General features: G+C 32.6%; 6 protein-coding genes across 10 annotated transcripts in view; 3 read left to right on the top strand and 3 right to left on the bottom strand.

Annotated features, from left to right (window-relative positions):
* Positions 1-13,837: 13,837 nt before the first annotated feature.
* On the top strand, positions 13,838-26,500 carry LOC105342436 (carbohydrate deacetylase). Of its 2 annotated transcripts, none has more exons than XM_011449379.4 (5): positions 13,838-14,050; positions 19,260-19,393; positions 19,618-19,717; positions 24,564-24,756; positions 25,592-26,500. In XM_011449379.4, the coding sequence occupies exons 1-5, from the start codon at positions 13,879-13,881 to the stop codon at positions 25,887-25,889; spliced, it is 897 nt and encodes a 298-aa protein (XP_011447681.3). In that variant the 5' UTR covers positions 13,838-13,878; the 3' UTR covers positions 25,890-26,500. The 2 variants fall into 2 exon arrangements, with proteins under 2 accessions (XP_011447681.3, XP_065938694.1); XM_066082622.1 differs by having other exon boundaries at positions 24,564-24,703; positions 25,592-25,814.
* Positions 26,501-31,234: 4,734 nt separating this feature from the next.
* LOC105342439 (protein SSUH2 homolog) lies at positions 31,235-43,503 on the top strand. Of its 3 annotated transcripts, none has more exons than XM_011449383.4 (13): positions 31,235-31,442; positions 33,653-33,924; positions 34,387-34,548; positions 35,331-35,403; positions 36,019-36,148; positions 38,172-38,232; positions 38,650-38,774; positions 39,196-39,258; positions 39,553-39,656; positions 40,835-40,927; positions 41,212-41,314; positions 41,576-41,674; positions 42,531-43,503. In XM_011449383.4, exons 1-13 carry the CDS (start codon positions 31,438-31,440, stop codon positions 42,675-42,677), a joined length of 1,437 nt encoding a protein of 478 aa, XP_011447685.3. In that variant the 5' UTR covers positions 31,235-31,437; the 3' UTR covers positions 42,678-43,503. The 3 variants fall into 3 exon arrangements, with proteins under 3 accessions (XP_011447685.3, XP_011447684.3, XP_065938693.1); XM_011449382.4 differs by lacking the exon at positions 31,235-31,442 and adding an exon at positions 31,775-31,934; XM_066082621.1 differs by lacking the exon at positions 31,235-31,442 and adding an exon at positions 32,762-32,787.
* A 627-nt stretch (positions 43,504-44,130) lies between these two features.
* On the bottom strand, positions 44,131-46,507 carry LOC105342438 (tripartite motif-containing protein 3-like). Its single transcript, XM_066082620.1, has 2 exons — positions 46,407-46,507; positions 44,131-46,283 (listed from the first exon to the last, which is right to left on the bottom strand). Exon 2 carries the CDS (start codon positions 46,270-46,272, stop codon positions 44,605-44,607), a length of 1,668 nt encoding a protein of 555 aa, XP_065938692.1. The 5' UTR covers positions 46,273-46,283; positions 46,407-46,507; the 3' UTR covers positions 44,131-44,604.
* A 7,891-nt stretch (positions 46,508-54,398) lies between these two features.
* On the bottom strand, positions 54,399-56,935 carry LOC136274865 (tripartite motif-containing protein 3-like). The gene is made up of 2 exons (XM_066082619.1): positions 56,818-56,935; positions 54,399-56,689 (listed from the first exon to the last, which is right to left on the bottom strand). The coding sequence occupies exon 2, from the start codon at positions 56,185-56,187 to the stop codon at positions 55,006-55,008; it is 1,182 nt and encodes a 393-aa protein (XP_065938691.1). The 5' UTR covers positions 56,188-56,689; positions 56,818-56,935; the 3' UTR covers positions 54,399-55,005.
* Positions 56,936-60,857: 3,922 nt separating this feature from the next.
* LOC136274864 (tripartite motif-containing protein 2-like) lies at positions 60,858-66,211 on the bottom strand. The gene is made up of 2 exons (XM_066082618.1): positions 66,009-66,211; positions 60,858-63,870 (listed from the first exon to the last, which is right to left on the bottom strand). Exon 2 carries the CDS (start codon positions 63,857-63,859, stop codon positions 62,186-62,188), a length of 1,674 nt encoding a protein of 557 aa, XP_065938690.1. The 5' UTR covers positions 63,860-63,870; positions 66,009-66,211; the 3' UTR covers positions 60,858-62,185.
* A 4,789-nt stretch (positions 66,212-71,000) lies between these two features.
* Positions 71,001-72,089, top strand: part of LOC136274863 (protein SSUH2 homolog) — a 3,769-nt gene continuing 2,680 nt past the window's right edge. Inside the window, exon 1 of one of the 2 annotated variants that reach the window (XM_066082616.1) lies at positions 71,001-71,122. The gene's annotated coding sequence lies outside the window, so the exon portion shown is untranslated. Of the gene's footprint in view, positions 71,123-71,452; positions 71,554-72,089 lie in introns of those variants that run through there. The other variant, XM_066082617.1, reaches the window with a different exon arrangement.

The following is a 72,089-nucleotide window of genomic DNA, read 5'->3' as shown; positions in this document are numbered from 1 at the left end:
TGTATACATACATAAAAAATTACTTTTGGTAAAATAGATAAATTCCCTGATGAATGCATAATGAATACATTATTCAATAACAATTAAGATGATCGTTCAAATATAATGTTTAACACGGAATTCATTATTCTATGGGTTAGAGAATAGACGTTACATGAATTTTAACTTAGTTACTACAGAGACAAGATTGCATATGATCATAAATATTTACTTTATGTATAAATGTTGAATAACGGACATCTGCAATCTATATAATGTTCTGTTTCCAATTATATCTCATACGTTAAGGTAGTCCTATACTCGGCACTAAATGGGCTCAATCATTAAAAGCTTAGCTTTCAATGATAAATGTACATTCTAGCAATACATATACAAAAGAAAATATGTATGTGTACATGCTAGTTTATTTGTTTTCACCTCTCAGACGGGTGTACCCTCTTGCGAAAATTATTGACAATTATGAAATTTGCCAGACGTCTGTTTTTCATAAAAATAATTACCAATTTTGGGAAAATTAGAACTGAAAATACAAAATAGAGATTAAATATTTGTTTAAGCCATATCTCATCAATACTTTTGCGCAAATTGTTGTAAGTAAGTACGCTTTATGGACCTGATGTATCAAAATAGAATACAAAAAATGCAATGCTAGTATCGCGTTTGGTAATTTTTTTTACTATTTTATGGACTCAAACTTAAATTCGTGGTGTTTATTCTATAGATTGACATCTTAGAAAAAAGATTTAGTAAAATAAATCATATGTTGACGGATTACTTTTCACGCTGTAAGCTCTAAACCAAGTAGACCCTGACGAAAAAATCCGTAAAAATCACATTTTGCTACAGTTTTCTGCCTAGATCTGTCAACAATGTTAGATATCATTTAAACATTAATTAATTGACGATTGATTAAATTCGAAATAGCTCCAGCCTCTAGATTTAAACCGGTTTTAGTAAAAGAAAAATAAAAATTCGGGGGGGGGGGGGGGGGCATCAAAACAAAGAAGATACAAGCATACCTGAGATCCTGGTTAATCAGAAACTTCGTTTTTCATTTTACTTTAACAGAATCGAGTTTCTCAACATTAATCATTTCTATCTCTCATAGAATACATATATTACCGTTCTAATTGCTTATTATTGCCATTGTTTACAACAGCGATGTAGAGCAAAATCAATACCGGGTATCTAAAACGCTTTGTAAAAGTCGAACTAATATTATGACGTAGTGCGATACTTGGACTACTTTAAGCATACTGTCTGTTTGGTTCACTGTTGTTTTTAATGAACACTTTCTTCGTGTCCTTGTTTGGATCCCTGCTCCAACAACCCTGAAATCTGCTGAGTTTCTCAAAGTAAGACGGCATAACCTTGAACTCCTCCACCACTGACGATACTGGTATGCATAATCTGGTCGAGTTGCAATCGAGTCCAGTCGATGTAAATAATGGTGGGACTCTAAGCAATCCACCATATATCACTCATTGTTCTTCCCATACGTCAGCTGTAGTAGTTGCAACACTTCATATATAGGATTAGCTAATTTAATCTTGGCAAGATCCCATAACCAAACCTTATGCTTTCCTGATAATCCACTGCCGTCAACTCCTTTTAGCCATGTACGGAACGTCTTTTTGTGTCTTCGATGCGACGTCTATGTGGGATTCGTTAAACCACTTTTAAAGCATTATATGATTTTCTACTATTGATGTGATCTCACCTCCTTTAATTTGCATCTTGACTAGTCTGTTGACACGGCCTATTATTTACATTAGACATGTAACTTTCTTTGGCTTGAACTTATTAAATTTGTCAAATAAAACATCATATGAAGATTTTTAGTGAGCAAATTCAAAAAATGAATACGTTGATATTTGTTTTTACTTTAAGCATGCCTCACATTCTCATTCAAATTATACAAGAATTTTGTTGTTGATAGCTTGTTTCTATAGATGAACCCCATAACAACCAAATGGATAGACAAGCTAATTGGGGTTTAATTGCACTTTGTGATAGCAATTTTTTATTCAAATATATAAAGATGAAAAAAAAATGGTCGCTGAATTAATAATGATTAATACAATTTATGAATGTTTGATGTAGGTGAAACCTTTTAAAAATTCTTAATGATGTTATCATTGTCTTTTAATTTTTTTCGCACTTATTGTAAGACCATTATAAAAATAAATCACCAAATTGTCTACGGACTTTTCTGTTTTCCCCGATTACGACAAAGAGCACACGACAGGTGTAACCGGTCAGCAGAGGATCTCACTCCTCCATGGCAACTGATCCTACCTTAGTTGTTTAGAGGTCCTTGTTAGCTCTGCTCCTTTCTTGCAATTTTCCTTTGATCCTCTGAATCTGAACACTGTTCGTTATCACCACATGTCACTTTTAACCTCTTGTTTTGACTTAAGGATCTATTAGACATGAAGTCTGAACGCAGAAAATGGCTCTATTTGAATTTTAGGTCCATACTTTAAAAGAAGGACAAGTTTCACATTTATATATGATAAAAGGCTAAATTGCTAAAGACTCATAGAAATATCATGTACATGTGTAGGTTTCGAGCTCATTAAATGTCTTGAATGAAAAAAAAACCGATCAAGACACAAATTAAGCCACAAAAGTTGGGTTTTCAGCTCCCAAATGCTATTTAGGAACATTTGCTCCAATAGCGAAGATTCTACATGTGTTTTTTGATTATCCATAACAAAAAAATGATAAATTACTTAGTTTGGTTGAGTGATCATCATTTGTACGTCAGGTAAATATCGACCGCATACATGTAGAACATTCTTGTCATTATTACACATTGAGTTCATTTTTGGTATATGCATGTGCTGATGAATCAGAAATATGGGATAGATGTACATAAAGCACATGAACGATAAGGAAACACAATTTATATTTACTTTAAATATTTAGGAAAAATAAAATGAAATGTTTTATACAACATGATGTTAAGATATTTTATACAACATGGAATTGAGCAAATTTCTCACACCTCTCATTCACTACTGATTGTAGTCCCAAATTTGTGTTAAAAATGATAATTTAATTAGTAAAACGAATTAACATGAATTCATTCTTTGGATTCATGAACGTTATTGTAAACAGCTTTAAAATAAGTAAAATATATAACTCTTTTCCAAACTGTTGGTCAATGCCGATTTTGTTAGGTGAAATATTTAAATACATTGTATTTTGTTAAAGTATTGATCCATTTTCCTTGTGCTGAACTCACAGGTCCAAGGACTTTTCTCAGGTGACCATTGAAGCTTGTATGATTTTGCTTAATGATCAATAAGTCAGCTGTATATTGCTTAAATGATTTACATTCATTTGCTATATATTGCAAAAAACAATACTATTTATATCACTTTAAACAGACCAAAAACAAACTGTCTGTGTGCATCCGAATAAATGCAAAACCACGGTGTCTACAATCCAACAGGGATGATAAAGTAAGATAAGTCTGTATGTCTGTATTTTAAGGCCTTGTTTTTAATGTACTTTCTTGCAGCGAATGATTTTGAGAATATTGAAGAATATAAATGAAAATTTTTAAAAAAGGTTAAAATGTGTGTTCAGTCTGTAATACAGCGAAAGAAAAACTGCAAAATAATTATGCGATGTAATATTTCGGGAAAAACCAAAACGGGAAACATTTAGGTAGGAAAATCATGCAAGTCTGTTAGTCATCTTTGACAAAAAAACCCTGTTATTGCACACATATTAAGAAAAAAAAATGTCATTTCATTACTTGTTGAAGCTTAGCTGTTTGTTATTGCTTTAAAATATTGCAATTTTCACTCTGAAAAACGTCACTGTTTTACCCCGTTTATGATTTATCGTTTCAATCAAGTTGAAGACTAAAGCCAGTATTAAAATGTAACCAAATACATTGGCAATCATTGTCTCCAGTATGTTATCTATGACCAGCAAAATTGACACTGTGACCTTAGTGGATTGGATTCTTATGTAGAAGCAGGCTGATGATAGTATCACAGTATGCCGATTGTAGTCCTATGCTACCTGTTTGTTATTTAAACGTATATTTTATTGCCTACTTCTTTGAATATATGAAGGTAAGGTACATGTTATACGGTTGGAAGTGATCAAATCAATTGACACCTGAATGGCGTTATAATAGATTTGATCACATCTGACCATACTTTATCACTTCATAATATTCAAAGAATGATCCTTATTACTTATATTTTTATAATTTTTTAGCAAATTAAATATAAAACAATTATTGATGAACTGTAATGAGCGATGCATTACAAAATTAAAATGTAGTGTGATTTATGACTAAAACAGTGAAAAAATGTAAATCTAACGTGCCTTTCTAGCTGTGCTTATTATTCACAATAACGCATTAACCTTTTTACACGTTGATTCTGTTTATATTTGATATGAAAACCACATTTATTTGTAAGACTTGTAGAAGATGCAAAAGTTTCAATGGATATTTGAAAGAAAGAAAAATCTACTAACATTTTAGATGTATAGATTTTGTTTACCTATTTTTATCAAAATAAACTTAATTTCCTTTTAATGAAACACTATTTCAAATAATCGGAAATTAGAAGATTTTTTGATATTATAAGCAGATGGTGATATGTGAAATGCAGCTTTGATAACATCGATATTTAAAATAAAAACCAATAGCCTATTAATATTTAATCATCAATCTTCCCAAACTTGGCGCTGTCCTCGTTTAAAGCGATAAAACTTTAAAACATGTCAATAAGTTTTTTTTGTTTAATTTATACGATGTTGCCAAATATAAATAATCAAAATATCAACACAAAGTTAAAGGTTCTTGTAAGGAGCTTTTTTTTTGAATTCAAAAGTGAAATAATGAATTTCTTGTTTAAGCAGACACTCTTTTACACAAATTAATCTTTATTCATCTCCCATTCTCTCGCCTTTTGTTTCATATGAACAAAAAAAGAAATAGTTTTGTATCTTTGGAACGTATTTTACTATAATTTATTTAACATATAATAAAATGAATAGGTGGGATTGCAAACACATTGACTATAATTATTTTCCAAATCTATGTTTTACATTGCTTTATTATCTCATTTGATGTCGTCTTCTCTCTTAAGCAAACAGTTGTTATTACACTGATAGGGTTCCATTTGTAAATTTGATAATACCGTAAAATCATGTACAATAAGAATACAAGAACAAATAAAATTTGACACTCTTTTTCAGGATCTCATAAATTTCTTAAATAATTGTATTCACCAATAAAATACAACATATCACATCACTTCATTACGCTACAACCGAGAGTCAACATAGATCAAGATACAGGTAAGAAGAATACAAGTACTAAAAAAAATTGACACTCTTTTTCAGGAGCTCGCAATTTTATTAAAAATTGTATTCACCAGTAAAATACAACATATCACATCACTTCATTACGCTGCAACTGAGAGACAACATAGATCAAGATACAGGTAACATATATTTTAAACTTCAGAGATTCACAACATAAATACACAAATATTTCTAAGAAGAGATATTCTAATACACATGTTTTCTTTCCTTTTACTTTCAGTGTTAGATTGTAGTAGTCCGAAAGTCATCAGCTTGTCATCTTAGTAGGCGAATCTTCATGCAAACTGATTTCCATTCAAGTGGCGAAACTTTCTATATAACAAGTCATCAAACTTATCTTTATCTCTTTTGGAAAAGCTTCCTTGACATTCTGACCTGTGGTACATGTGGCAAATAATCATGTTAAGCAAAGATAGCAAACAAATATAGACCATCATTAATGGAACGAAAAGAACATGATACAGATGTAAAACAAATAATAAGGATGTAATGTTGAATTGTTTGCTTACCTCTTGGTACATTTGCATTGTTTCACGTTTATCATGAACACCAAGGGATAAATAATTGCGTGAGAAATATTACACAAAGATATGATTAGGTCAAGAAAGTGATTCCTGAAAGAGGGTTTGATGAGAATCAAAATCTGAATGAATATCAATGGAGTTGAAGGAATAATGGTAGTCAAAATTGCACATTTCAGCATTTTGAACGCTCTTAGCTTCCATTTGCTCTTTCTTGGAATGCTGGAAACTTGTACTCGATTTTGTGAGTATTTGTCATTATCCTGCGAAGAGCATGCAGTGCTTCTATCGGGATTGCAGAGGACTTCACTTGGTTTGGAATTCAAGGTGGTAGTAGTTATAAACGTTGACGGGTTTCGTGAATTTTCTTTTATTGAGGACAAGTTACTCTGTTCCTCAACGGTACGTACAACTGTGATTGGGTGGACAGAATTATTGATTGTTTTGATTTTCCTTACCAGATAGATGTAAATAGTAAATATAAATAGCAATTCGATACTATAGACCGTGCGGTTGATTCCTAAAACCAATCCAGTTTTTTCTTTGAATATTTGAGCGACGCCACAATCATTAGGGTCCTGAGTCGCATAAAGGATTATCATTGGCAAGAAGAGTATGCAGGATGCAACCAAGGACACTCCAAGGAAGATTAGTCGACTTTTTCTAGTAATCATCCTCTGAAAAGTCCTGTTAAGAGACGGATTTACAGCGCAGAATCTTTCAACGCAAAGGTAAATTAGATGGGTTATCACGTTATGTCTTCCGACCGTGTACAGAAAGAAGAAGATGCCGCACACATACAAAACCCGTTGTTTCCAGAACACCATCAAGAGGTAGAATACGTCTAGGAAGAGCTCTGTCATTGACACTATTATATAGATGAAGTTCTGGCTATGTTTCCGAAGTTCCCTGCTCTTCAGCATCAGTACCACCCCAGTGATGTTGAAGACAATGGCAAGGAACATGATGGTCCCGATTGTAGGGTAAATGATTTTACCTGCATCACCAAGTGGATCTACGTAAATAGAATTGTTCTTTGTTGTGGTGTTCATTCCGACGCATTGAATTGACTACTTGACAATTGCGCTCGGTTTATATATTAGTATTCTTCATATAGTAGTATTGATTTTCATTATTTTGAGCTGGATATTAACAAATAGAAAAAGAGTGTATAGTTTTGTTAGCTTTATTGAAATATCATTGATCATTTCAATAATGTGATCTATAATGACATATATGATTTATGAATTTTTGTATAATTATTTTGTATTTCACATAGACAATTCTTTAAAATATAGGTGTTACTTTTCGTGTAAATAGATTCTCTTCAATTAGCTATGTAGAGCTTTAAGCAAGTGTTTGAGTAAGTTTGTGTTGCTGCTACAAATATAGGAATAAAAAGTAGCCAAGTTTAACATACATATTAAAAATGTTCTCTATTTTCCGACCCCCCCCCCCCCCCCCCACCTTAAAATTCACAGTTGGTAGACAAAGAGTTTTGACCTTTGTTTCAGAAAAAAAATAAACTACCTGATTTTGTCATTATGTTAATAATTTAAGCATACAATGCCAGCATGTTACAAAATACATAAATTTTATCATGTTTGCAAAATTTGTTCATAAGTATTCTGAAAGTTTTACGGTCAACTTTTGATATTGGATTTTCAAAACAGAAAAAAACAAAAACAGATGACATCTGTTGTATCTGACAAACAAATCTCAAATGATATAATCTGATAAGTATTTATACCATTTCTGTAGATGCACAAAACAGTACGGGAAAGAAGTATTCCCACAATCGTTGTTAGAGGAAACATATTTTTTTCTATTTGCCAGTTCAATGTTCCAAGTTATTTGACATAATAGTAAAAAGTACAGGAATGAATTGTACAAAAAGAAATATTACAAACACCACACCTTACATCGACGTACCAGATGTTCCAGAATAAGTGAATTGGCAAGACTGTGTGGCCTCTTTGTTCATTATAATCATGCACTTTGTGAGCCTGTTTCCTCAAAGGAAGAGAATTTTTGCAAAGAATTGATGTATTGTTAATCACCTATTTGTATACACCTGCAATTATGGATAAATGAGGTTGTGTATTCAAAAGAAATACTCCTCAGAGCTTCCCTATATTGCTTGGCATGATTTGTTTAGCTATAAACTTTTATTTTGGAAATTAAAAATATCTTGTACCATGTACTTTCGCTTTTAAATCTGAGCCATTTCCTATATCTTTATACATATCTCTTCTTTTAAAGAATATTAATTCAGATTTAACTTATAATTGACATAAAATGAACTTCTTAATAATATTTTACTACATTAATTCAAATTAATTGTTTCATTGTTCATATTTAATGCAAAATCACACCTTATCTAACAACGTTTGCTTGAACAAAGCAGCTTTATTTCTATGTGTTCAGAGACGGTCAAACATCACATCCTATATTTACAAAGCTTGCTATTAACTGTAAACGCTTTCAATTGATAGATTGAAAACAAAGAAAATAAATTAATTAAAAAAATCGTGTTTTTTTTTTTTTTTTACAAAGTAACGATAGCAATCAAAAATGACCGAGAATTGTTCGCCATGCTAAATGTGACTAATAGGTAAAAGATGGCTGCTATGACAAACTATTATATCTTGTACAGACATATCTACTCTAGTCACGAAATTTCACTCGAGACAAATGTAAAAATAGCAGTTGACTTTAGAACACAATATGTAAGTAAATAACAAAATCATTTTTCCGGCAGATGATATATATAACATAAGTCATCTTATATCTTAACACGTAACACTAAACTAGTAGACACCTTCAACCAGTCAGTCTTCACCGTGTTTTCGTGATCTAGAGTTAAACACAAGAGGGATGATTTGTGATTTTATTTCGCTGATTGAGCTTCCACTAACGAGTGCTCGTTTTAAAGACTCCATTAATTGAATGGCAATTGATTGCTCAAAATATCATATCTACTGCTAATGAGTCTATTACAAAAAAAAGATGGTTTAATAAAAAGTGCTATCTTTCCTATCTTTCAAAATCTTAGCCTTTCTGAACTTATCGAAATGTCTTACTTCAAATGTATTTAATTAATTGGAGGTCAATGTAAGAGGTCAATAACTCTTCATATGAGCTGTAAGACGTAGATTGAGATTGAAGACGGTTACTCTTAAGTTTATGAAAAATAAGTGTAAATTATATGAAATTTTGTCACAATGATAATAAGCAGTAATGAATAAAATCACTGTAAATTTAGGCAGCATAGGCAGGAAAATGAAAACAGTTTCTCCTCATTAGGTGTAAGAAAAATAGTAAAACAGTTTTAAAGTTAGTTTGATTTGTTTCGCAAAAAAAAAAATGTTTTCTAATATTTTCAATATTTGTTCTAGGTTTTTTGAACTTTAGTCATTACCATGAAATTAATCATCTAAATAGGTATCAAAAGTATTACAACTATTTGATGTTACATTTGATTAATTCCACAAAATGTAAACATTGTTCAAGACGTGTGTTACATGTACATTGCATGATGTCTTAGCCTCAGAGTATGAGTATTAGAAAAACATAATGTTCCGACTTTTATGTGAGATGTAAATATAAAACGTATAACATAGTTCAAATAGATAAAATAATCGGATTATATTTACCAGACATTCTGTCATTGCAGATGTCTTTTGTTATAGTTACATTTACTCGTTTAATTCCAAGATGCTAAATTTTCACAATTTAACTTTTTTCAACGTAACATTCATTGCAGTGTAATTTCCTATGATAGGGGAAAAAATTATTAAAACATGTGCCTTCTATCACAAAGCAAAGAAAAACAACATTCATGATCTCCTTATGATCTGCAAAATAATACATTGTGAACAAAGTGGAATTAGAACCATCATGTAAATTTCCTGATAAACAGTAATATCAGATGTCTAGTCGTACTTTTTAAAGACCAACCAAATGAAAAGAAAGTCAAACAACTTGTGGCTTTGAAACTGGATATTTATCAGCGTGGCAGCTCATAAGTGCCTAAGAAGGAACATTTCTATCATCTTGAAAAGTAACTCTAAGGAGAAAAGATCAAACTTATCCATTCTCCAACAAGGAATTAACAAAGTCTTGATTTGCTGATGAGTTTATTTTTTGGGTACCGAAACGAACAAGGTTTTTAAAAAAGAAAGAATAAACTTATCCTAGGTGTGTTCAAGCTATAGAAATTTAGAGACATTTAGCCGATGAAACAATTTTAAAAGTATAAACTTAAAAAGTGTATCCCTGATGCCAAAGTTATTTTATGACTTTACTGAGACGTTGAGGAGGAGGCTAAGCGGAAAAAAAAAATTCAGGAAGCAATTCACGTAAAGCATAATTGGTGGTTTCTTAACACAGAATATCTTTCTAAGAGAGGTACTAGTGATTTCCGAAGGCATGAAATTCGATATGTAACGCAAAGAAAAAAATATAAACCAAATAAAATGTTCCGTGACAAATAAAAACCGATGTTTTCTTTTATACTAAGTACAAGATGTGCATTTTAAAATAGAGGAGTGATCAATAGACAAATGGATTGGATTACTCTAGACAAAGTTGCAAGTCACCAGTATCAGATTAAGATTAGGTATGAGATGACTATCAAATTAATCTGCAGAGATTACGTGTGACATTATCACTTTTGAAATAAATTTGAGAAGACTATCTCTTGAAACTGTTTTATACGTTTTAGATATCGAGACAATCGACCAGCTCTTCTAAAGTTCATCTGAATCTGTTATTGACAAATTGGAATGAAGTTTACGACGTAAATTATGCTAGTCTTTTCCGTGATGACTGTCACTTTTATACCAACATTGAATACCAAAATAATTAGGGTTTTTTTTTCTCCACCTGCGCCATTTAAAAAACGAACCTGCATGAAACATTCATTTACTCTTATTCCCTTAGGAGAAAAGACAAATTATTGAAGATTCACCAGAAAGTAAATCAGGATGCATTTTTATAAAATTTATTTAGTGAATGACTTCATTTGTGCATTCCTGGTAAGCTAACAAATTTACTTACATCCATTGACCTGGAGCAAACACAAACTGAGCGGAACGTCATTTTAACGTTTTCCCCACCACAGTTTGCTGTATTTTAATTTGTTGCGCCCCCTTGACTTCAATATTCAATTATCAGTTGCAGCCAGATTGCTATTGCTTGGTACATATTTCAAGTCAAAAACTAGTGAAAGATGAACATATATAATTTGATTTCTTTCATAATAGTTTGCACATCTACAAACACATCAAATGTATATTTTTAAGTTGTTTTTTTTAATCCGAGTTTGGGCCTGCGCCGGGTACCCGACCACTGACATGTTTATGTATCGTCGTAAACAAATTGTTTACTATTTTTTAATATTACTTTGCTCAATTATTTGTTTAGGTTTCATAAATGTTTATGCCAATTTTCACTAAAAATCGTCACTTAGAAAGGGAATTATTCGTGTTGTTTCAATAATTTCCGAACAAACATCGTATAGTAGATTGTTCTTCTATAGTTTTAATGTTCTTTGTTATCAACTATGGAACAAAATGAGAAATACATCGACTATGGAACAAAATGAGAAAAACATTTGTATCGTTGGATAAGAAGTTTGTTGATAATATGTATTAAAGGGGCAAGATGGTCATCAAATTAACCATCAGACCTACATTAAATTGTTAGAACTTTTTTAAAGCAATAACCCTATTTTGATTATTAACTAAAGACAAATCGATTTGTCTGTTTTATTTTTAAGGAGACAAATATATTCTGAAATTGGCCACGACCGATCAATTCACTTAAAATAGTTTATAAGGAAACCGTTTAAACACTGAATTTCAAAAGACTGCTACAAGATAAATTGTTTTCTTGAATATAAAAAGAAAGCTATATAAATTTCTGGAATGCCATTCGTCTCATTCAAAAAATATATTAATGATACGTTAAGGTTCTACTTAACCAATATTATTATGGGTATAAAATGTTTTATAAAGTACATTTATTTATGACATTTACTTCAAATTGTACGCGAACACGTGAACCCATGGTGTATTAAAAGTCTAATATAGAGCGGATAAAGACAAAGCTTGAATAGTACATTTTGTATGAGTGTATGTGTAAATACACACACACACACACGGATTACATAATTATTTTAGTTACCCAATCATATGATTAATTTTGTTTTTGCACAAACATTACTCCCTATCAGTCTTTTTATTTGTGGGGGAAGGGGATTGGAGTTTTCCCGTTAGTCGTTTTTTTACAACCACATGCTGTAAATATCAGGGGCACAGTTACATGTTATTTTAAGCAAATAAAAGTATATCAAACTAAATGAATGTTGGTAATTAATGGGTTGTCATATCTATGCAAATGCGTACAAAGTACAATGTTGTCAGAATATAGAAAGGGAATACGATAGTATAAGGTCGACATCGAGTAAATGGAAGGTGCCAACACGTTTGTAAAATTCAAGATATAGATTCTTTAAGTGATGCTTCATGACAATAGCTTCCCTGATAAGGTGTACTGGAAGATTTATTTTCGGTAAATTTAGTGAAACATCATGTTTTGAACTATTAATTTCAATGAAATATGAAGGAAATTAGTAACAAATTTCTAGGGTTTATTTTGACTAATGAAATAGACTGCCTACACTCTCACAAAAATAAACCGCATTGAACAAACTCTTTACCTCCTCTTCAAACTGATGCTATTGAAATATAGATGTTCGGATTGCCTTTTTATTGAATTGATATAGAATTCAAGTAAACGTTTTATTTTCTACATAATTCCTTTGACGTATTAAAAAACGGAAAAAAAATACATCAACTGAATCATTTATAACGTCATAATGGCTCTAGCACCAAAATGACACACTGAAATTATTTTCTAGATCTTTTTTCTTGTCATCTTCTCACTTGATCAAATGTTCGTGTTCTTTGTCTAGAACAGTATAAGGGTGTGTTGTTTTATTTTACTATTTAAGTAGATTAACACAAGAAATAAACTAAAACTATCGTTTAAATGACCAACGCTTCAAGAACACCTTCTTTAGAATTTTATTTAAGCATGAATATTTCCAGTGGGTATTTGTAGTTTGAATGTAAGTGAATGTTTACTTAAGTGTTTTAACAATATAATCACATGACGTTTTACCCTTTATTCTTCAAAAATGATCTAACATTGAGAGAGAGAGAGAGCAATTAAATATCTGTAGTGTAAATCTTTAAATTAGCTTGATTGCAGTATGTATCAAAATATGCTTGACACTTATTACTGCACATTTTTCAACAAAGTATACACTCAAGAAGACCAGATCATGTGGCATACTTATTTGAAAAATGTACATATGTATTTTGGAATATTTTGCCGCAAATAAGAGAGTTTACTAAATCCTAAATAAATCATTGATTAAAATACAATTAATCACCAGAAAGAATAGTGGCAGAGGTGTTATTTAAACGGTTTTTATATTTCGAGGCTCATATAAACGATAATACATGAGTTTGACTTCGTGCGATAAAAAAAATTGGAAATTTTACACAGATCAGATGGAGAAATCGAACACCATTTGGTGTTTATCACTAAACACGATGCATTCAAGGGAGATATACAACACTGATCTAACATTGATCATTTTTATGAAACGATCTAATATCATTGCCGCAATACAAAATTAATATACATGGGTTGCATAGCATAACTGACATAAAATACATACATGTAAATAGCTTATATACCGGATGCTAGGAAATTCGGTTCACATACAAAATAGCGTAAAAAGTATCTTACGAGATGTACATATGTTTGTGCATATTTTCATGCACAACTGCAGATGTGATGCTCCCTTTTTATATACATCAAAGTCGTCTTACATTCAATTTGTTAAACCTTACATTTTGCATCCCTATGAGGCTGCCGTACTCACACACACGCTGATAACCGCAAATCCATCAGTACAACAATGAGGAGGCTTCTGGTTATAAATGCAGACGACTTTGGCTATAGCGTGGAGCGGAACGAGGGCATGGTGACCTGTTTTCTGAGCGGGGCAATTAGTGGAGTCACGCTGATGGTTAATGGCGTCGCAGCAGAAGATGCGGTCAATAGGGCGAAAAAGGTCAACATGCCAACAGGTACCCTGAAATTTAATATGGTAAACAGGTTTGGTTAAAACTATTTAATATGGTTTTAAATGTTTGAGAATTAAATTCGTTATTATGAAATGAAATTATGTATGTTTATTGAAAGTATTAATTTTACATGTGTATTTTCCTTAAAAAATGGGGACATTGTGATAAAACATTTGTAATGAATACTGGGATATCTACTTATTGGTAGGATTAAAATAAACTGTAAAAGAAGTTTTTGAAAGGAAAAAAAAAAGTTATCTATTACATCGAATTTCGATGTTTCATCAAATGTATATGTTTTTTGGAACATCGCAGCTAGCATGACTTTGTTGATTCATTGTTGGCCCAACGCAACCAGTGACTTTGTCCCAGTGTTGGCAAACAATGTTGGCCCAATGTAGTTTTGCTAATCGGCACAACATTGGCCCCACATGCTGGGTCGACATCGGCACAACGTCACATTTGTCATCATCCTTCTGATATTGGCCCAACAGTTTGCCAAGGTATGTAATATATGAGCAACATTGGCCGAATGCTAGTTAAATGACAGATTTATTTTGAATCCAGATTGAAAATGAACAAGCTATGATAAAAAAAAAATCCTTGAAATTAGATAACGGCCGTTCCTTATTTAGCTAGCATATGTTCACAGGGTAAATCTATATCCACACTTTTTAAACTTAGTTCCTCCAAAATAGAATAAAGTTATAATCCACCTTCTTCTGTTTAGCTTCATTTATATCTTCAGCTATTTATAGTCGTTCAAATAAAACACTGTTTTTCACAAACATTAAATTTTTAAGTCAGAGGAAAGCGGAAAGTTCATTAAACTGGGAGGGGACAGCTTGACATTCCCTAAAAAAAATATTCAATAAATGAGAGAGATATATATTTAGACGTTAATAAAATTGGCTTAATATATGCAGTTATTTGAGATGAATAATACTTACATTTCTGTTTTATTCGCTAGACTTTGGCTATGCATTTAGCAGACTGTGTATTAAATAACTCTAGATCTGTCCTACAAAATGCTAAATGGGAGCAAATTTGGCCATCTCAACAGATCAGATATCACAATAACCATGGAAACTGGCTAGTCTTACGAAAACTTAATTGATTGGTCAGTGAATGTGCTATCTCTTATCTCAGGGTCGGCAACTTAAATTCTACAGCAGCAGAATAGAATAAGCAGACTATCTTTATTTTAGTGTTGGGCTTTTACAAGCTCCTTTAAAAGAATAAAACTTAAACCTTGCCAACCTTGCAACCCACAGCCAATGTTGGCCCAACAAAGTCATGCTATCTTGGATATCACATTTTTGTTATCACAATTTTCGCTGAATTGAGGTTACCAGCTAGTACTTCATCTTTACAAGATATTCATAAGTTGTTGGTACAGTAGTGCATTGACACGTCGGTCTTATGCATAAAGATAAAGATGTTGGCTTTAGATAAAGCGAGGTTATGGGAGCATACGTTCAATTGTTCATGAGTATACATGTTTAATCATACATGAATGCTTTGTGAAACATTTCAAAACTTGTAGCATGCATTTTTAGGCGTTGGCTTTTTATTGTAGCCCTTTCCTCTTAAAAGAGGTTTTTAAAACATTAAACAATTTTATTATCAGTAGATTGTAAAGGTAAATCAATACTTACAGAGAGACTTGTTGGTGCTAGAACCATAATGACGTCATGAATGATCGATTTTACCTTTTTTTCTGTACTCTACGGCTTTAAAGTAATTATGTAGAAAATAAAACATTCTCCATCTTCACATTTAATATATCAACTTATGGGTTAAGTAATCCCGGCCTGATACCTAAACTCAATTTAACATCATTCTAACGAGGATGTGAATGGTTTTTAAATGCCGTTTTTTTGGTAAAACTGTAACCATTTTTTACATACAAGTATTTCATTTTTCAAAATGGACAAACTACGATTTGTTACAACTTTTCTTCATTTTTCATTGAAATTGACAGATGAAAACAAGATATTTCTGAAATGTTGATCTCTGTACACCCTATCAAACTAAGCTCTTGTGTATTACATTTTTAGGGGGAAGTGGTATTTGTATTTTGAACACCAAAAGTACGAAAGAGAGTAGAATATCTGTAAATATTTGAAGATGGTCAAAAGAATAAACAACAATATCTGATGTTCAGGGTTTTTCTTACAGTAATCGAAGAGACATGCAGTACAAAATGAAAACTTCGAGGAATTAACTTATGACTCTCTAACAAATGTGAACAAATTAGATGTTGAGTGATATAGTGCCGAACTTAATTGTATGGTGGGAAGCACAAAAGACTCAGGGTGATATAAAAATTGGATATTTCTATTAACTGTGCGTGCGTCATCTTGACGTCATGTTTTCAACATAACCGTGCGCCGTGGTGACAAAACATGTTATTTTTAAAATCGGGTAACAAAAATACCTTTTCATTAAATGGAATGAAACTTCGTATACCAATAAATTAAGTGGCGGTGCATAATTTAATTTGTAAGCTATGACTAATGTGAAACATATATGAGAGACAGCCACATTGTCTTCGTATTTTTTGATTGACCCTCGTGTATATATATATATATATATATATATATATATATATATATATATATATATATATATATATATATATATATATATATATATATATAAAGCACTGAATAGAATCAACAACATTGGGCATCTTTAAAGTGTCGGATCTAAGAAATAGATACTAAGCCAGTAAACTGAATATATAAAGCACTAAAAATGGCTAACGACACGACCCATAGATATTGTCAAATTTTCGGGACAACCAGTCCCTTCTTCAGGACAAAAGGATTAAATTACACAATTTTTTTTTAAAAGAACAACTACATTATAAACAATTTTAGTTCACATTCTTAAAGATCTGCCATCATATCTCAAGGACACTACAGATTACATGAATAAAACACCTTCCTCTGGCCTGCCAGACCATACTCTTTTCGTTACAATGGACTTCACGTCCTTATACACAAATATTCCTCACGATTAAGTTATCAAGGCCTGCTTGGAGGTATGGGACAGTAGAACGATTCAGCAGCCGTCAACCGAATCTCTACTCAAGCTCCTTGAACATGTTCTCAAACTGAACAATTTCATGTTGAATGGCGAACATTACAAACAAGTAAGTAGCACAGCTATGGGCACCAAAATGGCTCCCTCTTACGCCAATATATTTATGGGAAGATTGGAATGCAACCTGCTTCTTAGAGCTCCTTTCAAACCTTTGAGCTGGTTGCAGTTTTTAATTTGACGATATTGAGATGAAATGGGTTGAAAACCGAGAAGTCCGTATTGAATTTATTACCTATGCCAACTCCTTCCACAATTTGATTAAATTCACAGTTAAATTATTTAGTTCCAAAAATGTATTTTTGGATACTACATCAACCCTGGAAGATGGTGAAATAAAATTCAGTCTCCATACGAATTCTCACCTTTCTCTCAAGCCATCGAGTCGCCACCCTCCCCATACTTTTAGAGGAATGCCGAAAGGATTAACAACCCGAATTAGACGGATCTGGTCTTCTAATGAAATCTTTGAAGAACGGAGGAGAATATAAATATCCCATCTGTGTAATCGAGGCTATAAAGCCCACACACTGCAATCTACAATTGATGAGGTTGTTACAAAAGACAGGAATAATTATCCTTTTGCAATACAAAGAGAAAACAGACAAAAGCAGGGTTCCATTTGTCACTACATATCACCCTGCCCTTAAGAACCTCAACATCATCCTTAGAAGTAATCTAAAAATAAAATCAAGGAGCCCGTCGGGGAACATTTTAATACGAGTGGTCGCAAATGGGAAGGTTATTGACTATAATCCTCATTGGACAGACGCGGAAAAGCAAAGAAAAGTTCTGGTTGCACAGATTCAAATAATTGAGACCTGATGGCATGAACAAACAAATGGACTTCACTAATATGAACGTCTCATAGCCATACATCACCTGACACCCACATAGTAATTTTATCAAATCTGTCAACTGCGTCTCTTTCAGTTATCAGTCTCCTTTACCACCTTTTATTTGTTAATAACTATCTTTTCTAGTTTCTTTATTTTTAATTTTTTTCAATATTTTTTTTTGTAATCTTTTTTTCTCTTTTTAATCAAACTCTTACCCATTATTAACTTCATTGAAAAATTCGGGTCTTAATCATAAGTGCCGTACGAGTTAACAACTGGGGTTCTAATTTTCATTTATTAACTCGGACGTCAATTTTAATTAGCTAATTAACTCAACCAGGCGCGAAGTTGGCAGTCAATTGATTACTTTTTTATATATATATATTTATTTTCATAAACCTGTAGGCTCCTTTAATTTATGCATCTTGACCTTGGTGTTATTTTGAGGGTGAGTTAGGGTATTTCTATCAATTAACCGAGCCGAGAAAAGATGGAACTATCAGGTGATGGAGTTTCAAAATCTTAAACTACAAGTAGGTCTTTGATTATAATTTAACAAAAACTAAAGAATACTACTGGTTATATTGAAATTAACCACCATCTCATTCGTATGGGTGTAGGAGTTTCGCTTATTTTTATTTTAAATCTTAAGTCTAGAAAGGACCACATTTGAGATGCATTTTTTTTTCATGATACAGTACGAAAACGAACTATTTATTATACATTGCACTAGTCTGGCTTTGGCACAAGAAGTAAGAATTTGACCACCTCTGGATATCAACCTTGTTTTTAACTTCACACTTTCATTTTTTCTGAAGAAATGTCGTTAACTTGAATAAAACTTGCTGGAGTGGTTCTTTAACAACTTGAAGAAAAATAGACGAAGACATAATTTCTTGTCAAAACAAGTGACTTTTGAAAAACAAGAGTGTTCCAAATTTTAAATGTTCTATCATATGCAATGACCACAGATATGTTGGTGAACATATCACGGCCGAAAAACTAAATACTCTTGTAAGTCTGTAACTATGATATTGTTTCTCCTTCCATTATTCCTGTGCCATGCAATACTTTTATTTTTTACTTTTGCAAATATTATTAAAATTCCATTTTCTTAACGTTATCAGTACATTTTAGACAATGACATATCCAGTGCTTGTGAAAAACTTTTGAATTTGCATATTATATGTGTATGCCCTGTAAATTTGAGTGAAAAAAAATACGTCTTTTTTGTCCTTTTTATTGATTTTTGTCCTCTGTTGTAGGGATGCATTTCAACATCATTGAAGGAACCCCAGTTGGAACCAAAACAAAAACACTAACCGATTGTACTGGTAAATTCCTCGATCTTTCTTCACTCAAGAAAGCTTTATCTAAAGGCGAAGTTGATATGGAAGAGGTAATCTAGAATTTCTCAACGTTATAATTAATTATAAAGACCATATACATGACTTGTGTGCACGTATTCCAAACAAAGAGAAATTCAGTTTGAATTAAAAAAAAATACAATGAAAAGAAATATGAAACCAAAGAAAAATCCGACTTATATGATTGTTTTAACTTTTTCTATTTCATGAACGGATAAAATTTTGTTTGATTATTTTTTTCTCTTTGTTCTGTTAGGTGAGGTGGGAGTTACAAAGCCAAATTGACAGATTTCAATCTTTGATGGGCCGGAAGCCAGAACATATTGACGGACACCAACACGCACATCTTCTTCCAGGTAAACCTGTATATTTTACAGAACAGATCCCATGCATCCTTTTAAATGATCAATGACACTATTTTCAAATCATCATTTATATGATAACAGATTTATAAATACATGTACATATAATCTGTATTTACAAAATGTAAAGTTAAGAATATTTAATATAAATTTTAACACACTCTTTTGTACGATTGTTTTGTTTGTTTGCAGCGTTATTCTGTTTAACCGTAAGATTTTGAAGTAGAAGTTAATTTTGAGGTTTCTACACCCTTGATGTTTTTATGGTTAAATTCGTGTAATATTGGATTAAATTTGAAGATTAATATGTAAACATTCAAACTGAACTTAAATATTGGTATGTTGCAAATATTTTGCTCATGCTGTAGGAGCTACATGTAACACAGGTACACTATAAGGGCTATTATAGCGATGACTGCTCTCCAATCAAACATCATTTTTTTTTACTGATTTCTTTATATAATAAAAGCATTTTTTAAAAGAAATTAATCGCAATCCTTCATTTTATGTATTTTAACATACGAAGGTAATTTAGACTTGCAAGTATGAAAGTTATCAAATTAAGAGTGCATTTTGATACAATTTTTCAACCATGAATAAGTACAGTTTAGCAACATAAAACGTCTATTACTTTTGAAATAATGGTTCAAACTCACTGAAAATTGGTACAATTGTAACTCATTATATCTTCTATCGACATCTGAAAAAAAAATGTTTACCTTGGCAGGTAAAAATTTTCCTATGTACGGTTTTATCAGTTTTTCATTGAATTCAGCGATTTTAACTCAAACTACTCTCTATAAATTGTTAAACATTTGGGTTATTTCACTTTACTTAGCTTAAAATGTGTTAAACACAAGTGAAATATTGGCAAAACCATGCATTACATAACACTAGTATTATAACCGATAACGGTAAAATATTCAGGAACGCTCCCAATGACGTCATGCGACAATCGAAAGACTTAAAATCACTGAGCTTCTGATTTTTGTAATATGATATCAATCCGGGAACATTTTCATCTAGTCTCTAAGATTTCATCAATTCTCGCAGAGAGGATAATATTTCATTTTAAGGCTAATTCGTCTAAAATGAATTTGAGTCAGACATCATCATGATTATTTCATGTAGTTCGTGATTTTCTTGGTTTGTTGAAGGTTTCGACCAATCAATAGACTGGTTTATAATTGGACTGTGTAGATTTCAGCCCTGTCAGTTCCTATAGAGCTAGGTTTTCCTTAATAAATAGAAGATAGAAAAAATATCGGTAGATGAAAATGGTGACTCTTAATATCAAAAGATATGTGCATAAAATATATAAGTATACCACACCGGAGCTCATTACATATCTCATATTATCAATATAAATTAAACAATAAAATGCTTTATTTGGTGATCCATGGGGAATACGAAGGTGGTGACATTACAGAAAAAAAAATAACTCGCCTTCCTCAGGTATTAGCTACATTCATAATTTGCATGTATCATCAAAGAAAGCATTTTATTGTTTATATTTGTTTATTATTGTAAAAAATAAGTTAAACTCACCAAATTACTGTTAATGTGCATCAGTACGGTATCAAAAAAGAAACAGCCAAATCGTCTTCTATGGGAATTTAGGTCTGACATCATCATGATCGTATTGCGTAGTCCGTGATTTTTCCTAGGTCACTGCCTAGGGCGAGTCGATATCTGTCCTGTCGGTTTCTTGTCAGTTTCAGCCACTGTAGATTTTGACCAATCGATAAACGGGGCGTGTAGATTTCAGTCTGGCTGTTTCTATGGAGCTATGGATTTACTATAAGTTTCCGTAAGAAATAAAGGGAATTATACTTGGTAGATCTATATAAATATTAATTTTCTAGCACCATCACTAATGTGTATTTAAGATAACATTGTAGTTCACTCAAGAAATAAACAGCAATTTAAAAAGTTTATCGGGACATGAACTTGGTTGGTCACGTGATCAAATCCTTTAAAGCCCGATGGGCTTCTCAGAAGATTTGATCACCTACCAACCAAGTTCATATCCCGGTGAACTTTTTAACATTGCTGTTTATTACTTACATTTACGTTTGAGAATGGAAAATCGTTCAGAAAAATTAATATAATGGTGTTTTTACGTTTACAATATTACAACCGTCAAGCGATAAGCGCGTGCAGTTATCATAGTGACGTCACAAAAACGTGTATACAGAATTGAACGTTTTCGTTATTATATAGGTCCATAAAAGGAAACATATTTACAAATGTAAATATAGTGTTATATTCGACGCAATAAACAGGTGGGTGTGTAATGTATATATATGCATAAGTCTCATCTTTAAAATTTAAATGGGTATTTATTTGTGAAGATTAGTCTTTTAAATAAATACTATCTTCTTTTTTTAAGAAAAATCAATACAGAAAATTTTATATGCCTCTTTTGCAAATTCGGAACAAGGTCCAACATTCTCTTGGTGTATCAAATTTATAAAATGATAAAGTGATGCGGATGTTTTTTTTTTTTTAAAGCAGAAATGTTCTATCATGATTTTGATTTTTTAATTTTCATAGCTTCTATTTAAAAAGCAGGCTGATCTTTCATCAATGCATGGTTTTTTTTTTACCTTTAATAGATTTTTGTTTTAGTTTTGTTCACAAATATCAGTGAATGAATCTCTAATAGAGGAGGCAGGATTTAGTAAGTTGAAGAAATAAATTCAGATTGTTAGAAAATTTTAAATAAATGCTTTGAAATTTTGTTTATATTGCCTATTGCACTAAATTTAATCGTTTGACTATTGCATAATATATAAGCTTTGTGGGACTAACCTTTATAATAACTAGATTTTGACCCGTGCGTGCACGGGTTGACATAGCATATGATATAGGACATTTACGAAATAGATACATCGCCACACCGTATATATTGTTGACATTTGCATATATAACCAAGCTTGAAGCCTACAATAATATGCTATTAATTTCACTACACTCAGCTTAGTTGGAATACTGTAACTCTGTCTGGGGAAAGGCCTTCATCACAGTTAAAATGCCTCCCATATACCCCTAATGTAGCAGAAAATTGCAGAATCGCTCCAATACGATTTTGGAGAAAATTAATAAAGTTGCATTGAAAATAACAGTCAAATTGTTCATAACAAACTATTTTAAAGCTGTAAATACCTTTCTTTGAAAAGTTTGATTCTATAATTGCAGAATTCAACATTTCTTCAACAGCGTTTTTTACACACCATGTTGACATTCAAAACTCTCAGGCTTTTTTTGTAGTAAATGCACTGTGTTAGAGTTATCTCCCATATTTTCTTTGATGAACAGAAAAAAAAATTCCAATGAAAATTTACGTGTTTGTTTTATTATCTCTGAGTTTATCCATGCAAATGTGATATAGTGGAAACAAACCCGTGATTTAGCGTGAATGTAATGCGCATGCGCAAGATTGTAAAATCCAAAAAATTCAGATGATTTCCGGAATTTTTTGAGGAATTTTCGTTGATTATTAATTAGCGAAGCTTGATTGAGAAAAAATAAAAACAAATTGGTAATCTTCAAGTACCAATGATGTTTAGGATGTATAAAACAAAAGACAGTACTCTTCCGATTAATCGGTATTAAAGCTAAAAAATTCGAGTCTATTATTTTAATATAGTAGTATAGATTAGATATGTTTGGTTTTTGTAGTCTATACAACCACAGTCATTTCATGCATATTTTTTTACAATTGTATGCTATGCTAAGGTAGGCAATTTTGATGATATGCTATGAAATTTCAATACAATGCTTTGAGATTTGTACGCTTTGCTATTAGAAATTAAAAGGAAGGGCTTAAGGATATGGTATGCTATGATGTTGCTAGGAGATTTGAACAAAAACACCTCCATACACAGATCGAATAATTCCAAACATTTCGAAGTAAAATGATAAGAAGCTAAAGTTTACCACTCATCTGCAATGTGAACATTATTTCTTTTAAATAAAATCATTTAAAAACGAGTAAAAATCATGTTGTATGCTATGCTATGGTATGCTGTGGTATGATATGACGAATGAATGAAAATATATGGAATTGTATGCTATGGTATGAGATTCAAATGGTATAAGATTCCAATGCTATGGTATAAGACTTCAATGCTATGCTATGCTATAGTGCATCAAATGTTAAAGATATGCTTGAATGACTGTAACTATTTTTTGAGGCCTGATATACATAATGCTTCCAATCGTTTATTTAAATTTTGGTGTTGTTGTTGTAAAACCCTCATTTGTACTGTCTATTTCTATCTATGCTACATTTTTTTACTACACATACAGTGGCATTCTATGTGGGTTTTTTTTTTGTTTGAAATACATTTCCAACGGATTTATTTTTAATTGTTCATATTCAATTTAAATTATGCAATTTCAACAAGGACTAAGCTCACACTTTAACTTGACAATTATAAGGGAACAAACTTTTCTCTAGCAATATTGATTTCTCCTTTCAAATTGAAATATCGTGCTCTTATTTCTTCTACCTGCGATTGACAAGCTTTGTTGTTTTCAAATGCACAATAATCCCTCCCAAAACAAAAGTACCGAACTCAGTAAAACTAACAAACAAAACACAAAATCAAACAAACAAAAGTAATGCATATACAACATGTTCTGAATTTAAACAATTTAACTTTCAAACCCACATTCTCATAAAGGGACAGATTGCTGAAACACAGGGATCATTTATGATTTTTCTATAGTTTCCAGTTTTCAAACTATTTCGTGTTCGTGGTTAATGTCAAACAAAGTCATTTCTTCGTTACAAAATCAGTTCGTAATGCACGTATTTCTGTATTGCGACCAGGAATTTGTGAAGTGTTTGCATCAGTTTTACGGGAGAATGGAGTTCGAAGTACGAGATGCCCGTATGAAGATTTGGAACCAGACCACGTGTATTCTTGGACCGCTGACGTCATCAAAGACTTAGATGCAATGTTTCAAGAGGTGATTGATCAAGCATCGTCAGCCAAACCTATCTTGAAGGAAAACGGCATTTGGTATTTATAAAATTGGGCAAAGTAGCCCCGACATGCTTTTAATTACCTGCAAGCTTAACATGTAACTGTGATAATACACGATTTTGCAAACGCATAATCAAAATTGAAATCATGAATTTGCGGTTTAGATTTGAAACAGGGTTTGTAAGATTGTACAACTGTAAATCCAAGGGCATGTTCCGATTGACATAATTTAAGATAGATACAATGTAAATTGCATGTTAAATACTATATATACATGTACTGTTTGTATCTCTGTTGAGAGTTTATAACGTGATTTGAAACGCGTCACCACAATCTAGAGTAACACAATTTTAATCTTGATGCATTATTGAATAATTATAAATATTTTGTTGTTCAAAAATAAAAATTTCAATGACATGCATATTAAAAGTGAAAAACCTTCATCGTGTCAATGGCTTCATGGATAATTGTATTATACCTGAAATTTAAGTTTTTCTCTACTTTTGTAGTAATGTTTACCACCGCCGTGGAATAAAGTACGGGTTATTCCAAATGAAGATTTGATAATCTAGTTTTTTAATATAGTTGTTTAGTAGCGTTTTACGTCAACTTTTGAAATATTTTTTCAAATATCTGTAATTTTAACACGATTTGGTTTTTTTTAAACGTAAATAAAAGTAATAAGCAGCATTGTTGAAAAGTTCACCGGGATATGAAGTTAGTTGGTACGTGATCAAATCTACCGGGAAGCCCCTCGGGCTTCACAGAATTTGATCACGTGACCAACCAACTTCATATCCCGGTGAACTTTTTAAATTGCTGTTTATTTCTTAAATAATTCAACATATTTTTTCTCTATTCTATTTCGCAGGGTTTCCGATCGATTTGTTGGATTACAGACGATGGGATCGGATATGACCTTAGAACGTTTACAAAGACAGTTAGCTAAGGCGTTCAAATGTAACGGAAATGACGTCATATCCTGTGAGTTAATGGTGCATCCTGGGTACAAGTCAGGTGATGTTGGTGGATGTGGAATTGGAGTCGATGATTTCGCCAGATCGGAGCAACGGGAGCACGAGATGAATGTGTTGCAAAGTAAAGAGATGCAAGATTTTTACCGCACACAGGGAATTGAAATTGTTCCTTTCCAGCGCTGCTATAGTTAATTTCATGAATTGCAACGGCTTTTAATATATGCTGCATTTTATTTAGATTTAGAAAAAATTAAACAGATTATTCTACTGATATAAATCTGCTCTGATTTAAATTGTCTACGCAATGCAATTTGTCATTTTATCAAGCAGCATCATAATTCTTGCCATTTGATTAAAACAAACATTCTTACCGTAAGATTTAAACAGACATTCTTGCCGTAAGATTTAAAGGGACATGGTCACGATTTTGGTCAAATTCTTTTTTTCTGTTTTTATTATTTACAATACTTTAAGAATGCATATCTAATGATCGAATGAAATTTGAGAGTCAGTCTTAGAGTTACATGTATAAGCAAAATACAGAGCTTACAATTCTTTATCATGTACACAAGGCTCGTGCCCTCTCTTCATTTACTCAAGTCCAATATACCAGTAAAAAATCTTTTTTCAACACGTTCTTACATAGATAAATAATTCCTAACGTTTGACACATTCATGTTCAGGTATGAAACTGGAATTTTCACCTCAACATTCAAAATGTTAACAAAAGATTTGTTTACATTGCAAAGAAATGTAAGGTCTGTGTATTCGCTTATATCTCAACGAATGTCACTCAAATATTGGTTGCCTATCAAAAATGCCTTACTTAAGCACTGTAGACATTAGAATGAGAAAACCGTGACCTTGCCCTTTTGATTAAAATTTAATTAAAATGCTAATTCTTATTTTTTAATTTTTGATTTTATTTAGAAATCATCTTGTTTCTGATTTTTAAGTCATCGCAAATCTGGCAATACGGGTGTTGGTGTTAAAGAGGAAAGAAATTCAAGAGAGCTACATTGTATTGTATTATAAATTATATGTACACAGTTGATAATTCCACATAATTATTACTAGTTAAACATGAAGTTAAAGTAATATTGTTGGCTTGGATATTGTGATTGATTTCCAAAAATATTTTTTGTAGTTATACATATGCAGTAATGTATTCTAATTGCTCAGCATTTAATGATTTACAATGCTCAGCATTTAATGATTTACATTTGTTATATTATATTATTTTAATATTTGATTTCTTTATGACAATATTCATTTAGAAAATAGTCAATATTAACGTGGATAAAAAGTACCCCGGTACATTAAAATCAAAATTCTTTCACTGGAATATCAATATTTGGCCAAAAAAGTATTTCTTTTTTAAATTTTGGTTAAAAGCCCCAAAGGAATTCAAACTCATGACTTATATCTCCGTAGATAATGCTCTAACCCATTATGCTACGCTGTTAGGTAATAATTGTGTAAAAGAAACAAATCATAAAATTATACTTGATTTTATTGTTTATTTCGATATGAAGTTAAGTACGTCCCAAAATGGACTCCGAGGTGTCCATTACAACCTTAATAGCAGATATGTAATAATATATTATTACATATTGTAACACTTAAACATTATGCAGTTTTGAGTATGTATAAACATTTTTAATGATTTACATGTACTATCAATGCCAAAATATCGAAATCAGGGTTTAAATGATATACATAATTATGTAGTTTTTTGATACAGTGCATTATATATATTTATTTGTATTTTAAAAGTAATATTGCAAATAAAGAAATTAATCTAATTAAAATACACGATATCAAAGTGTACAAAACTGCGATCAACTTGTTTTATATAGGAAAACAATGCTAAATCATTAGTTTTTATCCAGAGAGAGAGAGAGAGAGAGAGAGAGAGAGAGAGAGAGAGAGAGAGAGAGTTTCTTGCAAAAACTCACAAGAGGAAATTCGATATTGGGGTAAAAATCAACTACATGTATTATAAGAAATTCATAAGCACTGGCACTGCGTAAACGTGTTTAAAAAACTTTTATGACGTCACCCATTGTATTTTGTCAACGTTTATTTTCACTATTCAATCAACAGTGGTTGGATATATAAATATCCAACTGATGGGCAGTTGGATATTTTTAATATCCAACCGCCTGTCAGTTGGATATTCAAATATCCAACAGTGCATAAAACAAATAAAAATGACAAAATGTTAAAACATGTATTTCCAACATAAATCCAAATTTATAGAATCTTGCCATCCGTAAATGTATATCCGAAAAGCCACAAATGAAATTTCAGCAGAAATATCTCCTTTTCATAATTTTGATAAATTTGGGTTCACATATAAATAACTTCCATAAACATGCACTTTTAGACTTCCTCTTTAAACCTTGAACCATATCACTCCCTTTCCTTAGTTTTAACAATATAGGGAATATTGTCGCACTTAGACTTCATAAGACTCCCATAAAATTTTTAACAAATCATCGTCTGTTAATTTTCGTCAAATTTCTGATTTGCCCTTTCTCCTTGCAAGTCTAAAATATCATTCAAACGGTATTCGTGTCTTTCCCGGTAGTGTAGACCTCTAGATCTATTTACATTGAATGTACTTTGCGTTAAAAAATTGATCATCTACATTTTAGTCTGCTTAGTACAGCGGAATGGTTTACTATAACAAGCGCACCTCTTCACTCGTCCATGAATAAAAGGTGTGTTTGGTTAGGCTATTGTGTATGGTACTATTGGAATCTCAAATGAGCTTGATGCTTTTTTATTACAGCACAGTTGGATCTATGAATGGGTTAATGCTTCTTGGAGGTTCAATGGAGGGAATTTTTTAAGTACATTTACACACCGTACAACCGCTTTGAATCATTTCATTCAAGTGCCGTGTGATACATTTAACTGGACAGCAGACGTTCACTGAGGAAAGAAATGATCTTTATTATCAATCTTAAACAAATATTAATCTCATAATATTTGGTTAAACGTAGAGTTACATATATAGTTGCTCTTTTATGACCAGTCTTGTTTTTTTTAAAAACCATTGAAACATGAAGAATTTTGAGCCATTTTCTAATGCATTTTGGGGCAAAAATGAAAACTTTGAGGTTTGGACACTTAACAAACTAAAACGGCGTGTGCTATCGAAATAATACAATATCAGAATAATAGCCTGTTATCTAAGCTTTAAATTGATATTCGCAAAAGTTTCTATAATCCATTCTTGTAGCTGCGATATTAATTTTAGCAACACACCATCGAAGAAAAATGATACGTTCAACGTCCGTTGGATGATACATTCAAAATATTTGTTTAAACCAGTAATGATACACTCATGTTCTGATTAAGTGTGCATGTTAAAGGAAGCCACCATGAGCAGCTGACAAAGATACAGGCCTCAGGCCTTTTTTATATGATGAGAGAGTGCTTTATTTCATTACATGAATATGAGCTTCCCAACGGGAAATCCTGTCGCTAAATATGACACTGACAGAGGACAATTCAAACATGGAGGTAAAGGGCACAGTACCGATTTGGGTCAAAAATTGTTCTCTCGATTTATAATGTTAGAAATGATTTGATAAGCAACCCAATTTTAAGTTGAGTTATAAGCGAGTTACAGAGCTTACAATTATTTGCAATGTAAACAAAGCTTTTGTTTACATTTTGAATGTTGAACTGAAAATTCGAGTTTTAGACCTAAACTGAATGTGTTTGACGTTAGGAACTGTTTATGATAAAGATAAAGATTTTTTACTGGTATATTGAACCTATGTAAAGAAAAACAAGGCACGTGCATTGTTTACATGACAAAGAATTGTGAACCCTGTATCTTGCTTAAGCTTTTAGCTCTAGAACTGACTATCAAATCATTTGAGCATCAAGAATGCATTTTCTCGCGCATTGTAAATGATAAAAACAGAAAAATAGAATTTGACCAAAATCGTGACCATGCCCCTTTAAACATTTTTCCCAACAGAAAGAACCCCTTATTTAATATTTATTTGGTCTAAAGTATCAATTATATCTGTATGAAAAGCAGTTTTTAGTCGTTGATGGACCGAACATCAGAGCATATTGGCGAACATCAGCACGCTCACATTTTCTTGCGGTCGTTCTTTTGTTATTTTGCTTCAAAATAATTCTCCTTTCTTCCGTTACGCGACTTGTTTGTCAATTTCCCTTGCATAGATTAAATTTCACTGAAATGTATCTGGAAAATTTGCCTTTTACATTATCAACCCCCCCCCCCCCCCTTCATTTAGATATATTGGCATCTCGAAATATTTATTATGGAAACACTAAATGTTGACATTTATTTATTTATTGTATTTTAATGTGTTTGTAATAATGTTTTAACTAGCAATAGACCTGTGTTTTATTTTCTTATCTAAACAGTAGCTGTTTATGAAACTTATTCATATAAAGAACGCATAATTTATGTATTTAAATAAATTTAAAATTATATCATTCATATAGTAACTACACTTTTGAAATTTTTATTATTGCATGATAAAAAATACAATTTACGCAATATAAATACAGTTTTATCATTTTAAAAGAACGATATGATAGCTCGCATGCTATCATAGTAAAAGTTATCTACATGTATCTTATCTTTAGAACAGTATGCCTTATTAATAAATAGTTTACATAAACATAATATTTTCAGATGAAAATCAATAGGAATTTTAAAATATCCAATGGCTATTACAGGTACATGAATTAGATTTTCTGAAATAAAACCTAACATGATGTATTTTAATTCATTTTGTGCATAATGTAATAAATCATGAGGTCATTGCGTTGAAATTTGGTTGTTGAATTTTTGAAACATAACTATAGTGACACTTCTAGTAAGTTCATATAAGCTGTTTTAAGTGTTCAAACGAATTTTAAAAGTTTGGTTTGACCCAATTTTTTTTAAAAGGCTGGGTTGATCTTCAAATTTTCAACTATCAATGGACCGAAATCAACAAATGACTCAGTTACATGTGTTCAATATTGCAACACTTTTATGTATCCCTCTATCATTGTCGACCTCTATATTAACTTCTCTCTCTCTCTTTTTTTTTCATTTCGCAATACATGACAGTCAATCAAAAAAAAAAAAACCTGAAAAAAGGAGTGAATGGAATAAATGAGGTTCATCTGGGTTTTTCCTTAGTTAGTTTATATATATAAATGTCACATTTTCGTATCGTTTAATTAAACTAGCATGTTGTTCCAAATGAATTGGTATGTATGTATCGAAGCGAAGCAAGTTACCAGTTGGGGGGGGGGGGGTTATTTTATGTTTATAATTCACACCTTATATAGTACATCACAGAAATTTTAATTTAATTCTTTTTTAAAAATAAAACCTTTTTTAAAGATATTTTTCACAATATTTAACGGAGAGTAGGCTAAATGTCCAATTGTTAAAAGGTTAAAGAGACTTTTCCTTGTAAGTTTAGTCTTCATAATTGACTTTCACTGTAGTGTTAATTTCCTTTAATGTTTCCTGTACGTAAATAGTAAATCGTATGCATGGGCTTCCTTCACGTTTCACGGTTCAAAGAATTTAACTGGTTCTACTATCGATGGAATAGCGAGACGCTAGCGGCCGCGAACCAGACTATTTGACCCAATTTCAGGTGAACTTTTGCCCAGCGAACAAGACCTGTCAGTTTACAAACAGTGGATGCAAATCTAGGCCGTTTAGTGGGAGGATACTAAGATGAGGTATGGACGTACTTTAATATCAGTAGTACTATATAGTAGGTCGCAATCATTACCATGCAATAGTTTTAGTGCTTACCGGAAATGGACGATTGACCATCGACCATGTTGAATGGTCAGCATCGGATGAAGATGCTAAGACAAATCTAATTTTAGACACAATGCAAGTTACCACTCTTCACGTGCATTATTATTAAATTGTATCCACTTGCATAAATGTTGTAATACTGTGTATTGTTTTGCAATCGAATCGCCCGTAAACATCCAACATTTAACCCGAGTTCCCTCTAGTCGAGATCCGCCCCTTTTCTCTTTCGGTTCGCGATATCGATAAGTTTCAAGTATGTTTACTAATTCGTGTGTGTAATTTTACATGTGAACCATAATTGCAGCGTAATCATGTGACTGTCATATGACTTTGCTTGATAAAAATAATTCTTACACACGAGGAAGTCCACAGGAAACAAAAATGTCGGAGAAAACACCGCTGTTAAGGTAGGGTGTTGTTACACAGGGTTTTAGCACTCCCCTTTTATCATGAATATTTTTTTTGCACCCACTGTCATTTTGCTCAAATTGTGTCAAAGCTCTATAGACCATGTACATTGTGTTCAGTCCTCTGGATCATGGTCCTTAATTAATGCAGATCAATAGATCGAGGATCTAAATAACTTACATCGAGTAGATCTACATATATATAGATTAAAATCTATGCTTAACCTAGAAAGATGTGATGACAATGCCCCTTTCCAAAGTAAAATTTAAAAAAAAACTAACTTATGGTAAATTCTACTTTCAATTTACTTACCAGTAGTTCTACTTTTTATTATATCAATGACTTTTTATAGAAATTAAAATAAAGGAGGGCATGTTAATTAAGTAATTAATTGATATGGATTGAAGTGGATTGAAATGACTAAATGATTGTGATTCAGCTAGAATGAACAATATGGGATGTCAGCAGGATAATTTTTTTTCTGCTGAATTTGATTAATTTACAAACAAAAACTGCTTCTGATATAAATCATGGTCAAGGTATTGCATCACGTCAGTACTTTTGAAGATGAATTAATACTGTGGTCATGTAACACTGATTCGATCTCCAGCGCCAGATACTTCAGCGGTTATAGAGCACTTAACTATAGAGGGATTAAACCTGTTAAGGGGATGGTCTTTCATTATTTCTCCCATCCCTTCGCATTTGATGGCGACGTACCATCCCCTTCAAACGACAGGTTAAACTCCTGCCTGGGAAGAGAACCTTTGGGATGTTGATCTTCAAGACTGAATATCATCTATAGGGGAAGAATGTGATGGTCAGACTGTTTTGATCGCAGATGACAGATAGGTCAGTTGGTAGAGCACCAGACAAGGGGGATTAAAAGGAAGGAAATAGGGATGAGGGTGGGAAGCAAGGCTGGGTTTGAGTCCGGGTTTGGTGTGTCATTATAAATATATAGAAATTGTTCAGAGCATGAGATGGATTATTCATCATGAATTTCCTTTCTCATCATATTTATTATCGACATGTACATTTGTAATTAAGTGTCTCAAAGACTTCTTCCTCATTGTTTTTTTTTCAGGTTTTTTTTTTCAATTTTGTCAGAGTCCATGCATTTCCTTCTAAAACATACAAAATTTTGATAGAAAATTTTAAGTTATTTTTTCCTTAAATGATCTATATAATTGTGTTTTTTTTTATATTAAGCAATCAAGAAATGAACATCCATGGACCATGATACACACATGTTACACACAAGATACACACACTGTCAGTCATGTAAATATTGTAATGTTTATTTGTCATCAGCTTTATGAATAATATACATACAGCCCATAGATATACAAGACAATTGATATAAACAGGTCATTTGAAAAGAAAGCAACATTACGCATGACATTTTCAGATGACAAAAGCATTCTTGATAAATATACTCAAATTGCACATATATCTAGTACATGAAATTGATCTATTAATTGTTAAACTTTAAAACAACAAATTTATGATAGAATTAGTAATATACTTAAATTCTTGTTCTTTAATGTAAGAAGGATGAGTGCGCTATAAAAATAAAACAATTTTGAACATTATGTATTTATGAAAATTCAAAAAGGACATTTCAGACAAAGATGGTGATTTGAAAAAGTTTCTTCTCTTTTAAGTACATGTACCGGTAAATACACATTCATAATGTAAAATTTCTATATTTCAGTGGTCAAGGAGGATATGCACCTGTCCCAGGAGCTGGGGGCTACCAACCCCAAGGAGGAGGGTACGCCCCACAGGGACCCTACCCCCCACAGGGTGCCTACCCCCCACAAGGTGCCTACCCCCCTCAAGGAGGGTATCAAGGGGGTCCAGCTCCAGCCGGGGGTTACCCCGGGGCAGGACAGCCACCACCATCTGGGGGATACCCAGGGGCACCACCAGGTGGCTCCTATCAAGGTGGAGGACCTCCACCTGCAGGGGCATACCCACCGCAAGGTGAATGTCAGGTTTTCTTTTAATTAGTACTGTATAACAGAATCAAGTATCTAGCTATAATCTGTTTAAATGATAAATGCTATGTGATTTATTTAATAATGCACATTTTGGAGTGAATCTGAATGTGTGGTTTTCATGGTTGCATGGTATTTTGGGTTCTACATTTTTTCATAAAAATTGCGTTTAGTGTTATGTATTAGTCTAAGAATATTTGTCTCCTTGATCCTGTCAAATTTTAGACAAATGTCACAGAAAAAAAATTCAAGAAAGAAAAATGAATTTGATTAATGAATATCGATGATCCAATGATCATGTTGATCGACAAAAGGTAATTAATACAATAATGCATGTAGATTATACTAATTGATTGACATGGAGTTTTAGGTATTGAATGATTAAATGAATGATTAGCAATTGATTGAAAGGATGTTATTGAAAGATTGATTATTGATTGGTTTACAGGAGGAGCTCCCCCTCCGGCGGGGTCAGTGCCCAAGTTTTCGGGGGAGATGCCCAAGGAGGACGTGATGGACGACCCCAACAGCCAGGAGGCCCAGCCCACTGCCCCACCCATGGAGAAAATGGACAACATCGGCGGATACAGCAATGTTGGATTTAATGCCAGTAAGTAGTAATCTACCCCCACACACACAGGACTAAACCCTCTTTCTCCACCACCTACCACAAGTTAAACTGTCACGTGTTTATCTTGATGGAGGGTTTGTTTGGTTTGAACATAGTTTATCATGGAGTGATATGGTAATAGTTCTAACACAAGTTTAAGCATGGTTTTAGGCTCGTACATGTACAAGGTTGTTTGCAAAGAGCAAATTTTTTTAACAGATTGATTTGTCTTTTCCAGAATGATGATTTTAAAGATTTGCAGCTTTTATATAGAAAGGGAAAATATTAAAAATAATATTTTAATAGTAAAGTACAATTTCTAATATTTTAGATTAAATTAAAATTCAAACATTTTCTATAAATTTTTATACAGAACTCTTCTGTAGACAGCTATAGTCTAAAAATGGCCACGACCATCGAGTCTTATAATAAGCACTATGACAAGAACCTCTTTTATCTTATTATTTGACCACTTGTATAATAATATCATCATATATATACACCATGATTAAATAACCACATTTTTAAATTAATATCAAATTGAAAATAAAAAAATGCAGGAAATATTTTTCAAGTTTATGCAGGAAATCATCCTCTATCCCTTAGTTGTATCAATTTTTTTGTCCCTAAATATAGTTTGAATGCCACTAACTTAATATCAATTTGAAATGTTCAAAGTAAAATTACAGGAACTAATTCAAAGTAAATTCAAATACAGGAAATTTAACGTCATTCAGTGGTTTATAATTTGTTGACATGAATGCTCTTATTTCTATGTTTAGATGTTTTACCACCCCCCTCCTATGAGGATGTGACCAAAGAACAGCCCCCTACGGAAAGACAAGCCATACAAAAGTAGGTCATGGCTGATTTCAATGACCTCCCTGATTTTTAGGTCACCTGAGTCACTCAAGTGGCCTATTGCAGTTGGTCTTCGTCTATCATTGTAAATGTTTGAGAATCCTTAAAAAGTGTATGGGCTATGGTACTCAGGTGACTGTAAAGGCCTGCATGTATTGGCCTCTTGTTTAACTTGTTAGACCATTCCCATCCCTCATAGCAAAAAAGTTTTTGATTCTTTGATGTACCTACATGTAATTGAGAGGTTTCACTGTCCTTGAAAACTTTGCATGTGTTTACTTGTTTTACCCTGAATATATATTTTATATGAATTTCATGCATTTAGTTCAAAATACATCCAGGATTAAGTGGCAAATAAGATCTCTAAGCATCTGTACAGTTACCTATGAAAGTACATGTACGAAGTAAAGGATAGGTATCATGTATGATAAATCTGAAATATTTTTACATGCAGATGTTGATTGTGTGAATCAGATGTGAAATATTTTAGTTATATGAACCAGTTTTTTTTTTACAAGTAAATAAACTTAATGGGAATAAATTACTGTAATGATACAACATGTACATGTAACTGAGTATATTGAGCTGTTAAATCATGGGTTGTTCCAGCGTCCCGACAATCACGGAACAGGATGCCCGGGAATCCCTCCTGAACTTCGTGTCACAACATTGCTGCTATGGTAAAGGAGCTGCTGAGGATCTCAAGTTCCTCGATCTCAAATCCACCAGCGCATTTCATGTAGGTTTATTGAGTACATTACATATAGAATACTTTGGAATCATTATATTATTTAAGCAAAAAATCTGCAATTCACAATAATTGGCCCCCACAAATTTAAATGATTGTGCAGTATTGGTACTCTTGTACATGTACTCTAGTATAGCTGCAGGACTGTAGCTCCCGGTCTGAAAAAATTCGGATGGACGACCTGGGAGCTACAGTGCCTCCCATAGTAAAAAACTGCAATTTACGGCGCACAAAAAAATGCGCTAGTTTTGGACTGATTAATCTCATTTACGAACACATTCTGTACAAATATTTGATCCCAAAAAATTCCTCGGACATTTTACTACAGATATCGTCACTTCACTTACTTCTGATAGTCTTTTAAACACCATCACCAGCCTTGTAAATTGAAGTGCTGCAAGTTTGTTTACATTTAAAAATGGCGACTCTCGATCTCGACGTAAATTAACATACTTCATTTTCCGAGGTCGGTTATCATGTTAAGAGAAAATCTGAGACAAGTTCAGTGACGATGTCAGTAGTAAATTTGCTGAAGAAGAATTTAATGGTACTAATCATTTTTACAGAATTTGTGTGAAAATAAAGTTAATCAGTCCAAAACTAGCGCATTTTTTTGTGCGCCGTAAATTTCAGTTTTTAACTATGGGAGGCACTGTAGCTCCCAGGTCGTCCATCCGAATTTTTTCAGACCGGGAGCTACAGTCCTGCAGCTAACTCTAGTAGTGCTCATATATATATTCAGTTTAATTACATCTAGGTCTTGAAGTTCTTAAATCTTAAATCCACTGTTGCAATTTTTTATAGTCACATACTTTATAGAACATGAATCATCACAATTTTATTTGTTCAGTTTTAGTGTATGAACATGTATAAATATTTATTCACATCTGTCAATTGGAAGTTCCTTGATCTAAAATCCACCAGCTTATTTCACATGTTTTATCTAGCCAGGTGCTACGGACATGATACCTAACTAGAGGAAGGTCAATGACAGTTCTGCAATGATAGTACTTCCTTTATACATGTACAGTTGAACTTTGATATTTCGAACACTGATATCTCAAATTCAGTGGATATGCTGAAGTGATTTGTCGTCCCAACCATTCATTTTTTAAGTATTTTATCCTTAATATCTCGAATACTTGGATACCTCAAAGTTTTTAAACAGTCCCACATGCCCATCTAGTTTCGACATAACAAAGTTTTTTTCTGTGCATGCATGTGTACCTCATTTGAGCTAAGTCAACCACCTAAAATCAAGCTTTGTCGTGCATACATTGTTTTAATAACATCTCTGAATTTGAATCCCTCTAATAGGCACATAAACATGATAAAGGGATTAAAGAATTAAATGTGTAAATGTGGATATCTATGTGTCATATATATATGTATTAATTTTTGATAAATATGCCCATTTTTAGCATAGAAGTTTGGACAGTATTGAAAAAACTATGTTAACTGAAACAGATTTTTCAGTGTAATTCCTTTGAACCCATTAACAAGAATTTCAAGAAACTATATTTAACAAGGCTGCAAAGACTAATAGACATAATGTATAGATGGGTATGTTATATGTCAGAAATGTTCTTTTGATAAAATGTTGGTAGTTATCCCCCCTTTTATTTAATTATTTGTTAAGTTTGTTCATATATTGCCATTCAAAATATGAGGCATTGTCAAGTTTTGTTAGAGGCTGGGGTTTGTAAGCCTGCTCACTTCTTTCACTGTGTTTGTTTGGTACATTCTGTGGAATCATTTTTATTAATGGGGGGTCAATGTTTGTGGGTAGCCAAATTTTTTGGTTGGTAGTGTAATTGGGATAATTTTCATAACTATTCAACAAATGATTGTGTATAGGTTCCTGGGGATGTAAATTCATGTGCAATTAAGGGTTACCCATCAAAGCCACAAACATTGGTCCCCCACAAACAATGCTGGTTCCACAGTATATACTGTACTTTATGTCTGTGTGTTCATGTGCAGATAACAGTATGTAATACTTATTTGTTGACAGTACACTCTGGAGACGTATGGAGAGGGCAGGTCTACATGCTGGGCCTACGAACCATACACAGGTATCTGTTTGTTGTGTATATCTTAATGAATGTGAATTGTATAAAATGAATGGAAGACAAAATTAAGAAGAAAAAAACAAACAAAATCCTGATTCATATATGTGTTACAAGCTTGGCTTGGTAGATGATTAATGTTTACTTTCAAAGGTTAGTGTGATTTTGTTGACAATTAACACTGATTCTAGATTCTATTCTATAATATGTGCTCATTGTTTCTTCAGAGTGATTAAATTCTAGTTTATGAACCCTTACTCTCTAGGTCAGATGGAAAACAGCGCACAGAATTATAACCTTTAACCTTTACTCTGTAGGTCAGATGATAAGATGGCACACACTTTAATAACCTTTGACCTTTACTCTGTAGGTCAGATGATAAGATGGCACACACATTTATAACCTTTAACCTTTACTCTGTAGGTCAGATGATTGATGGCCCACAGAATGGCACAGCCCCTGGACCCTGGGACATCCAGGCCTCACCCCCCTCCCTGTTCCAGGACTACAACCAGAGCTTCGAGGTGCCCCACACCGCTTCTGTCAAGGTCAGCTTAAATCTTGGCTTCTCTTCAGATCAATGAACTTTTAGCCCCACAATTCAGGATCAACTTAACTAAAGAGAAAAAATAATATGGTGAAGTTTGACTTCTTTTATTAGTCCTATTCTTGGGGTACGAAGATTTAGGGCTTTAGAATTAAGATCAATTTATTTACTGGTATATTGTGGTACAGGGTATGTTTATGGGTATTACCCATATACATATATTTCTAATCAGATGAATAGTTGGATTTGCTGTGTTAGTGTGTTTTAAATGTATTCTTTTGTCCTTTAGAAATTAACTATATATTAGTTTTTCTTTATGTCTGACTCAGTATATATAAACTTGTTAATGGAAGCATTTAATAAAAGAGTAATCAGCTCATGATTTTGAAGAAATAAATTATATTGTCATATTTTTTTTTCAGCCATGTCATGACTGTTTTGCTTCGGGATATGTCAGGTGCCACAGATGTTTTGGGCGGGGCAGGGTATGTGTTACATTTGTACTTTGTTGGTGCCGGTCTTCAAGATATATCCATTGTTTTTTTGCCTGGCTGCTTTATGAAATATTTTATATACAATGGAACCCTCAGGAAAGTAGGAAGAGAACAATAAAGTTGTATTAAATGTCCTATTATGATTTTCTCTTTAACTGTTAATAAGCCTCATGGCAAAAGAGGATGAAAATGAAATTGGAATTGAAACAAAGTTGCATACAGGAAAAATAACATGATGTTATTATTAAATTAATACAACCTGACCTTTAATTTGGGGACTTGAAGGTCAGATGTAGTAGTTGCCATGGAAGTGGTCATACCACTCGTTACCATGACGGCGAACACCGACGTGAACGATGTCACTGGTGCCATGGTGACGGACGAAGAGAGTAAGTAGATTAATTGAACACTCATCAAGTTTATATTATACAATTATTTAATGCTTGAGCAGTCAATAGACCCGAATATTTTTCCTGAGGTGTAGGGAACAGCTCAGTATGATCTATTGCCCAAGGCCAACTGAGCTGTTCCCTGCACAAAGGTAAAAAATTCTATTGACTGTTCAGGCATTAAATAATTGTTTTATTACCTAATTCCGTTTTAAGTATTTTGTGTTCATACCATTATGCATTTAGGTCATTGTTAATCAATTATATACTAAGATGACCTAAATGATAAATTTTAAGAACAATAGTAAAATAAACATAATAAACTTATCTTTTAATCTTGTAGCAATTTAACTTTTTTTCTAAAATACGTTGCCGGTCCAATAGATCGCAGTCTATTGACTGGTGGCCCAATTGATCGCAGTCTATTGACCGGCAGTTCAATTGATCACTTTCAAACCTGTATACACATACAAAATAGACGAAAATATTAAATCTGTAATATAACACCAAAAACCCTTTCATTAGGTAATAATGTTGTTTATTTACCATTCTATGTGCTATATCTACAAAGACAGTTACCTGTAGTAAGATATGCATTTGTTACATGGTTTGTTGTCAGTAATATCTGATGTTTTCCTGGCTTTTTTATGACTTTGATATTTTACTTGCCTGGAAAATGTCGGAATCGGCACCATTACGTAAACTGGAAATTTGCCGTCTCCTTCTGGAAGAGGCATTCTTGGCTCAATTTTAAATATGAGTTGAAACAAATGTTTCACTCGCAACTAGTTAACAAAATAATGATTAAACTGCTCACTATTTTTGCTTTTATGGGTCCTTACATCCAATAAACAGGCTGTTGAACATATTTTATTGAACTGTTATGATAAGTTTTGATTTTGTGCACTTCTGAAAAATCTCACTTGAAAATAGGTTAACAACACTATTGTTAATCAGTGTGATTATTAAAATGTGCAGTAAAATTATATTTTAAGCAGTATTAATGAGTTTATAATTTATCTATTTTAAATTGAGCCTGGAATGTCGCTTCCAATTGGAGATGGCAAATTCCCGTTTTCGTAAAACAGCTGGTTCTGATGTAGCACCCGAATCTCTTGTTTTTGTTTTTTTTTTTAAAGTTTTTTACAAGTAAGTTCCTCCATGTTTCTTTTTTTTAGGTGTTACACATGCCATGGCCATGGTATGGTGGTGTGTAAAACATGTGCTGGACATAGAAACCTGAAGTGCTACATCAAACTAACAGTTACCTGGTAATAATAACAGTTATAACTGGTAATCAATGAGTTAGATATACAATGTACTTATATACAATAGCAGCTGCTTTATGCTCAAGTCCTTTATTGTGTTAATTTGAGGTGTTTTAACACAAAAAATTAAATCAACCTTTTACCGGGTATTAAAAAAAGAGACGCAGAAAGTCATTGAAAATGTGCCTTAGTTGAACTTGAAGTTGTATGATGAACATATTATATGCATGTATGTGTGTACATACTGTTGACTTCTGTTGAAGTCTTTTGATTTCTGGCTGTTACAGGAAGAACCACGTCAACGATCACATCGTGGAGCGGACACCTCTGCCGGACCATCTCATCCGGAACGTGTCCGGACAGATTGCATTCGAAGAGAGCAACCAGAGGGTAGATATTTTAACAGGCTGCTGTTCCAGTATCCATGTTTTGCCAACAAAGCTCAATGTTTTGTTTCTCTGACATCGTCTGTTATTTCTAATTTTGCTGCCTTGATCATAGTTGTAATATCCATAATTATTAAACTCAAAATATTACAAAATAATGATTTATGTATTGTAAGTTTTACTAAATCCACACAAATTAATGCCCATTATTACTTTTGAAACCCAAGTTGGTGTAGATAAGCGACATGCTGTGATTATTCCTTAGGTTTGGCCAATCAATCACTTTCATGAGAGAGAAATCAATGAGGCATCTGTGCGTCTGATCCAGAATCACCAATTTCCCACGGAGCGCATCCTCATGCAGGTAAATTTTCATGGTTTTAAGCCATAAACAATTTATCACTTGGTTCTCAGGCCAATATTTTCAAAAACAGATGCGGCCAGGGTTGGTATATTTTTCATTAATTTTATAAAAAAGGGATGCTGGATATTTCCTTATATTTTAACAAGGTGCAATTCTGATCAAAATCCAGAAAAGGCAATGTTTTAAAGCTATTAAATAGTTCCTGTGCATTGAATGTATCAGTCTTAGATTTATTATTAGCTCAATTTAAATGAAATAAGCAAATCCTCAAGTTCTTCAGGAAACACCACAGCTCCAAGGCTGAGAAAGCCCCATGTTATAGCATTTCATTGTTTTAGTATGATGTGAACTGCAGGAACTCTCCTTCGACTTGCATTTGGAGTTTTATGACATTCTTCCTCAAAAAGAAACTTAAATCATTGCTGTTGCAATAATAACTAGAACACAGCGTCTTTTAAATAGATTTGGCAGCCATTTGCAGTTTGTTAAAATTTAGTCTGAATCGGCACGATGTTTGTAATGTTTTTTTCAAAGTCAAGTATTTTAGTGACTTGAGTATCTAAAATGTGGTCTTTGATCCGAATTGTTTTCTCCAGAATTCGTAAGCGCACTAGAGAAATTTTATTTTATTCATTAAATGATAAAAATGGAAATTAAAATTAATGCACAATGTTTAATCAGATGCACGAGGGCTTGGGAACCAATAAATTAATTTTTGATGGCTTTATAGTGATATATGACCTCACAGCAATAATGTTTATTTATCAAATACTGTATATGTATGGTTGTTATCACCAGTGTTTTATTAAAAATTTTTTTTTACTTTAACCTGAATATCACTGGGTTTTTATTTCAGAGGCACAAAGTTCGGATTGTTCCCGTCACTCAGTGTTTATACAAGTGGAAGAACACCGAGTCGGACTTCTACGTTTACGGATTCGAACACCATTGCTACGCTCCCAACTATCCCCAGACATGTTGCTGTGGATGTAGTATTCTTTAAACCGACCCTGTATTCTGCAAACCGCCCGCGTATGAACCGGTGACATTTTTTAATGTGCCCCTGTGGTATTTTGTAAACTGCCCCTGTATTTTGTATTCTATAGACCGCCCCTTGTGTAAAGTATTGTGTATAAAACTGCCTCTGTAAAATACACTGTGTAACTGGATTAACAGGGTAAAAACTGTTACAGCTTAAGATTACAAAACAAAACATGAAGCAATTCTTATGGATTAAGTATTATGTAAATACATGTATACATGCCTCCGTTTACCATCCTCACAAGAAAAAAAACCCCAATAGGAGTTGAAAAACCAAAACATTGAGCCATTCTTATGTGTTATTATAAAGATGGACTCTTTTTTCCTTTTTGCATTAATTTTGAATATTTTTTCTATTTACAGTGTATATTTGTTAGAAGATTCATTGATTTGTTATTTGATAATGTGTTGTTTTTGTCTGGTTGTATATTGCCATTTCAAAATTGAAACAAGTTGTAACATCCCAAAAGAGCTGATTTTGTGTATATATGGGTGGAAGAGGGGGGGGGGTCATTTATCACAGTAAGCTCTAGCTTTTGCTTTGGTCTTAGAGACGTCATGTATTACTATGTAATTATCATATCAGCATGAAGCCTATTTTAAGCATTTGAACATGTTTGAATGTTGTATAAGGGACGTACTTTCCCTGTTGATGTAGTACATGTAGGTACAGGAATACAATTGTGCCTATGAATTTTAAGTAAAAATTTATTTTACAATCTATTTACTTTTACTTGCATTTATTATTCTTTAATCCAGTTAAAACGCAATAAAATATATCTTTTAAATTGTAGCATTTTACCGTTTTTTTTTTTAAAAAATCTAGACATATTAGAAAATAGTCTAAGTTGAACCCACCTATAACATTAACTACAGTTTTCTTTACCATTTTTGCGATCAAAACACATATTTTGAAAATGAATGAAGAGGACAGGATTGTCATGGTTTTAAGACCAATATATTGACCTCCGGTCCCTAATATGGAAATGTACAAAAATATTCCAAGTTTAATCTAAATTTAACATGTTAAAGAACTTTACTTATTACAAGTATATTGCAAAATAAAAGTTAAGATCACTTCTGGAAATTTAAGAGAGATCTGATGATTAAATAATTGCCCATACAGCATCCGTAATTTTGTTAATCAAGGTACATGTATATGGATCCGTCAAAAATCAATGACTTTCAATATTTTTTTCATAGAATTTAAATAGATTTAAAGTGAACAGTTCAAATTTATGATCGTGGAATAACATAAGTTGAATAAAACTTACCAGCTCTATAAAGTGAGCTTTATTTTGTTAACATGCATGCAATGCCATTCAATATTCTACAATACAGCTAATTTACATGAAACACTTGTGTATATGATACTAAATTTAAAAATGTGAAATCAAACATGTTTTTTAAGCACAATAATATGTACACAATCCCAGTTTATATATTTAATAAATAAACAACAATGTTTAAAAGTTCACCGGGATGAACTTGGTCGGTCACGTGATCAAATCCTGTGAAGCCTGAAGGGCTTCTTAGCCGATTTTATCATGTACCAACCAAGTTCATATCCCAATGAACTTTTTAACATTGTTTTTGATTACTTATGTTTATCTTTGAGAATTGAAAATCCCTCAGAATCATCATCATAACCGTCAGACGGTAGGAGCGTGCTAAGATCATTGCGACGTCATGAAAAGTTCATACAGAATTGAGCGTTTTCGTTACTCTATAGGGTCATATAAGGAAGCATATTTGCAAATGTACATGTAAATAATTATATAATTATAAATACTAATATATACATCTGTTTAATCATTTCATAGTATATATAATATGTTCAATACATGTGATGCACACCTGTTAATTTAAACTGTTTTCCATACTTCTTTTCAATGGTTATACTGGATTTTCTTCACTTTACTTGTGTTGTTCTCAGCCACAAAGAGGTTGTCTCTGGAATCCACACATAAACCCCATGGACGCTGTAAATGACAGTTGTCAATGTAGCGGAGGAACTGTCCGTCTTGATCTATAATGTGAATACACTGGTTGTTAGCGTCTGCTGTTAGGATCCGACCCTGGCTGTCTGTTGTGATGCCGCGTGGAATAAATGATCCCTCGGTAGTAGAGGGAGGACCAGTGTAGGTAAATCGGAGTTTCCCGGCCTGACTTACAACCATTACTGACTCGGCCTTACTGTCTGACACACATATATCTTGGTTTCTGTTCTCGCATATGTATTTATTAGAAATACCAAATAAAGTAAAAAAAGGTTTTCCTTTGTAACTTAATTGAATAGATTGCTTTTCTGTTGAGCCTGAGTAGCGTACGACTTTTACTTTATTAAAATCATTGCTTTCCATGACAACCAGGAGGTCACCAGAGGAGGAACTACAGACACTGTCAGGTATCCACCCCTGTAGTCTGATCACTGTCTGTATCTGTGTTTTCTTAACTATGTTAACAGATCTATCATCTCTATCAGTATAAACAAGATCCCCACTACTTGTCACTGCTATGTCGTATGGCGCCTTCCCTGACTTGGTTTGGACTGACTTCACTAGTTCCCCTCGGAGGTTATAGAGTCTCATGATATTTTCGTTACCACTCGTCCATATCTTTTCATCACTGAGACAGGACACACTTTTTAAATCTCTTTGCTCAGTGTTTATCTCTGTGATTATCCATGGTACATCAATGAGCGGTCTGTCCGGGCGAGAGGACTCAGCACTGGGAGAATCCATTGTGTAGCCATGTTCTTCTGTTTCGATGGATGACTCTGTCAGAGAACCAAACTGCTGATAAAGCTGTTCTCTGTTAATTTTATGAGCGGTAAAACTTGGCAAGCAAACCGTGAGTTTTGGTGGCAATCTTCTGAACTCAGCATTTCTGGATTTGTAGGAAGAGACAATGTTGACAGTATTGGAGTTCAATTGCTTCTTTAGATCAGAAATGATTCCTGTGATTTCAGAAATTGTGCGTTTTATATCATTTTCTTGTTTAGTTAAGACAACCAGTTGTTTAGAGTCTATTTCATCCAGATCAGATTTTAGTTTCTGGATCATGATGTCTATTTCTCTGTGCAAATCTTCTCCATGTTTGTCGATAGCTATTTTTAATTTCCGTGAATTTTTATTTAGATCAGTTTTCTGATCAGAAATGTTTATTGCAATCTCTCTGTATTTAGGATCAATAGATTCTTCTAATTCTTGTAAATCTCTTTTTAAAACTGCTTTTTTGGTTTCAAAATTTTCTAAAATGCTATTTTTTTTGTGCTGTTCATGCTCTCCAGAGGAAATGCACTGTAAACAGATAGGAATGTCACATTGTTCGCAGTATAGTTCACATATTTTTGATGAATGTTTTTGACATGTTGTAGCGGATCCCAAACTTTTAAATGGCACCACTTTGTGTTCTGTGGATTCATCTGAGAAATGTTCCCCTACACACGCTTTACATACATGCTTTTTACAAATGTCACAGTATAAAGGGGGGACAGGGGTCTCACAGAGATGACACCGTAACACATCTTGAGCCCAATTACGAACGGGGTCCATGTTTATTGACCCTGAAAAGACAACATATATAGTATACGGTTTTGTTTTTGTTTTTCAGTCTCAATATCTTGGAAATCCTATTTCATTATGTATATTTTCAACCCATTTGATGTGGAGATTTAATAATTACAAACCTTAATGATAATCCAACATGGCGAGTCAAAAACTTGTCAGTAGGCCTACTTCCTGATCTGTGTGACATCACGTGCACGTGATTCGCTACAGGTAAAGTGGCGGATTCGAAGATTTAGTAACCACAGGCTTTTAAGTGACGATCAACTAAATGTTGCTAGAAGTTGCTTAACGATATTCAATAGTTTGATATAAACTTTCTCATACCTTATAACCTTTTAAACAGTGTGTCACTGTACTAGAATGCATAATATATAAATGATGCAACGTCCCACATATGATTAGGCCTTTTATTATCAACTGATAACCATAGAGGCGCAATGATCAGTCCAAACCGTATTTTAGTAATATGAACTTATGCAAACAATTTTTCTGATAATGAATATGTTGTTGGTCAGTGTGTGCTCTACGTGCAATTTCTATCCATGCAGGGGTCGTAAATTGGGAATTTCAGACTTTCTTCAGAATTTTATTTAGATAGATTTTTAACAGAGTAATAGTTTTAGAGGGCTAGATCATTACTTGATCTCATTAATTTTTTCACTTCAGTAACAATTAAGGTACATTACTATACATTTACTATACATATACTTTGTAAGACACTTCATCACAAGATGACAATTTAATTGTTTTCAATTGTTAAATTAGTTCGGTCGATCGGTTTGGTTGAATATTGTCATAGCTCAGAGGTTAAAGTATCGGTTTTGTGAACCGCATATCAAATGTTCAAATCCACCAGAGGCTTTTGTTCATATTTACCGAATTGACTATTTTTAAAATATATTTAATTTATTTTTTTTCATCCGAAATTGCACATTTTATCGCCTATATGACTTGTTTACTTCCTCATGCTATCTATCATAATTAAGTAATTTAACGCTGATTCAATATTAACTATCTTAAAGCTGAACACCGCTCGTAAATAGGCATTGTCCGCCATATTTCTTTCCAATTCGCCTTTCATTCCAGAACCCCTATATAAGCCTTTTGTTAGTTAACGGTCCAACGCATTTCGATGTTCGGGTCTCACCTGTGTAGGTGCTACCCACGCTTTGCCGTCGTAAATAAAGTCCTCGAACACGCTGACCGAGTACTCGCGTACCATTTCGCAAATAGTGAAGAAAGACTCCAAGTAAAAAATGGCATCAATTGCACAGGTTAGTGCTATGCAACAAATACAGCAAAATGCCATAAATGCAGTAAAATATAAGCAAAGTAGCAATGCAAGATAACCGACACATGTACACGACTTCCATTCGACTACAATGGTCAGGGTCAACAAAGTGCTACTTTCGTTTTCTATTACACATGCGCAGTTTAGTCCAATGACAAATATCGGAGGGATGGATGTCAGTGAAACGTGGTGTCTTTGAAAACGCGAGTTTGTGTACATTTTATTGGCATTGGAGAAATATTTTCTATTTAGGTATTTATATACCCTAACTTCTTACCTATTGTGGAAGCTTTGCAGATATTTGTCGATAGACAGCCGTTGTTCGAAGTAAGCACGTGGGACTTTGCCGGATGAATATTCCAACGTACAAACGCGTACAGTACTACAGTTGAATAAATGGTTCCGCGAGAGGTCTGTAACCCAGGAGAACATTTTATTGCCGTGCACATTTTACGGAAGAGTGATATAAAGAGTTTCTTTTTCAGTTGTGTTTTTTATTTTTTCATTTTCATTTCATTACCCCTCTTGGCGCCCCTTGAAAGACGGAGGTTTTGTCACGTCGATAGTAGTGACTTGAAAGCAATCAGGCGTAACGAAATCGGAGAGTATACCCTAGTGTGGGATATCGGAGATAGAAAACTAATATGGCGTATGCCTATTTACGAGCGGTGTTCAGCTTTAAGGAGTACTGAGCTACCTTAACACATTAATACGATTTTCACGGAATGGAAAATTATTTTAATTACTGCAGAAAATGCATCTGAACTTCAATCGGATCATGCAATAAATGGATGTTAATGTCTCAATCGAAGATGTATCTCTAAGAGTAGACAAGGGTGCAAATACCATATTATATCTAATATATAATATTATATATTGTGTCATAATGTTTGTTCATTTTGATTTAAAGCCATATGAAAGTCAGACATTGTATAGCATAAAATTAACTATTTTTATTTGTGACATTGTCACGACAGCCGTCGTGTGTCTAATCAGTCAAGCAAGAGAACCGCAATAAGTATTTACAATCTTTATCTATATATATAAAATCAATAAATTTACAAATATACATATTCACACACACACACACACACACACACACACACACACACACACACACACACACACACACACACACACACACACACACACACACACACACACACACACACACACACACACACACACACACACACACACACACACACACACACACACACATACACAAAATATTAACAAAAAATGTTTATGAAATCTGATCCGTCATGGCCTTCTATGGTGGTACACTTGTCAGCAGTATCCCTCCAGTGTTCCTCCAATGTGTCCTCCTTCGGTACCACGTCCTAAGATGACGGCTTCCGTCCACCGGCTTCCAGCGTAGTAAGTGAATACTCGAAGGAGGTTACACGGGTGGTAATTTTTAAGATGTTTAATACCGGAACACTGGTGACTATGGCAAAATCATCACCGGAACGTTGCTGGAGCCTTGCTGGAACCTTGCTGGAACCTTTAATTTACATATAAATAACAATATTTTCAATTAGACGTTTTACTTTTACAATATACTTATACTGCACGCCATACAATCACACCGAACAATACCGTTAAGTGTATCAGACCCCTTAACGAATCAAACACTGTCATAGTTAAGCGTATAAGACCTCTAAACATGCAATATTGTTAAGTGTATAAGACCCCTTAACGTCACAAAACAGTCAATGTATGACCAATAACGCCGTATAAGACTACAAAATATAAACTCACAAATATCTAGCAAACCACGCTTGTCACACAAACGCACCATAACTCTACGGTAAATAAACAAGTATGTAAAACGTTAACACGAAAATACTATCGAACACGTTTTAGAACAGTTACCTAAAGTCTCAAATATTACAAACAAGACTAAAGTATAAGGAAAAACGAACTTACCCCTAAGTGGAGATTGGTTACCGTAAAAAATACGCTTAGCTATACATCGTGCTTCTACTGCAGTGCGTGCTAATGGGCCCCGGCTCACTGACCAAAAACATGGGTATTTATAGCATCAAAGTAAACAAAAAGAACCGTCCGAGTATACTCCAACATTGACCAATACCTGAAGTGACAAAATTTGAGGCACCAAAAAGGATATGAACATAGAATAAAAATCAGAGGTACCCTACAGGAAAATTAAAGCATGAATAAATCTATTGATTGTGACAGACATAGCCCAATGATTTGAACTAAATAAGTATGTGTATAGTGCTATAATTTGGCTGTATACACATACATACACTATGCTATAAGGAGAACAATTGACTATAGTAGACTTATTGTTCATGGAACAATCAGAAGGTCTTTCAACCATAAATTGCTGCATTTATCATTTTAGAAAATCTTTTCAGGAACGTTGTAAATTTAACTGACCCAATTTACTTCTACAGCACACGTAGTGGTTTTTAGGAAAAGATTTATATTAGTTACAGTTACTAAAGATGTATAAAAATCAATCAAAAATAACATAAAATATCGAATTAGATTTTAAGCAGGGGCCATTAAAATAAATGCTTGTTTTACTTCTCTTTTCCAATTAAACATAATGGGAAAAGGGCTTCTTTTGAGAGAAAAAATGTTTTAAAAAATTCTGCAATAGATTTTCTATCCAGATTGAAATAAGGCACTAATATGACGATTTTGAATTAATATCATTTAAAAAATGACCATGTCAGCGACTTCGTTTTAACAGGAACACATGCCAAAGTGCGGTTTTGGTATTTATCTTCAATTCTTCACGAGAAGTACTTCGCAATCTCCAAGAAAATTTTTATGTACACTATTTACAGGTTGATTTAAGAAACAAAACAACTATCATAGTATGCTATTTACTTGTGTATGATAAAATACTTCAAAACTTAAGCACAGGGGTGGATTTATGTAAATGTTGTTCACTGACTTAATTCTGTAAACTAACCTACAGTGTAAGTAGATGTTTATAATTGAACTAATATAAAACTCACTACAGTATATGACATGCCTTAAAGATATAAAATTTTATTTGTGCATGTTAAATAATGTTAAAAAGCATATTTTAGCATGTTAAATTATTGCCAGGTCAGCTACTACTTGCGCTACATAAAGTGTGTATCGATGACGTTGAATAGCTACATGTATATATATATTGCGCCATAAGCGATTTTTCGTTAACTTTTAGTGATTGTGACGTAATATTGAGATTTTGATGTTCGTAACGATCACTCCTTTTAGCTGCGCGATATATTTGCGCAAATGGATTGGGTCCGTCGTTTTTAAGAGACTTCAATGCCAGCCGTGGTCATTTTTAGACTGTATTGCTCTCCTTTTAAAGAGAAACTATTGAAGAAATATCAAAAGTTACAAGGTAAAATATATGGATTATTTATACTGAATAATTGTTTTTATCTTTTAAAACAAATCTTAAAATGTTCTGTTGATCAGATAGCTAATTCGATGACAATTCAGCATCCTTGAAAAAACTAATTCCCTAATACAACGCCAGTGCTGCCGTATAAAAAGGTAACAGAATAATTCATGAAAAATACAATTATAAGGATTTTTACAGCATGCGTGTTAAATTGTATTGTAAGAAAAAAAACCAATTGTTAAACTTTAAGAGGATTAAAAAAGGAACTAAGGGGAATTAAGGACAAAAAATCCTACCCTTTTCTGGGAACTAAATTTTTTTACCGAAACAAAAAGAAATTGCTCTACTAGATTAAAGAAAAGATCAACAACAACATTGAAAAATGTCTTAGTTGAACTTGAAGCTGTATGATATACAAATATATATATATGTGTGTATTTGGCTCTTAATTTCTGTAGAAGTTGTGCGATCTTTTTTCTGTTACAGGAAAACCACATCAATGATCACATTGTCCAGCCGACCATTCTCCTGGACCATCTTATCCGAAACTTGTCAGGACAGATTGAAGACAGCAAGTGGAAGGTACATATTATTACAGGCTTTTTTACCACAGTATCCCTGTTTGGCCAAGAAAAACCCAATGATTCTCCTACACATTGTCTAAATATGCTGCGTAGCAACCTCTAATGATACAGTAACCACTAACGATATATAGTGTCATTAAATTAATTGTCAGACTTCTGACCTTTAATGACATAATTTTATTATTAACGAATTATCGAACCGTCCACTAATAATATAACTTGAAAATTACATTATTATTTTAGGGTCTAAATTCACATCCACGAATGAAAAAGTAAAAAAACCCGCAAAATAAGCACCTCGTTGACCTTTTTTGATACATGTTTTATTGCATTGGAGGGTGAAGTGCAACCGCTAGTGGTACAATTACGTAAATATAGTACTATTTTAATTTTTGCATTTTGCATGTACCCCAGTCTATTTCTTTTGACTGAAAGAAATATTAGACATATCAGGTTGTAAATTGCTTTCCTAGCTCTTTTAGTTTGATAAGATTACATCTTTTGATGCAAGCTACATGTAATAAGAACCATGAACACGTAAATTGCCGAATAATTATGCCAACACCAAGATGGCATTTTTGCCTGAGCTGCATGTATAGAGAAATGCAAATTATCATAAGAAAAACCATTGTTTAAAGAGTTCACAACCACCTTTGTTATCATTGTATCTTACCTGTCAGGTGAGATATTTATCTTTGAGAAATAAATTCCTACAGGAAAATAATTTTTCCCATAGGAAAACAATATTCCTATGGGGAATTAGAAATCTCCTATCGGAATACAAGAACTTCAAATAAAAATTTCAATTCCGATAGGATTTGCTAAAATCCGATATGAAATCCTAATTTAAGTATAGGAAGCCTACCTGTCTGAATCAAATTCCTATATGAAATACCTTTCTTCTGTAGGAAATATACTTCCCAAAGGATTTTTAGAAAATTCTATAGGATTGGCAGTATTTCCTTATGAGAATCATTTCACCTTTGGGAATTATTATTTTTTCTATGGGATGTTAAATTTCAAAGTAAATATCTCACCTGCCAGTCGATACACACTAAAAAAAAATGTGAATATATACTCTTTAAAAAATGGACTATCATTTGATATATATATATGGATTTTCCCGCATCTTAAGCGGGTGCAAAAATGCTACCTTGGCACTGGCATATTTATCCGGCTTTATTTGTTTATTTATGACTTCTTTTAAGTCTAAATATTTAGCTGCTAGTGCAAGATTAACTAAAAATACATGTATATTAATTTGGAATTTTAAAATTAGAAAATCAAACCTATATAAAGATTGTTTTAAGATATGCAGTTTTAATAATAAGGGTTTTATTACACTGTGTATTTTGTTAATATGGCCTGGATATCTCTGGTTTTGTATTTTAAAGGCACAAAGTTCGGATTGTTTCCGTCACTCTGTGTTTGTACAAGTGGAAGAACACCGAGTCGGACTTCTACGTATACGGATTCGAACACCACTGCTACGCTCCCAACTATCCCCAGACATGTTGCTGTGGATGCAGTATTCTCTGAACCGACCCTGTTTGTGGTTCTAGTATTATGCAAACCGCCTGCGTTTGAACAAGTGACATTTTTTAATGTGCCCCTGTAGTATTTTGTAAACTGCCCCTGTATTTTGTATTCTATAATCCGCCCCTTGTTTAAAGTATTGTGTATAAAACTGCCTCTGTAAAATATACTGTGTAACTGGATTAACAGGATAAAAACTGTTACAACTTAACATTACAAAACAAAACATGAAGCAATTCTTATGGATTTAGTATTATGTAAATACATGCCTCCGTGTAGCATCCTCGCAAGAAAAAAAAATCAACAGGAGTTAAAAAAACCAAAACATTGAGCCATTCTTATATGTCATTATAGATGGACTCGTTTTTCCTTTTTGCATTTGAATATTTTTTCTATTTACAGTGTATATTTGTTAAAAGACTCGTTGCTTTGTTATTTGATAATGTGTTGTTTTTGTCTGGTTGTATCTTGCCATTTCAAAATTGAAACAAGTTGTAACATCCCAAAAGAGCTGATTTTTTTGTATATAAGGGTGGAAGCGGGGGGGGGGGGGGTCATTTATCACAGTAAGCTCTAGCTTTTGCCTTGGTCTTAGAGACGTCATGTATGTAATTATCATATCAGCATGAAGCCTATTTTAAGCATTTGAACATGTATGAATGTCGTATAAGGGACATACTTTCCCTGTTGATGTAGTAGGTACAGGAATACAATTGTGCCTATGAATTTTAAGTAAATTATTTTTTACAATATATTTACTTTTACTTGCATTTATTATTGTTTAATCCAATTAAAACGCAATAAAATATATCTTTTAAATTGTAGCATTTTACCATTTTTTAAAGGAAGAAAGTTCTATACATATTGGAAAATAGTGTAAGATTTTCAAAGTTGAGCCCACCTATAACATTAACTACAGCCTTACCATTTTTTTGCGATCAAAACAAATATGTTGAAAATGAATGAAAAGGGCAGGGTTGTCATGGTTTTAAGACCAAGATATTGACCTCCCTAACGTGGAAATGTATAAAAATATTCAAATTTTAAACTAAAATCTTTAACATGTTAAAGAACTTTACTTGTTACAAGTATATTGCAAAATAAAAGTTAATTTATAGCTTAAAAGATCACTTCTGGAATTTTAAGAGAGATTTGATGATTAAATAATTCCCCATACAGCATCCGTAATTTTGTTAATCAAGGTACATGTATATGGATCTGTCAAAAATCAATGGCTTTCCATATTTACTTTTATAGAATTTAAATGGATATAAAAAGAACAGCTCAAATTTATGATCGTGGAATAACATAAGTTGAATAAAACTCACTAGCTCTATAAGGTGAGATTTAATTTGTTAACATGCATGCATTAAATATTCTACAATACAGCTTGTTTACATGAAACACTTGTGTATATGATACTAAATTTAAAAAGGTGAAATAAAACATGGTTTTCAAACACAATAATATGTACACAATCCCAGTTTATATATTTAAGAAATAAACAGCAATGTTTAAAAGTTCACCGGGATGAACTTGGTTGGTCACGTAATCAAATCCTGTGAAGCCTGAAGGGCTTCTTAGCCGATTTTATCATGTACATGTACCAACCAAGTTCATATCCCAATAAACTTTTTAACATTGTTGTTTATTACTTATGTTTATCTTTGAGAATTGAAAATCCCTCAGAATCATCATCATAACCGTCAGCCAGTAAGAGTGTGCTAAGGTTCATACAGAATTAAGCGTTTTCGTTATTCTATTATAGGTTCATCTAAGGAAGCATATTTGCAAATGTACATGTAGATAATTATATAATTTCAAATACCAGTACATACATCTGTTTAATCATTTCATAGTATATATAATATGTTCAATACATGTGATGCACACCTGTTTATTTAAAATGTTTTCCATACTTCTTTTCAATGGTTATACTGGATTTTCTTCACTTTACATGTGTTGTACTCAGCCACAAAGAGGTTGTCTCTGGAATCCACACATAAACCCCATGGAAGCTGTAAATGACAGTTGTCAATGTAGCGGAGAAACTGTCCGTCCTGATCTATAATGTGAATACACTTGTTGTTATAGTCTGCTGTTAGGATCCGACCCTGGCTATCTGTTGTGATGCCGCGTGGATAAAATGGTCCCTTGGTAGTAGAGGGACGACCAGTGTAGGTAAACCGGAGTTTCCCGGCCTGACTTACAACCATTACTGACTCGGCCTTACTGTCGGACACACATATATCTTGGTTTCTGTTCTCGCATATGTATTTATTAGAAATACCAAATAAAGTAAAAAAAGGTTTTCCTTTGTAACTTAATTGAATAGATTGCTTTTCTGTTGAGCCTGAGTAGCGTACGACTTTTACTTTATTAAAATCATCGCTTTCCATAATAATCAGAAGATCACCAGAGGAGGAACTACAGACACTGTCAGGTATCCACCCCTGTAGTCTGATCACTGTCTGTATCTGTGTTTTCTTAACTATGTTAACAGATCTATCATCTCTATCAATATAAACAAGATCCCCACTCCTTGCCACTGCTATGTCGTATGGCGCCTTCCCTGACTTGGTTCGGACTGACTTCACTAGTTCCCCTCGGAGGTTATAGAGTCTCATGATATTTTCGTTACCACTCATCCATATTTCCTCATCACTGAGACAGGACACACTTTTTAATCCTCTTTGATCAGTGTTTAGCTGTGTGATTATCCGTGGTACCGGTACATCAATGAACGGTCTGTTCGGGGGAGAGGACTCAGCACCGGGAGAATCCATGGTGTAGCCATGTTCTTCTGTTTTGATGGATGACTCTGTCAGAGAACCAAACTGCTGATAAAGCTGTTCTCTGTTAATTTGATGAGCGGTAAAACATGGTAAGGAAACCGTGAGTTTTGGTGGCAATCGTCTGAACTCAGCATTCCTGGATTTATAGGCAGAGACAATGCTGGCATTATTGGTATTCAGTATCTTCTTTAGATCCGAAATAATTTCTGTGATTTCAGAAATAGTGCGTTTTATATCATGTTCCTGTTTAGTTAAGACGACCAGTTGTTTAGAGTCTATTTCATCCAGATCAGATTTCAGCTTCTGGATCATGGTGTCTATTTCTCTGTGCAAATCTTCTCCATGCTTGTTGATTTTTTTTTTAATTTCTGCGAGTTTTTATTGAGATCAGCTTTCTGTTCGGAGATGTGTAATGCAATCTCGCGGTATTTAGGATCAATAGAATCTTCCAATTCTTGTAAATCTCTTTTTAAAACTGCTTTTTTGGATTCAAAATTTTCTAAAATGTTAACTTTTTTGTGTTGTTCATGCTCTCCAGAGGAAATGCACTGTAAACAGATAGGAATGTCACATTGCTCGCAGTGAAGTTCACATATTTTGTAAGAATGTTTTTTACATGTTGTAGCGGATCCCAAACTTTTAAATGGCACCACTTTGTGTGCTGTGGATTCATCTGAGAAATGTTTCCCTACACAATCTCTACATACATGCTTTTTACAATTGTCACAATACAGCGGGGGGACTGGGGTCTCACAGAGATGACACCGTAACACATCCTGGGCCCAATTACGAAAAGGGTCCATGCTCAGTGATCCTGGAAAGAGAACATAATGTGTACATGTATGTTGTTTTCTTTTATTTTCAGTCTCAATACTTATATAATGTTATATTTCCAGATTATCGAATGTGATTTATATGAATATTTATATAAATATTACAAACCTTAATAATAATCAAACATGGCGAATCCAAACGTTGTCAGTACTTCCTGGTCTGTATACCTGTGTATACATCACGTGATTTGCGACAGGTAAAGTGGCGGATTTAAAGATTTAACACCAATCAAGTTTTTAATTTTTTAAGTGATGATTAACTAAAAGTTGTGTAAAAGAATTCAATAAATTAATTTAAACTTCCTCATTTCTGTTAACTTTTAATACAGCATGTTACTGTAGTAGAATTCGTATGATATAAATGAAATAACATCACAAATATATGATTAGACCTTTTATTATCAAATGTTGACCATAATCAGCCCGAACCGTACTTAAGTAATAGGAACTTATGCAAACATTTTGCTTCTAACAATGAATATGTTGTCTGTTATTGTGTGTACGAAGTGTCATTTTTATCCATGCGGGGAAGGGCGACAAAAAATGTTTTATTGTGAATTTCAGACTTTTTTTCAGAATTTTATTTAGATAGATTTTTAACAGAGTAATAATTTTAGATGGCTAGATCATTACATGTAATTATTCATTTTTTCACTTCAGTAACAATTAAAGTACTACACATATATTGATACTTTTTTAAGACACTACGTCATAAGATGACGATTTAAATGTTTTGTTAAATTGATTTGGTCAATCGGTTTGGTTGAAGGTCGACATGTAAGTGATTAAAGTGTCGGTCTTGTCATGATCATGACTTCGAATCCGCCTGGGGCTTTAGTTCCCATTTCCTGAATAATTTTTTGAAAAGATAATTATTCACCCAAAACTGCACATTTGATCGCCTATATGACTAAAATACTTTTTACTTTTCATGCTATCAATCGCATCAAGTAATTAACCGCTGATTTGAGGAAGTATTTTTGGGTATAGTGAGCCACCTAAACCATTAGTACGATTCTAACGGAATGGAGAATTGATTTGATTACTGCAGGTATCATCATAACTCCAATCTTGTTACTTTTTATACAATGTCTTTGTTTAGGCATTCCTATTAAAATTGATGAATGTTAATGTTTAAATCGCAGATATATCTCTCGGAGAAGACAAGGGTGCAATATGATTTAATATATATGTATATAATTTGCGTATATTTTCTTTCATAATGTTTATTCATTTTGATTTAAGGCCATTTAAAAGTCAGACATGGTTTTGCGTTAAATAAACCATTTTTATTTGTGACATTAGTACAATGATTTGAACCAAATCAGTTGATATATATATATATATATATATATATATATATATATATATATATATATATATATATATATATATATATATATATATATATATATATATAGTGTTATGAATCTGCTGCATACACATACATACACTATTCTATAAGTAGAAAGATTATTTAGTAGACTAATTGTTAATGAAACAATCAAAATGTCTTTCAACCACAAAATGCTGGATTATTTTTTTTCAGAAAAGTTGTATTGTTAATCTTTTAAGGAGAAACTGTTGGAAAATATCAGAATTTAAAAGTTAAAATATAGGATTTTTTTTTACTGAATAATAGTTTTTATCTCACCAAATATTTTAAAATGTTAAGTTGATCTGATGGTTAGTTTGTTGACAATCCTGCCTTATATCATTCATTAATACACAGCTAGTGTTGTTGTTTTTAAATGTAACAGAATATAATGCATGAAATATACAAATATTATGTTTTTACAGCATACATGTAAACTTATTGTAAATAACAAATGTTGAACTTTGTTGAACAGAATCAAAAACGGTATTAAGAAGAAATAAGTAAAAAAAACACCATTTTTTTAGCAACTATAAATACTTTTTCAAAAAGAAGTTGCCTTACTGGTGTACTTGGTTTATAAAAGAATGGTTTGTTTTTCTTTTGTTGAAATTGAAGCTGTTTGTTACAGAAAGAACCGCATCAATGATCACATGGTGGTGCCTACCCCTCCCCTGGACCATCATATTCAATTGCAAAGAAAAGTGAATGATGCTCATAGGTTAATTGTCCCCTTAATTGCTTTTACACACCCGGTCTAGGTGTCCAGATCAGGCTTAGTTTCCTACCTGTTTGACAAGCAGTATGTTTTTAATCTCAGTTTAGGTAAATTTTAAGAAAAATGGCTTAAAATTGGGTCTTTAAGGAAAACGTTTACTACGAATGAAAATAAAATCCACTGATGATAATGAAAAACCATCTACAATGTATTGTTTGTAATATACCTTTTAATTTTTTAATGTTATTTCACCTCTAAAAAAGTAGGTAAATAACATGTTTTTTTTAGTTAAAGGCCGTTTAATAATTTTTTGAAAAAAAAATCCCTACAAATTTAATTTACACTAATGACTGAGATTTTCTAAAATGTGAAAATAATACAAACTGCTAAATTAAAAAAAAATGAAATGTAGCTTGTGAATGGCAGTGGTTTCAAATAGACACACAGCATTAAGATTTTCATTTAAATTTTTGATAAATTTTCCAGTCCAAAGAACTATATATACGGTTTCTATCATTTTTGGCCTCCAAAAATTGACGTCAAAAACATGTAGCAATATTACGTTCTTCTTTTACAAGTAGAATCTACATGAATTTTACTTCTAGTGGACAGTTTTTAATTCCCTGTTCAACATGATTATTAAGGGCTGATTCAAACAGGTCGAAATTTAAAAAATGACGTTTTCAGGGTAAACTTGATGGATATATGTGTTGAGTTAAGTATGAGCGACGCCATGAACAAGAAAGATATTATAACTCAAAATGTATCATCAAATAAAGAATTTTATGTATAAAAATCAAACTTGTTCATGAAGTCGCACGTATTGAAAAACGATTGAAACTGATTATCCTTATGCACTAAATTTAAGTCACCTACGATATTGAACTGGGTGAGGACTAATCGCTGGAATGGCGATGTAATATACATAGTGACATGTATTAATAACTTGAATTGTGTATAAGCTATTGCCATTCGGTTTTCAGTTTTTTCATCTATGGATATATGGCTATCGAAATGTATAAAAATATTTTTGATAATCAAATGTTTAATAATCTTGAGTACCGCATATGCTTTGGCGAGGATCAAGAGGTTTGTTATATGCTTCCATACCTACGTATATTGAGTCGAGGTACGTAAACAGAGACGAACAAAACATGGATGACGTGACAGTGCTTTCGCGCTATATTTCCCGCGATAAATTTAGAGGTGGATCAAACTTCTGTAATGCGTGTAGTAGTAATTCAAAAGCTGATATGAAATTTAGAGAACATTCTTGGATTTAAACCTGACCCACTGCAATACAATGTTTAGAGGTTTGTCAAACATCTGTAATGCGTGTACTAGCAGTTTAAGTATAGACTGCGATACTTGCCTAAGATGATTTTTTTTTCATTTTATTATAGAGAAAATATATATACTAGCAAGAGCCATACTTTACTGTCATATCGCTCCAATTTTAAGCTAAATTTGCATGCATGTACAGTAAGTTTAAGTCGGGATGATTAAAAAAAGGTAATTTTGAAGTGACTAAAAAAGAATTAAGAGAAAAAAAAAATAAACAATCAAATAATGTACTATTTGCAGGGTTATTTTCGCCCCTTGTTATTTTCGCCCTTCTGCACTTGCAAATGGTTTCGCCACGTGTCGCCCAGACACGATTGTGTACTGAAAAGATAACTTGGAACTTTGGTTCTTAACCAGTCTTAAATTCGCCCGCTGACAACGAGGGCAAAGGGGGCGAAAATAAAACGGGGGCGAATATTTCCCTGTTTACACTATACAAATATTGCATATTGTCAAACCATAAAACTAGAAACTGGAAAATACACACTTACAAACAGGAACGGGGACACGGATACAATATATGTTATTAGAATGCTAAATAACAAAATAAAGATAATGAACCTGGAAGAGATGAGATAACAACAAGGTACAAAAATTAATAATACTGTATTTATCGTTAAAGGGGCATGGTCACGATTTTGGTCAAAAATTATTTTTCCGATTTTTATATTTACAATGCATAAGAAATGCATTTTAAGTAGGCAACCGAAATTTGAGTGTCATTTATTGAGTTATAAGCGAGTTACGAAGCTTGAAATTCCTCGATATTTAAACAAAGCGTTTGTTTACATTTTAAAGGTTGAAGTAAAAATTTCAGTTTTAAACCTAAAACGAATGTGTGAAACGTTAGGAACTGTTTATTAATGAATAAAAAGATAGACAAGAAAGTTGGAAAAAGATTTTTTAATGGTATATTGAACCTATGTAAACAAAAACAGGGCACGACCCTTGTTTACATGACAACGAAATGTGAGCCCTGTATTTTGCTTATAACTCTACAAATGACTCAAATTTTATTTGATCATTAGAAATGCATTTCTGAAGCATTGTATATAATAAAAACATAAAAATAGAATTTGACCAAAATCGTGACCATGCCCCTTTAACAATTTGGACCAAATTACGTTTTAAAGACTGATCAATTCCCTCCAAAAGTAAAGAACGGTTTTAGGGTGAAAGCGAATGACAGTCGAGTTCATTATATGTAACGCTTATTTGTTTAGGAATCATAAAATCACAATTCCTCAACAAATTAGTGTTACATGTAATGTTGATTTTGTTTAAAAACACAAAAATGTTATAACTTTGCACCTACGACTGCAGGAAAAAAAAAGATGCGTTAAATCACGCGCACTTAAACTGTACTCGGTCTCATTAAAAGGGCTGAATGGACATTGACATGGTTCGACTATATTGATGTCCGTACGAAGAAGAGCTCTAAAAAAGATATACGAGCATTTGTATGCTTTAAACTTAAATATATGGATATTTTTTTAAATTACCAAATAAAAGTATATAGCTTAAAAGTACATTTCTGAAAATTTAGATCAATATGATAGTTAATTTATGCCTAAACAACATCCTTGATTTTGATAATCAAAGGACGTGTATGTGTTAAAAATCAACAACTTTCCATATTGATAATTGAATGTTTTCAATAAAAATTTTATCTTAATATCTAGAGATGTTATTGAACAAAAATCATGATTGTAATAGAACAAAAATCACTAGATCTCTTAGTTGAGCTTTTTGGAACATGAATGTATTTACAATTTATAAAGCTTTTTTTACATGAAATATATTTATGCATATGTTATGATACACAATATAAACATTCGAAAAAAGCACAGTTTTTTAACATGTGAATATACAAACACTCAAATAAATAATACAGATATATATAAACAAACGCATGCAATGGATTAATCATTAAATGTAATTTATGTTATGTACATACATATGCCCATACATATTTGTTTAAAGTGTTTTGGCACGCTTCTTTTTACCGGTAGTACTGAATTTTCTTCACTTTACTTCTTTTTACTGATAGTACTGGATTTTCTTCACTTTACCTGTTTTGTTCTCAGCCACAAAGAGGTTGTCTCTGGTATCCAAACATATACCTAATGGACTCTGTAAATGACAGTTGTCAATGTAGCGGAGGAACTGTCCGTCCTGGTCTATAATGTGAATACGACTCTTGTCCCAGTCTACAGCCAGGATCCGACTCTGACTGTCGGTAGTGATGCCTTTTGGTAGAAATGATCCCTTGATAGTCGAGGGAGGACCAGTGTAGGTAAACCGGAGTTTCCCGGCCTGATTGACGACCACTATTGCATTAGCTTTAGAATCCGACACACATATATCCAAGTTCCTGTTCTCACAAATGTATTTGATGAAACGACCAGATGAAAAAAGAGGTCTTCCTTTGTCATTAAATTGAATACATTGTTTTTCTGTAGAGCCTGAGTAGCGCACAACTTTCACTTGTTTATAATCACCACTGTTCATGATAACCAGGAGGTCATCTGATAAAGTACTACAGACACGGTGAGGTTTCCACCCCTGTATTCTGATCAATGTCTTTATCTCTGTGATCTTCGAATTCACTATTTCAACAGTTTTGTACTTTTGATCAGTATAAACTAAATGCCCACTCCTTGTCACTGTTATATCACCTGGACTGATCCCTGACTTGCTTTGTACTGAATCTACAAGTTCCCCACGGAGATTGTAAAGTCGGATGAATTTGTCATAACCACTTGTCCATATCTCTTCATCACTTGGACAGAACACATTACAAAGTGACCATTCGTTATAAGCAGTAATATCTGTGATAATCAGTGGTACATCAATAAACAGTCTGTCTGGAGGAAAAGACTTAGCTTCTGCAGATTTCAATGTGTAACTATGCTTGGCTGTTTGAATTGACGACGCTGACAGAAAACCAAACTGTTGGGAAACATTTTTCCTGTTTATCTCATGAGGCGTAAAACATGGTAAGGTAACTGTAAGCTTAGGAGGCAATCTTCTAAATTCAGCATTCCTAGATTTGTAAGCAAAGGGAAGGCCGACCTCATTGGATTCCAGTATTTTCTTTAGATCGGCAATGCTTGCCGTGATTTCAGAAATCGTGTGTTTTATTTCATCTTCCTGTTTAGATAAAACTGTCAGATGTTTGGAGTCCATATCAGTCAGATCAGATTTCAGTTTTTGTATCATGGCGTCTATTTCTTTGTGCAGGTCTTCTCCATGTTTGTTTATGGCGGATGCCAATTCCTGGGAGTTTTTATTTAAATCTGCTTTCTGTTCTGAGATGTTGGATGCAATCTCGCGGTATTTAGGATTAATATATTCTTCTAATTCTTGTAAATCTTTTTGTAAAATTGCTTTTTTGCGCATGAAACTTTCTAAAATGTTTACTTTTTTGTGCTGTTCATGCTCTCCACATGATATACACCGTAAACAAATTGGAATATCACATTGTACGCATTGAAGTTCACATATATTCGATGAATGTTTCTGGCATATAGTTGTAGCTCCCCAGATTTTTAATGGCACCACTTTGTGTGCTGTGGATTCATCTGAGAAATGTTCCCCTACACAAGCTTTACATACATGCTTTTTACAAATGTCACAGTACAAGGAAGGGACCGGGATCTCACAGAGATGACACCGTAACACATCCTGGGCCCAAGTACGCAAAGGGTCCATGCTTAGTGATCCTGAAAAAAAAAGAACATGTACTCTGTCATAATGTTTGTTCATTTTGAATTAAAGCTATTTAAAAGTCAGTGCTTAATGCTAAAAAAAAATCATTTTCGTTTATGACATAGTCCAATAATTTGAACTAAATCAGTAGAGTGCTAATAAATTTGCTGCATATATACACAACAGTAGAAAAAAACATAAAAAAAAAATAGACAGACAACTGACAGCTTAGCAGCGTAGTTCGTGTAATGTCAAGGTTAACTTTTCAAAAAGCGTATTTATCATGTTTGAAAGTAACAACAAGTTTTGTTTAAAAGTGTATTAATACAAACTATATTTCAACACATCAACACTTTCACTTTGTTTTCTTGGTCTAACAAAAATGACATCATGTACCATTTTAAACAGTTGGCTTTTGTTATCACGAAAGTTAGCCGTTAAGATGTAATTTATTGGCAGAAATCTGCGTACATGAAGAGTGAAAATTTCAACGATTATTTTTGCACAGTTTGCGATTCATAATCGTTATTTGGTTTCTTTTGGACTTGAAATTGGTAGAAATATTTTTTTAACTGCAGAAGGTTTTATCAAACCATATTGGTCTGAATTTGGCAACACGGCGCAGTTGATGCACAACCCTTCTTATTTACAGCTGTTTTTAAATAATTCTGTTGTCTTCTCTTCTTTTACACGAGTAAAAATATATCTTTTGTAGTAGATAGGAATGCAAATGTCATATTGTATTAATTTGTATATAGATGTACGTACATTAAACCAGTATATTTTCTGTCACAATGTTTGTTCAGTTTGAAATAAGTAATTTGAAAGTCAAGTTTTGCATAAAATAAATTATTTGAATTTGTGACGTAGCCCAATTATTTAAACCATATGATTAGAGTAATAGTAAATTTGTTGCATGCATACATAAACTTAAAAATTGGATACATAATTGACGGCTCAAGAAATGTCAACCTTAAATATCTAAAATGAGTATTTATGCTATTTAGAAATAAAACAACAACTTCAACCAAACCCCGCACATTTTGTTAAATAGTGCATTAATATCATTTTTCGAAATATAATTTTTCTTTGTTTTGTTCTCTTTGTACTTGAATTTGGTAAAAATATGTTTGCATTGTAGAAGGTTTTTACGGGTCTAGATACAGCAGTACGATGCAATGGATGCAAAATTCTTTTTGATTACAGCTGCGTTTAAATAATTCTGTTGTTTCTGGATCTTCTCTTTACGACTGTGAAACGAGTAAAGATTACATACTTAAATATACAATATGTTGCTTAAAAAAAAGTGAAGGGATTAACTAAAATAATTAATTTCAACATATCGTTTTTAAGTTTATATAAACACGATATTTTCAGTTTTATTGCTAGTACAATACAATATACAATATAATAACTCATACGGCTGCATTATAAAATGAATATACATTAGCATTTCCAATATAACTATTTTCTGTGTTATTTCTCATTGCCCTTTACAAAAGCTTTAAGTTAGTAAGTTTTTTAAGTATTTGGAAGATGTGTGTACTTTAACTTTAAAGAGTTGAAATGTTTAAGTTATCAATCTTTGTTTAAGCTTGAACAGTTCGTGGCTGTAGACATTTAAATCCCACTTGATTATTGTCATGGAACATGCAGCTACTGGTGTGACGTTGAAAATCGATATTTTTTACAAGTAAATATCTTCTGAAATCCTACTTAAAGGTGCATTTGGCGTATTTTGAGTAACATTTTTGACATGAGTCTAAATTCGTTCCCTGAATAATGGATAAATTAAATCTGCATTAATATAGCTCTTTTTTTAATTTCATTTTCTTTAGAAAGAAAGACGTCCGAGGAAAAACTAATTAAGAGTGTCACGCGGTTTTATCTAGACAAAGATATCATAAAAAATTAAACTTATGTAACCATTAGATTGTTGTTTTATAATGTCTTTAACTGTAATAGATCTAATATGTTTTGTTTCAATAGATTTCGTCATACAAGTTTAAAACTGGAACGCATCACATAAAGTACAATGCATTCACTTGTAAATATTAATCAATGGTATTCTTTCAAGTGTTTATATATCTTATATATGCAAACCATTAAAAATGATATATAATAACGAAAAATGACGAGAATGATAACGAACCCTATTGATAATCCAACATGGCGAGTCCAGAGATTGTTTGTTCTACCTGGTCTTTTTGCTACTTATCTTTGATCACGTGATAACTTGCAGGTGATAGTGGCGGATTTAAGGGGCGGGCTTGAAGATCTTCCTTCCTCGATCATTAGCCTTGGCACTTTCTCTTTTGCTAGATTTTTGCTCTTTGTATTTGTGTCTACATTTTATCTTCTTCTTTTTTTTACACTTCCTGATAATTGCCACCAATTTGCAGAGCTCGCAAACTGCGTGGCGGAAAAGACAACTCTTGATTCTATTTTCAGTGAAGCCGGCTCATCTTACTGTTTTATGTCCCTTTTAAATGAAACTGTCGAATACACCCTATCTTTAAATCAAAAACATTAATTACATAAACATAAGTATATGTAGTCAATGTATATTATTGGGAATAAAATGTATTTTATTTAGAATAAACTGAAAAGTAACAAAAATATTACTTGTACATGCATTATATGATTATACAAACTTGTAATCTGCATTAAAATAACTACATGAACTGATATTTAACATCAAAAGAAACATCAAATTTTTATTTTTAATTACATGTTTGTCTTTAGAAGTACTTTTAAATAAAATGTAATATTCAAAAAACATACCAATAAATAAGCTCATAGATAAAAAATACACATGAAGCTTTAACTTATAGATACAAATGCTGAGAAAAAAAGCTGCATATTTAATTCGTAACTGATCCATAAAAAATATTGTTTTGAATTTAACGAGGAATCGACTATGAAAAATTTAGTTGATGATCGTTATGATCAAGCAATAGTCGAATATTCGAATTTTCGTTGAAATCCCTACTTAATTTAAAAATCAGGATATGAAATTTCAAATAAAAAATATGTGTAGTTGAGATACAGAGTCTCCCAACTTTCCAGCTACTGGGGATGAAGTATTCTGTAACAGACCTCACAAGAATAAATGAGAATAAAAGTTGAAAAAGCAAAATCACAATCTGGAGCAATTTTTATGATTTGGATTCATTCTGTAAACTGTCGCTGTCTTTTATATTCTGTAACCAGTGTCACAGTGGAAAAACCCAGCCAGAGATTAAAATCCAACCCATTTTCATTTTTTGTGCAAATAAAGATAGCCTTTTTCTGCTATTTAATTGATCTTTAATTTGTCTTTTTTTTTTTTTTTTATAAATATTGGCAATAGATATATGTGTCACAGCCGCATTTAGATGTTAAATCGATGTTGTCAAAGAATGAACAACTCAGCTGTTGGGTTCTTTGAATATATATTTTTCAATGTATAGAATTTATGGTGATCTGTAACGATAATTATTACAGAAGTGAATATATTAAAATACACACTCACAAAGCTTAGATTCACGCATTAAATATATCTAACGATGCTTGAATAATATTAGTTTATGTTTTAAATGATTATTTACTCAACAGATAACTTAAGCAACTGCAGTAAATGAACTCACCGAAATGACAGTTGTTTAATATCAATGTATTGAAATAGATGGTATATTTGGGAGAATAAGATAAACTCTTCCTTTATCCGGGCTGTCTGGGGGTGGCGTGTATTAGTTTTAGGATTTGGCGCCAAGCATGCACACTTAAGTGTAAACCTTGTAAAAGAACTCTTTCACTAACATTTCTAAAATAACAACCAATCATGGAACTCTCACATGACTCAAACACCTTTGACCTTTCACACTCCAAACTCAACCAATGAACATAAAATATTATGAATATGAATGAACTGTTTGTGGAAACGAAGTAAATTCCAGGGACCTTTAATTCACCATGTTTACAGATGATGCTGAAAATGATATATGAATTAGTACATTAAATATCAAAACATTAAAACAAATATTGGATCAATGAATAATTTACCCTGTGACATTTGTTTAAGGATTTTAGACAGCTAATGTGTGATTTTTGTTTGGTTGTATATTGCCAGGACAACATTTCCAAACCTCCCTAAGTTAATTGCTACATGCGTGAGGCATGTGATTAACTAAAAGTGAAAATGTGGATCTCAGATTATTAAAGAAGAAAGTAAAATCCTTGATTTGAAAAATTGTATTTTCATTATTAGCTGGTGCCAGGCGTGTCTTAGAATGATTGTTTATATGTTAATTTACTACAGAAGAAGTGGCATAACATTTTTGGTGTGATGAAAAGTTAGTTAGTCCTTTTGAACTTTTATCAAATCCTTGCTAGTAAATCCTCAGTAGAATCCCCATGTGATATAATGTCTTATAATATAATTATTATTTAATGACAGGATGGTGGTAATCTAGGGTATGATGTAGAGAGAGTAATCTAATGAGTTTAGCCTTTTTTAAAATCATTTATTTAGTTAAGTTAAGTGAGAATAATTAAATTACATGGACACGATTTTCATAGAAGATATCTTTATACTGATTACTGTAGGACTCAACAAAACATTCTTCTTTCCATTTTTTTATTCAAGCAGAATGTTTTTGCTAATTCAATCTTATTTGAGAGAGAGAGAGAGAGAGAGAGAGAGAGAGAGAGAGAGAGAATCACCACTTTTCCACGCAGCGGTAGCTCATGCAGGTAATTTTTCAAGATTTAGTGATAAATGACGTTAATTTATATCAACAAGATATGGCTTCAAAACGTTAGCATTTTTATGAAAATGTTAATGAAACAGATTTAGTTGGCGGTATCATTTAATTTCATGTATAGTGACTCGTTGTATTTTGAATTAATTTTTGTTAACGCTCCTGTATTTTGTATTTTTTAAACGCCGCTGTTTTTTGTATTTTGTTACCAGCTTCACTAAAAGAAAACTCAGCAATAGTTGAAGATCAAAACAGTTAGCCATTTTTTAGTGCAATTTAACAAAGATGGATTCTTTCTCGTTATTTAAATAACCTTGAATTTTCCTTTTTGTATTTTTATCTTTTGTACATCCAGTACTTATATTTGTTTAAAGATTTGTTATATTAATTGACAGTTTTTGTGTTGTTTTTGGTGTATATTTCAATTAAAAGAACTGAAACATCCCCTAAGTGCTAATTTTATTGCCTTCAGGAGAAATCACTTATCAATGTAATCTTCATATATGTAATTTTGATATCATACTTTTTTTATTTCATGTTGTATTTGTGATTCTAAATTTTTATATTTGTAAAAGACGACTTGCTAAATTTGTACCAAAAGCTAGGTCAATCAGTGTTAGACATTAGTTCGTGTATTCATTAAATGTAAGGAGTTATTTTAAATGATCGATTTAATTTTGTTGTCTAATGTTATATTTTTAACTCTGAAGCCCTTTAAAACATTCAAACAAAAATATAAGGAAAGGTTGGGGCGATTATTCCTAGCAAAAACATGTCCATGTCCAAAACATGTTCTAAAGCACTAGTTTTGCAGGCCAATATCTTTACTATGGACTAAATATAAATATCTGTGAGAGAAAATATGTATAAGGGGATTTAACAATTACACTTATTGTTGCAATGCATGGTTGCTTGGTTTGTTTTTTTCTATTTGAATGTGTTATTTGGAACATACGTTCCCCGTTCTATGTACTAATAGCTATAGAATACAATTTTACATATGAATTTTAGATCAATTATTTTTAACAATGTATTTGTACTTCTCAAGTGCTGCATTGTATGGTTTATAAAAACTTTTTAAATATAATGGAAAGTAGTGTTTAATTTCTCCTATTGCACTTACCTACCTACAGTTTGCATTTACCAAATTACATGCAATCTTAACAGAATATTTCTAAACTAAATTAAGAGAGTTGGATATTCATTTTAAGATTCTATTGATCTCATTAAGAAGAAAATCCTTGGAAAAGATACACAAAATATCCAAATTTTAACTAAACCCTTTTTATTTTCATCACCAAATAAAAATTTATTTGTAAATTTGAGAGTTAATCCGATGTTTGTGCTTATAATTTGTGTATCTGAATGTGTATCGTTTCGATCCTCTCGAATTGTCGCTTAACTGTATCTTAAACGGCTGTGTTGTAAACTACCTCTAGAATCAGTTTGTCATCGAAAGCTTTCCATGTTAATTAGTCAAAACTAGCCCATGAGAATGCAATCATAGATTATTTGAATTCCCCGTAAATGTACAATTTGTTTTCTGTATAACATATTAATTTTATAATGTGGAATTTCGTTTTATTTAACCACAACTATCGCATGGGATTACAATGAAAGAATCCTATAATTGAATTTAAACAAAACATTAGATATTCAATTCACAAAGAACCAGTCCGCCTTAATCATCCAAAACTAGCGCTGGTCTTCAAGATACAGTAAGTTTTTTTGAATCCCCGGTAAAATGCTTTACAAATCTTTGCAAAATTTTACGGTTATAACGAATTCGGATATAACGAACTGATTTTGAGTCCCGTAGAGGTGAATAATAACGAAATGTAACACCTTTATAACGAATTTCTTTACAGTTTATAAAATTGTGCACTACCATTTAGAAAAATAGTTTCAAAGAACTTATTTTCATTTTTTTTTTTAATTCACAGTCCGATTATTCAAGGTATCTAAGTAATGTAGTTTTAATTTATGCATCAATTAGCAAAAGATATTGTATGGTGAAAGTGAAAGAAAACATGCATGTATATAGTGAATTCGCTATAAATATTATTACGAATTCGTTATACGGATATAACGAATTACGGATATAACGAAGTAATTTCATTGGTCCCTGGAACTTCGCTATAACCGAGTTTTACTGTATATCCATTGTTTTTTTTGCTTGACTGCTTTATGAAACATTTTATATACAATGGAACACTCAGGAAAGTAGGAAGAGAACAATAAAGTTGTATTAAATGTCCTATTATGATTTTCTCATCAACTGTTAATAAGCCTCATGGCAAAAGAGGATGAAAATGAAATTGGAATTGAAATGAAGTTGCATACAGAAAAAATATTTCATTTAATAACATGATTTTATTATTAAATTAATACAACCTGACCTTTAATTTGGGGACCTGCAGGTCAGATGTAGTAGTTGCCACGGAAGTGGTCATACCACTCGTTACCATGACGGCGAACACAGACGTGAACGATGTCACTGGTGCCATGGTGATGGACGAAGAGAGTAAGTAACCTATATCGCCCAATTAGCTCGCTGTCGGTCAACATATTTTAAAAGAACTTGACTCCTGTCTCTGAAAACGCGTTCACGACGCAAAGCCTTGTCTTCATTTTCTCTCAAAACTTCAATAAACAATAAGCAGGCGGCCATTTTTATTCATTTATTTAGAAAAATACGAAAAATTCTTAACTTAGAGTAGCCCATAGGCTGTCGTAAGTTACGACGATATTTTTGACGTAACTTAAAGTTAAGAAGTTTGGTAAAACAGATATTCATCGTAACTTACGGTTACGATGAAATCTTAAACTTAAGAAGCTTAGTAAAACTCATGCCTGATGTAGTAGTTGCCATGGAAGTGGTCATACCACTCGTTACCATGACGGCGAACACCGACGTGAACGATGTCACTGGTGCCATGGTGACGGACGAAGACAGTAAGTTAACTTTATTGATCAAGTTCTCATTAAGTTTAATGAATTTCTTTTTTACCATTTTTTTTGCCATTTCTACGTCAGCAATTAGTGAGATAGATTTACAGTCAAACCTCGTTATCCCAAACTAGATGGGACTGGTTAAAAACTTTGAGATATCCAAGTATTCAAGATATGAAGGGTAATAAGTGGTTGGGACTTACAAATAACTTTGACATATCCATAGTATTCGAGATAATTGTGTTCGAGATACCGAAGTTCAAATGTATTTGTTAAATGGTTTGTAGTTGATGCAGTATGGTTTATTTGTGGTCAGTAAATTACATGTGAGACTTGAGCTTTGAGTCAACAATAAACCATTTAATAGTACACATATACTGCATGTGATGATATTTGTTCAAGTGAAATGTCAGGGTCAGAGGTAAATGTTAGTTGAAGGTCATTGCTAGAGATCAAATTTGTGGCACCATGAGACCACTTTTGAAAGACAGTTTTTCATCATTTTTTCGAGAAGAGGAGACTGTTTTTTAGTGAAGTTT

The sequence above is a fragment of the Magallana gigas genome, chromosome 4 (genome assembly GCF_963853765.1).
Source record: "Magallana gigas chromosome 4, xbMagGiga1.1, whole genome shotgun sequence".
In the NCBI taxonomy this organism is placed as follows: Eukaryota; Metazoa; Mollusca; class Bivalvia; order Ostreida; family Ostreidae; genus Magallana; species Magallana gigas.
Note: the sequence above shows the minus strand (reverse complement) of the source record. Positions and strands in the feature narration are given on the sequence as shown.

What these genes read in the sequence shown, in the direction of transcription:
- LOC105342436 (XM_011449379.4), top strand. Translation starts at nt 13,879, where the DNA reads ATGAGGAGGCTTCTGGTTATAAATGCAGACGACTTTGGCTATAGCGTG. An exon ending in GCGAAGTTGATATGGAAGAG is followed by an intron (nt 19,394 to 19,617) that starts GTAATCTAGAAT and finishes TTGTTCTGTTAG; the next exon opens with GTGAGGTGGGAGTTACAAAG. An exon ending in TTGAAGGAAAACGGCATTTG is followed by an intron (nt 24,757 to 25,591) that starts GTATTTATAAAA and finishes TCTATTTCGCAG; the next exon opens with GGTTTCCGATCGATTTGTTG.
- LOC105342439 (XM_011449382.4), top strand. Translation starts at nt 31,852, where the DNA reads ATGACTTTGCTTGATAAAAATAATTCTTACACACGAGGAAGTCCACAG. An exon ending in AATCCACCAGCGCATTTCAT is followed by an intron (nt 36,149 to 38,171) that starts GTAGGTTTATTG and finishes ATTTGTTGACAG; the next exon opens with TACACTCTGGAGACGTATGG. An exon ending in CGGAGCGCATCCTCATGCAG is followed by an intron (nt 41,675 to 42,530) that starts GTAAATTTTCAT and finishes TTTTTATTTCAG; the next exon opens with AGGCACAAAGTTCGGATTGT.
- LOC105342438 (XM_066082620.1), bottom strand. Translation starts at nt 46,272, where the DNA reads ATGGACCCCGTTCGTAATTGGGCTCAAGATGTGTTACGGTGTCATCTC.
- LOC136274865 (XM_066082619.1), bottom strand. Translation starts at nt 56,187, where the DNA reads ATGATCCAGAAGCTGAAATCTGATCTGGATGAAATAGACTCTAAACAA.
- LOC136274864 (XM_066082618.1), bottom strand. Translation starts at nt 63,859, where the DNA reads ATGGACCCTTTGCGTACTTGGGCCCAGGATGTGTTACGGTGTCATCTC.